The sequence below is a fragment of the Choloepus didactylus genome, chromosome 6 (genome assembly GCF_015220235.1).
Source record: "Choloepus didactylus isolate mChoDid1 chromosome 6, mChoDid1.pri, whole genome shotgun sequence".
Taxonomy (NCBI): Eukaryota; Metazoa; Chordata; class Mammalia; order Pilosa; family Megalonychidae; genus Choloepus; species Choloepus didactylus.
This window is the reverse complement of record NC_051312.1, coordinates 83,288,837-83,360,925: the sequence shown is the minus strand read 5'-3', so window position 1 is coordinate 83,360,925 and position 72,089 is coordinate 83,288,837. Positions and strand designations below refer to the sequence as shown.

At 35.9% G+C, this 72,089-nt stretch overlaps 3 protein-coding genes and 4 pseudogenes across 3 annotated transcripts; 3 read left to right on the top strand and 4 right to left on the bottom strand.

Annotated features, from left to right (window-relative positions):
* Positions 1-3,428: 3,428 nt before the first annotated feature.
* LOC119536185 (olfactory receptor 52E2-like) lies at positions 3,429-4,364 on the top strand. Its single transcript, XM_037838888.1, has one exon. It carries the CDS (start codon positions 3,429-3,431, stop codon positions 4,362-4,364), a length of 936 nt encoding a protein of 311 aa, XP_037694816.1.
* Positions 4,365-8,182: 3,818 nt separating this feature from the next.
* On the bottom strand, positions 8,183-9,105 carry LOC119537169 (annotated as a pseudogene).
* An 8,633-nt stretch (positions 9,106-17,738) lies between these two features.
* On the bottom strand, positions 17,739-18,673 carry LOC119537168 (annotated as a pseudogene).
* Positions 18,674-33,945: 15,272 nt separating this feature from the next.
* Positions 33,946-34,882, bottom strand: LOC119536369 (annotated as a pseudogene).
* A 941-nt stretch (positions 34,883-35,823) lies between these two features.
* LOC119537167 lies at positions 35,824-36,660 on the top strand (annotated as a pseudogene).
* Positions 36,661-48,431: 11,771 nt separating this feature from the next.
* Positions 48,432-49,379, top strand: LOC119537166 (olfactory receptor 52E2-like). The gene has a single exon (XM_037839735.1). It carries the CDS (start codon positions 48,432-48,434, stop codon positions 49,377-49,379), a length of 948 nt encoding a protein of 315 aa, XP_037695663.1.
* An 18,292-nt stretch (positions 49,380-67,671) lies between these two features.
* LOC119536387 (olfactory receptor 52J3) lies at positions 67,672-68,613 on the bottom strand. Its single transcript, XM_037839153.1, has one exon. It carries the CDS (start codon positions 68,605-68,607, stop codon positions 67,672-67,674), a length of 936 nt encoding a protein of 311 aa, XP_037695081.1. The 5' UTR covers positions 68,608-68,613.
* Between the last annotated feature and the right edge of the window lie 3,476 nt (positions 68,614-72,089).

Sequence of the window (72,089 nt, the reverse complement as noted above, 5' to 3'; positions counted from 1 at the left end):
AATTAAAACAAATGTATTCCTGAAAATTCTGATTTCATGTAATTATTCTGGGATACCTGTCTCCCTTAAATATCCTTTCTTTATATCCATTGCTCAGGTTCAATATAACTTTTTTTTTGCATTCATGATTGTGTATGTCTCAGTTTTAAAATGCCTCAGAAGAGTTTCTGACACATAAAAAACATTCCATAATATCCGTAAAAGGAATTAATAATGGATGGATGCCTGAAGTATTAATGAGAAAATAAGAGAGCAAGTTATCTTTGACCTGAGAAGTCTTTATATCCATTCATTAGTTTCATTCTAACTTGTTACTTGATGTAAAGTGTTAGATGATTCTGGGGCTTCAAAAATAAGTGAAATATATTCTATTTACCATTAAGAGACTCATTTTCAGAACATGTATCTGGAATCTTCAGATACATAAATTGTGTATATCATTTGTGTACAGCTTGATGAATTTTTCACAAATAGTTTACACTTCTGTAATCAGTTTCTAAATCAATCTGCAGAATATTATCATCACCCCAGAAGTCCAATAGTGTTGCCAGATCCCCACGAAGTAACGATTATCCTGACTTTTTAGATCATAGATTGGTTTTTACTCTTTTTGAACTTTGTGTAAATGTCTGACTTCTTTCTTCCATCATTATTTTGTAAGTTTCATCCACATTGATGTATGCAGGTGTAGATTATTCATTGACTTACTGTGCCACATTCTCATATTGTATTTATTAATTATACTTATGATGAACTTTTTTTGAGTGTTTCACATTTGAAATTGGATACAGCTGTGCAAACATGAATAATATTTGTGAAACTTCTATAATATATATTGGTAATTTGACTTGTAGGGACAGAGAAAAAGAAGGGATCAAGCACACGTGAGGGCGTTCACCAGTACCTGAGGTCGATATATCAAAATTTTGCATTGAAGGATACTTTTAAAAAAATCCAGTATTTTCACGTGCTTTTGTTCATGAGAAGCTCGGCCATGCCACTTTATGATTCATCAAAGCAAGATAAAGGGAATCAAGGAGAAAATGTTGGGGTGCTCCTATAGTAATTTCAGATGGAAAGACTCCTGTGAGCCTAGGATTTAGCAACCGGCCGCCACCCTCCCCCAGACGAATCAAACTGCGACCGCACTCAGCTATAATTTTGTAATTACTGAAGGCCTCTTCTCATGAGATAGGAAACTACCCTTACTAATCCTCCCCACCTTCATATATTCCAAACAAGAGATGTACTGCACTGGGGTTTTAACAAAATTGGTTCTTTTGTTATCTTCTAAGGCAACCCATGTATTAATGTCCACAGTGTATACAGATTTATATAGCTGAGAAATCAGATCTTGTTTCTCTCTCTTTGTCCTCTATTTCTACTCAAATTATTTGTATTCATTTGGCAGTGTTTGTCTTCCTGTTTCCCTTGGTCTATTCAGACCACTGTCTGACCACCTATTTAATACACTCTGAACCTTGGTAAGATATAATTGTATGAGCTGGAGTATATCATTTCACTGTTATTTTAATGTGCAAACACAGAACATAGTACCATGCCTTCCCCCTTGGAAAACCTGGAGATGAATCTTATTTTACCTTTTGAAAATCAGCTCTTACATCTATTTCTTGAAGTAAATTTCCCATTAAATGAGAACCTGCTGCCTATGTACATAGTGGTAAAAAAGAATGCTTTGTTGTTTGTGGCTTTCTGAGAATACTGCCTACATTCTTGAGCTCCAGAGATGCTATTTTTAGGGAAAAGGAGTTTTATTCAATAAGAGACTGACTGCTATTGGGATTTACACTGAGAATTTGTTCATTTTCAGGGTTTTTTTTGTTTCTTTGTTTTTGATCTTTTTCACTCATAAGTTCCATGGAAAAGTTTCCCTCCCTGTGTGAATCCAACTTCCATTCCTGCTGTCATCCATCACAACATCTTTTAAAAGTATCCACAATTCCAATACAAGACCAAAACATTATGGAAATTGCCTCTATTCCTATTTGAATGGCCACAGTGTGTCTACTGCTAATAGTTTTCTCCTACTCATAGCTTTTCTTCTCTTTGCCTTCCATACATATTGTATTGTTCCTAACGTAATTATCACAGACATTCTTTTCCTTGGTTTTGTTTCCTTTATTACAGTGCCTGGATATTACCTTGATATTTCTTCTTGAAATTGTGGTCATAGCTTTGCTCCTCTGGAATCTTCACATGATCAGGACAAAGACTTTTTTAACTACAAGATGATTACACACATGGATATAGAAATACTTTTGAAATATTCCCCTGTCAAATGCTGTAAGAAAGGTATATGAACAGATAAAAGAAGGGTTTAGGTAAATTTGAAAATAATTGAATTATCATGCTCCTATTTTCCAATGCTCTTAATTTTTTCTTGTTTCTTTAGATTTTATTCAACTTCTTTGGCATATGTCTTAAACTCCTAAATTCATAACTACCTCACCTATAAACTAGAGATGGATGTTGCTATTTTTTAAAATATATTGTATTTTGTAGAAAGGGGAAGGAGTATTTTGTATGTGTGTTTAGTTCCCAGAATATGTAGCATTCATTCCTCTTCTATTTCTAATCTTTGATTTCCCCCCCCAGCTTCATTTTCTGCATCTTCCATTAAAAGCATTTTAAACTCCTGGCAAGTCTCTTAAACACATTGAAGCTAAGATCAGTTACATTTAAAATAGGGAAAATTAATGTTCTCCTTTGGGGGTGTTGTTAAAGATTAGAGAAGATTGTAGCACGGGTCTGACATAAAGCATTGCAAATTGTAGGCAGTACCTTGATAATTGGTAATTGATACTACTGTTTTCACTACCATTCCCTGTCTTTTTTTTGTAACAAATGATCCAATTTTAATTATTTTAAAATGATTTTAATATTTTTGCTTAAATTTTGATTAATCTGTATATTTATTGAATAGTTATTACAAACCTTGTGGGATAATTCCTGTGTGTTGTCATTCAATGAAATGGAATTATCAAGATCATTACTATATTTAGAACTAGGTGAACCCTTAGTAAAGATTGAAGGGGGATTCTGTTAGTCACAGTGGTGATAGTGAGAGAAGCTGACAAATAAGATGAGTGTTAAGGCAAATTCTTATCTTAATATCAGTGGTAAGACTATTGGGAAGCTAACAGAAGAAAATACCATATAAAATTCTTTATTTCAATTTGCTGTATAACTGCCTCCTGGGCTTATCCTTGAAATGTCACTTCTCTCTAGTGGCCTGTACACAGTGCATTTTAAGCTGATAGAATTACCTCTAGAAGAGAATTGAACACAACTGTATGACATTCTTGAATTACTTTTAGGTCTACAGAGCGGCAGGATTCTATCAGGTGCCCTGCAGATTGGGTGAGCACACATTTTGAGGACTGTGGACTTATGTGTGACCAAAGAGAATGTTGCTTTCCAATGACACACAGTTCCATCCCTCCTCCTTCTTGCTGCTGGGAATCCCGGGATTAGAAACACATCACCTCTGGATCGGATTTCCCTTTTTTGCTGTGTATATGATTGCATTAGTAGGAAACATCACCATTCTCTTTGTGATCCAGGCTGAGAGCAGCCTACACCAGCCCATGTTCTACTTCCTGGCCATGCTGGCCACTATTGACTTGGGCCTCTCCACAGCTACCATCCCTAAGATGCTCGGCATCTTCTGGTTCAACCTAAGGGAGATCATCTTTCATGCCTGCCTCATCCAGATGATTTTCATCCACAACTTCACACTTATGGAGTCAGCAGTCCTCTTAGCAATGGTTTATGACCGCTATGTGGCCATCTGCCACCCACTGAGATATTGCACCATCCTCACCAACAAGGCTGTTTCTGTGATTGTTTTAGGTGTATTAGTGAGGTCATTTATTTTTGCTCTTCCATTTGTATTTCTCATACTGCGATTGCCCTTCTGTGGGAATCATGTCATCCCCCATACCTATTGTGAGCACATGGGACTTGCTCGCCTGTCCTGTGCCAGTATCAACATCAATATTATTTATGGCTTAGGTGCCATATCTATCCTATTTTTGGACATTATAGCCATAGCTCTTTCTTATGTTCAGATACTCTGTGCTGTTTTCCATCTTCCTTCCCCTGAAGCCCGACTCAAGTCCCTCAGCACATGTGGTTCACATGTTTGTGTAATTCTTGCCTTCTATATACCAGCCCTCTTTTCCTTTATGACACATCGCTTTGGCCATAATGTCCCCCACTATATCCACATTCTTCTGGCCAATCTTTATGTCATAGTTCCACCAATGCTCAACCCTATCATATATGGAGTCAGAACCAAGCAGATCTATGACCGTGTGAAGAAAATGTTATTACAGAAATAATGAATGGCAAAGGAATAACACTTAATACATGAGATTAAATATGCAGTTTTATAAATTATTAGGCAGAGAAAGCCCTTTTCATATGAATTATATTCAAATTCGTCTTTGTATTGTCTCCCTTTTTGCAAATTTCAGTGCACTGAATGCTTGCCTGTTTTTCACACCACTTCTGAATACTTTCTGCTGGCTTTTCTTTCTTCATCTTGAATTCCTGTATAATACCATTTTACCAGGTTATGTCATTTGTCTGTTTTATTTTCACTACCTGTTTGATGATATTTGTTTCAATCTGCTTGATTTGTATACTGTCAAGTGTCCTCGAGTAGCTGTTTTTGTATTTTGTCTATATTTTAGTTTTTAATAAGTAAAAGAGACTGACAGCAGTAGGTTTAATTCATCTTGGCCATAACTGGATATGTTGCTAATATAGAGTTTTAAATATAAATATAGTGTTACAGTTTGAATAAGTGCTATGTAGAAAATTTTAAAAAGGGGCATGCAGGATGTTGTGTATTTGGTGGAGGGTATATTTACATGTGGAATTTTCAGGAAAAGAATCAACAGTTTGTGAGAAAATATTTGAAGGCAATGAAACATTTAGCAAAGTAGTTTCTGATGAGTATTTTAGGAAAAAGAAATGGCAAGGCAAACTTTGTACTGTTCCTGAGCTCTGAAAAAAATGAAGAAGGCGATATGGTTCAAGAAAAATAAGCAAAAGAGAGAATGGTAGGAGAGAATTTCAAGGATATTTTAAGGGACCTGGTTCATGTAGAGCCATAAGATAATTATAATCCTTAGTAAGAATGGGAGCCATTGAGGATTTTTTTAAATCATATTTTATAGCTTTATTGAGGTTTGAGATACAGTAAATATAATATATTTGAAGGGTTCAACTTTATACATTTTGCCATATGTATTCACTTATGAAATAATTATAATTAAGATAATAAACATGTCCTTTACCCTCCAGTTTCCCCATGTGACTTTGAAGTCCATTGTTAGAGGGCATGAAAGACCCTTCCCTAAAACTTACCCTCTTTTCCCAGGAGACACTGATTTGCTCTAGTGACTATAGATCAGGTTGAATTTAATATTTTTATATAGATGGAATTGTACAATATGTCTTATTTTCCTGACTTCTTTTATTAAGTATAATTATTTTGAGATTCACCCATATTATTATCTGTCTCCTCAGTTCATTCCTTTATATTGGTGAATAATTTATTATATGGATATGCTAGAGTTTATCAATTCACCTGTTGATAAATATTTAGATTTGTTCCAGTTTGTGAACATTGCAAATAAAGCAGTTCTGAACATTTATGAACAAGACACTGCATGAACATAAGCTTTGAAATTACCCATAGTAAAAATGTAGAGAAATGAAACAGCTTTGCCATATGGCAGGAGTAAATTTACAGTGAAGAAATTTGTCAATTTTTTTTCCAAAGTGATTGTACCATTTACATTTCCAACATCAGTATGTGATAGTACCAGTTCCTCTATATCCTTACCAGCACATGTTATGGTCAATCTTTTTTAAATTTTTGACCATCACAATAGTGTATATTGTATCTTATTGAGGTTTTAATTTACATGACCTAATTACTAATGACATTGAGCATGATATCATGTGCTTGTTTATAATCTGTATATATCTTTTAGTGAAAAGTTCATCCAAACCTTTTGCCCATTTTAACTGGGTTTGTGGCTTTATTTACATAATTTTAAGACATCTTTATATGTTTTCTAGGTTTAAATCTATTATCAGGTATTTAATTTCAAATATTATCTCACAGAGAGTAAAATGCCTTTTCATTTTCTTAACAGTGCTTTGGAAGACTAGAAGTCCATACTTTTTATGAAATCCAATTCATTAATTTTGAACATTAATCAGGCTATTGGTGTCTTATTGAAGAAAATTTGCTAAACCCTAAGTCATAAAGATCTTCTAGTACATTCCATTCTAAAAGTTTATAGTTTTGGGTTGTGCACTTAGGTTCCTGATCCATTTTTACTAATTTTTTTGTGAGGTATAAATATAGATTGAAATTCATTTTTTTGGTGCATGGTTTTGCAATTGTTATAGAACTGTCCCTCCTACATTGAATTAACAATTCAGTTGAAGATAAATTGACCATATATGTTTGGGTCTACTAGTAAACTTCCTATTTTTGTCTATTAATCAAGTTGTGTATATTTATACAACTATCAAAACTGCCTTGATTATTGTAAGATCTCCAAATTTCTTACATTTTTCAAGGTTGTTTTGGTTACTCTAAGTACTTTATATTTCCAATAAATTTGAGAATCAACTTGTCAATTTCTATAATAAAAGCCTGCTTGAAATTATGGTAGAATTTGAATAAATCTTCATGTCAATTTTGGGGTGAATTGAAATATTCACAATATTGAGAATTCAGACATTGCCATTATATATCTCTGCATTTATAAATGTCTTCTTTAATTTATGTCAGTGATAATTTTTAGTTTTCTCTATGTAGGTCTTGTGTATCTTTTGTAAAATATATTCCTAAATATTTTACATTTTGAATCTATTGTAAATATTTTATTTAATTTTCTAAAAGAATATTGGTAATAAAGGAAGTATAATTTTTATTTGTATATTGACCTTGTAGGTTGTAAACTTCTGAAACTAGCATATTAGTTCTAGTTTCTTTCAGGTACCATTTGTAAGAATTTCTACACAGAAAATCATGTTATCCACAATAAGCAGATTTTACTTCTTTCCTCCAATATCAATAATATTAATTTCTTTTTACTTTCCTTAATACACTGGTTAGAACCACATACCCAATGTTGGAAAGATGTGCTAAAAGGAGACAGCTTTCAATTTTTCCATATATTAGAGACAAAATACTGTTTCATCATTAAGCATGATGTAAATTATCTGATTTTTATAGATGCACCTTTTCAAGTGGAAAGAGTCCCCTTCCATTCCTAGTTTTCTGAAATTTTTATCCAGAATTGATGTTTGAATTTATCAAATGCTTCTTTCTTCACTTAATAAGATTGTTGTATGGTTTTTTGTTTTATTTGATATTGTGAAGAAATTGATTGATTATTCAATGCAAAAATTGCTGTTGCATTAATGGGGTCTGCCAGTTTGGATCATGATATATGATCATTTTACATTAATTGAATTCAGTTTGCATGTATTTTGTGTGTGTCTTTATATATAGATATAGATATAATTAAATTCAAGAAGAAATTAGATATTTAAATTTCTTTTTCATATAATACTTTCCTAGGTTTTACTCTCACTGCAAAGTTGGCAATATAGAATGTGTTTGATTCTTGGAGAGAAAGCATTGAAGGGCAAATAACATACAGATCACAATAAAATTCTGAGTGAAATTAAAGACTATGACAAGGATGGAAGTAATATAAGCAGACACAAGTTATTTGAAGGGAAGAATTACAGAATATTGATACATGGGTCAGCGTTAGCCTGTAAAATTGTATGCCACCATAATCTGCCTTTAATTAAAATTGTGCAAATTTATATTAGTGTCATGGAATATGTTATTCTCACTGCATATTCAGTAGCCTTGATTTATTTTTTTAGTAGACCTCAAAATCTTCTCTCACCCTTAACAAAAAAAAAACAAAACAAAAAAATCTGTTGATAGTGAATGTGAAAATTACCAAAAAGAAACACTAAGTTTGAGTTTGGAAGGCTCAAACAATAACTAAAGTAATTACTGTGTGGCAGTTACTTGATCTCAATTCAGGGCACCCGGGGACATGTCCATGCTTAGTTATAGATTCAGAGAATTTATCCACTTTGATTACAATTAAGCCATTCTCATTACAAATAGTCTCACAACCTGGTCCCGAATCTGCTTTGTCTTAATACCATAAATAACTGGATTTTAACAAGGAGGAACAACCACATAGATTGGCCAAGAAGATGTGAATGTAGTGAGTGATATTTCTACTGAACTGGTGAATCATAAAGGAGAAAAATGCTGGTGTGTAGAAGGCCAAGATGACACATGAGAACGACATGTGCTAAGTGTTTAAGCCTGGCATGGCTGAAAGGAAGAAAGAAAACAGCTCAAAGAATCTGAACATAAGAAAGAACAATGAGGATCAAGTCAAAGAACAGGGCAGTAATGGTAAATAAGCCATAGATGATGTTGACCCTTATACTAGCAAAGGCAAGGTGGGTGATTCCCATGTGTTCACAGGAGGTGTAATGGCCACAGAAGGGCAGTTGCTTGAGAAGAGGGCAGAAGGGCATGACAAGGAGTACTGGCCTTCCCACTACAAAAGAGACCATGACAGCTACCACTTTGTTGGTGAGGACTGTGCTATATCTCAGAGTGTCAGATATGGCAACAAAGCATTCAATTGCCATGGCCAGGAGCACATCAGATTCCATACCAGTGTAGGTGTGGATGAAGAACATTTGGATGAGGCAGCCTTCAAAGCTTCTCTCTCTTAGTTTGAACCAGAATATGCCCAGCATCTTGGGGACGGTAGAAGTGGAGAGGCCTAGATCAATAAAGGAGAGAAGAGCTAGAAAGTAGAACATGGGTTGATGCAGACTCTGCTCAGTCTTGATCACAGTTAGGATAGTGGCATTTCCCACTAGTGCTATGAGATAAACAACAAAGAAAGGGAAGGCAATCCAGATGTGGAAAGTTTCCAGACCTGGGACCCCCAGTAGCACGAATTCTGCAGGGTGTGTAGCTGTGTCATTGGCAGAGGACATCTTGCTGAGGGCTCTTGGAGAATATCCTGATTTCTTCAATATTTCTGGGAAAGCAAAAGTGAATATATGGTGGTTGGATATCATACACATAATAGCTTTCCAATGAAAGTGTCATGAACATAATGGGAGTTAGGAAACAATTAAATATCAGCAACATTCAAATTATGCTCTATCCTACTTGACAGTACCATGAGGACTGTGGAGGGACAGAAGCAGCCCATTCTGGTACTGTGATGTGGAAATTCATGATGTATTTATATTATTTTACTGGGTAAGTACTCATCTCTCTATACTAGCAACTGAAAACTATTTCATTAATCATAACTTTTGTTAAGTACCTTCAAGTTTCCTTTTTTAGTGAACCATGCAGAGTCGTAAAATTAAACTTCCCAAAATGTTGTGAAATGAGGGCAAAATATTGATATGAGATAAACTTTGAAATTATAGAAAGAAAGTAACCACTTATCATTTTCACTTACCTTTATAGGCATTACTGCTCCTTCTATTCTTCTTCATAAATGTGCATTGATCCCTGTCTGCAGTGTACCTATGTTTAATGCTTTGACTAATAAATTATCATTAATATTTTACTACCATATCACTCAAAAAACAATTTAATTCACTATTAGAGACCAGAAAACTATTTAGTTAAATTCAGCATCCATGTATGATATTTTTAAAAATCTCTCAGCAAATTTAGGGAAAAAAAAGAAATTGTTCAGTTTGATGAAAGGCATTTTTGGAAAACCTACAGCTAACATCATCCTGAATGGTAAAATGCTAAAACTCCCCCCTATTATTAAGAAAAAAGGAAAGACAATGATGCCAGTATAGGTGAATATGCATATGAAAAATCAACCTTGATTTCAAGCTCTCAAAATAAAAAATTTTAATTTCATATCTACTTAGATAAAAATGCTTAAACTCTGTCTTCAGTGTAAAATGAAAAGGAATACCCTGAAAATCTGTAGTAAACAACACTTTATTTTCTAAATAGCAATCATCATAAAATTGATCTATTCAAGGTCATTATATTTAAATGTGTTGCCATAAAAATTAACTTGGAAGGCACAAACTGGCAGAAATATCCATATTACTTATTTCTGACAAAGGACCAACTGAAGAATACTTACCAGTAAAAAAGAGAAAGAAGCCTTGACAAAAGAGATAAATAGACCTAAATGGACACTTTGGAAATGAAAATATACAGATGTAAACATTCACATAAAATTCTCAGATACTAGTCATCAGGAAATATAAATTAAAACTGCAATGGTAGATCTCTACTCATTCACAAGAGTGGCTCAAATAAAAAAATGACAAAACCAAATTCTGACAAGGACGTGGAGCAATAAGATCTCTTACATTGACAATGTGAATTGAAAATAGTACAACTTTGGGAAAATTGGTAGTTTCTTAAAGATGTTCTCCTATACCATAAAAACCATTATGCATAAAAATTCAACCCCTTAGTGTTTAACCAGCAGAAAGTAAGACGTGTACCTATAAAAATTATACAAGGATATTCATAGCTGCATTAATCAGAATAGCCTCATAGTGTACACAACCCTAATCTCCATCAGCAGATGAAAAGAAAACCAAATTTTGGAATATTTACACAACCGACATACTCAGTAATAAAGATGGACCAACTACTGACACATGCAACAACTTAGATGAATCTCAAGATCATTATGCTGAGCTGATGATTGATTTTAGTTACAGAAGAGTACATACTGTATATTTCCATTTATATAAAGTTGTAGAATATGCAAAAAACCAATGTTGAAAAGTGTCAAGTCAGTGATTACCTGGGGGTGTAATGTGAAGCAGAGATTTACTGGATTGCAATAAAAGATTTCTTGTAGTGATAGAAAGTTCTGCATCTTGACAGATGCGAAGGATATTTAGGTTATCCATTTATTGAAAGTAATCAGTTAAGATTGTGCTTTTATGTGGATATAATTTACTTAAGAAATGAAATCTGAGCCTGGAGAGAATAACAGAATATTTATAGTTGTAGAAATTGAGTGATGGATGCATTATGGTGCCACTTTGTTACTTTTTGGGTTTGAGTAAATGTGTGTGTATGTTTGATATTCTCTATTACAAAAAGGGTATAAACACTAAAACTAGGTCAAATTAATATATCTAATATATTTTAATCAAACATTATAATTCCATTTGATTTAAAAGAAATATTCCATTTGGGGGCTTATGGAAGAGATAGAATATTTAATTTGAATACAATCATAATTTATATCACTCAATTACTACAAAAAGCCAAGAAGTATAAAATCTCACTGCAGTATTTCACAATCACATTCAGAGAGTATAAGATAAAATAAATAGCCTTTATAAAGGCAAACTATTCAGCAGTGACTTCTGTTTTGAATGAGATTTAGATTGTATTCTGAATATTTTCCATGTTATAGATACTTTTCAGCTTTTCAGTGAAATGGTAAATATGGTGCATTCTTTATGATCATTTGAAATAAGTTTATTGATAATTGACATTCTCTAAATAATGCTGTATTGGGTAGCAGTACACAGACAGAATACCAACATATTATCCTAAACAGTTTCCCACCATTTCTTCAAGCTTTCTTTATAGCTTATCATTTATTTTACATGTATTAGACTATTATGCCCCACTAAACATTTCCAAATATAATTATTCAGTATATCCAACCAAAGTCCATATTACTATAATATTAGAATCTGAAACTAATCGAAGGATTCCCAAAAGCTAATCAACTGGGAATGCCCCAATTGGAATGGATATCAGGGTCCATTTTTTTCTCTATTTGAGAGCTGAACACTTTGTTTTTGCTTCATTTGATGGATATTTACCCAAGAGAAAGAGTCTGTGAAATAAAATAATTATTGCCAAGGATATGCAACAAACATTACATATAAATATTCTCATTCAAATATCATAATAATCTTATGATATGGATGCTATTATTATAACATTTTTATAGGTAAGAAAGCCAAGGTTTAGTCAACTTATCATAAATTTAAGTTGTTAGGCTAGAATTTGAACATGGTTCTGTCTACCTAGTTCCAAATCTCTTGACCTTTTGGCAATAGTGCTTTTTCGTAAGTATATGTAAAAACAGGTAGTACCTCTAAGGTTTAAAACAATGTCTTGTATTCATCATATCATCATTGCACAGTTATTTAAAGCTTGTAGACCCAGGAAAAATTTGGAAGTAGTTTTGTGTAATATAGTAAGATTAATGTGTTTAATTTTCTTTCTTCCTGTCTGATTTCCTGAAGTGTTCAGCAGTCAATGGCTTAACATTGAAAAGATTTATGGATGACACTGAAAGTAGAGGAAGAATGAAGGTTGGCAGTGAGATCAGACATTGCATAAGGTAGAATTGCTGAGGTTTAGAGGTGATCTGAGGGCCAGAAGGAGGTGATTTGTAAGAGGGACTTGAGAAGGACTTGGCAACAAGAAAAAGAAAAGCAGGCTAACTTTTGGGGAACACATCAAAGAAAGGAAGTGGATTTTAGAAAGCTGTTTGGATAAAACATACTTTCTGGAGTTAAAATGTGGAAGATGCATACTGATATTCTCTAACACCATATATCATCTCCCAGTTCCTAATGTGCTGATGTTACACCTAAGTGATCCGCTTAGAAACTCACAGGCATCACATGCATGTAAGAAAGGACTCTCAGTTAGTTAAAATTTAAACTAAAAGAGTGCCAAAAATATGAGAACATTAAACTTTTGAGGCCCCCTGGTCAAATCTTGAACAAGTAACAAAGTTATCCAAAACATTATTAAGGGATTAAGTACTCTCATTCATTTTTGTGACTCCACCAACATGAATAGACTATTATCCGTTCCAATATTTTTCAGTAGAATAGCTCTAATTCAAAGTTTAAAACCCTTTGCATACCTCAAATAATAACTTCCAACATCTATAATTTAAGACATGCCAATAATATATTATTATACTAGTTTTATGAAGAGCCTTGCCAGAATCAGAATCATAACATTCTCAACACAGTACTCATGACAAACATCATCTGATATGCTAGTCTACAAGATGAACCAGCCTTTCTTGCCATTTATCATAAGTTGTAAAGCTATAGATTTAATTGAGGGCCCCATGATTTGCATGGTTTCAGATCATGATTAGAAGGTAGATTCTCTGCACAGACTGGCTTTACCAACCAATGTACATTTGGTGTCATAATCATCCATGGAATCTTGTCTCTCCATAACACAGCCCATCAGTCTACATGTGGCTGATCATGAATCAGGTAGTGTGGTGTTCAGGACCATCACTTTGGACTCAGCAACCATGGGTTTATGTCCCACCACTCCCACTTACTGATGACCTTAGACAATTCGCACCCCCCATACATTATTTTACTAATATTTAAATTATTAGATAATCATATTATTAAACTAATGTGGCTCTTTTTGAAATTAAATAAGATGTTCCTTATGATGTGTCTAAGAAAGTTTCTTGCACATTGTTGGTTTGTAAATGTTAGCTGAAATAGTTTGTCATTAATATTATCCATGGATATGACTCTTATTTCTCTAAATTAAACGTACAAGGTTACTAATAATGTATGCATGAAATTATTTTCCCAGAAGGTGCATAGGGAACTGAGTCACCACCATGCTGTTCTAAGGTGAATGTGGATGTCCAGGTTTATATCAGAATAGATGGCTGTGTTTTAAAGAACCTTCATAATATTCCAAGCACACATTGCACATGTAGTTAGAAAACGGGTGGCAAAATGTTCAGAACTCGGAGAATTCATTAATCCTTCATAGATATCAATTTATTAAAGGCAGTAGGCTGGAATAAATATACAAATATACAAATCTATAAAAATATATAAATATAAAATTAGTGAAACTTCAACCTGAAATATGGAAAATGTTGGTTAGAATTAACTGAGAACAAATTGGGACTTTGCAATTCAATGTAATTTGCATGTATGTTTCAGTCTATCTGTGAAAAAGATGGTCACATATACTGAATGTGAGCCTCAAATGCACTTTTTGGAAGCCCATCACATTGTGAGCTGCAAACGCGATGGCAAGACCTGGTGGGACAGGTGGAACAGGTCCTGCCATCATGTTTGCAGCTCACAATGTGATGGACAACCCCAGTGCCTTACAGCTAATAAAATGCAGAAAGTGTCTCATGGAGGTCACTCTACTGACCACCACATTGCTCTCAGTGGCACATTTGATATTTTGGGCTTCGGAAACTCCTCCAGGCTCTAATCTGCATGGAAGGTGCCCACATATTGTCTGGGACTCTCAGTTATAGTGGTAGTTGAAATAAAGGGCACCTGTCACTTTCTCTGAAGATATACTTGTAAGTGATACTATCTGATATTCCTTCCAGAAACTGTCCTCTGTCCACTGTGCTGGGCTGCCCCAACTTTCTGAGCCTTCCTGTGTGGGACTTCCACAGGAAGCATAAATTATGACCTGGGTTCCCTTCTCAGGTAGATCATCTGCCTGCTTGGTTGAGTCAGGCTGACTTCTTGCCCAGACCCCTCTAGAGGGACACTTTGTGCAGAGGTAACTCCCCTGGGAAGGCCATGCTGGGTCACTAGCTCTAGCAACAGGGAATGAATGAGCTTGAGTTAAGCATTCTGATGCCTCTCAGGTTAAACCTGCATTTGGAGACAGGAATCCTTCTTGGCCCCCACATGTTGGCTTCTTCCTCAGTATGAACGGAAGTTGAATCTCTCCCCACCCTCTGAACGTATCCATCTCCCCTGCTGGTCAGAGGAAAAGCATCACCTCAGCTGTGTGAGGAGGAGTCAGAAGAGGAATCAACCTCAGGAGAAATTATTAAATGATACTGCTTGCTTTTTGTAACTTGACAACTTGCTAAGATATATATGAAAAAAAAATTCCTGAGAGGAAGAAGGAATCGACATATGTCTTTTCTAGTATTAAACCTGTCCTTTTGTATGTTGATTCATGTCATCCTCAAGGAAATTTTTTCATAATTTATCTTTATATGCATTTTTTATCCACCCATCTGTATTTGTCTTTAGACACACTGATTTTTTATATGGTAAATCCAGTTTTTCCTCTTTTATGTGTAAGTCCCTTTCTGTCACCTGCAAGCCAGCCAGGAGCTGGACCCTACAGTGGCCTGCTGTGAGAATGGGGGATAAGTGTCAGTAGCCACTTAGAAAAGACAGTAATTTACTGCTCCTTACCATAATTTATTAGCCTTTTTTTCTTTGCAATCTTCCCTGGATGCCTGCACAGTGTTCTTCTGGTCTCAGAGTTTCAAAATAGTTGTTTCACACAGTGGCTGCCTGTGTAGTAGTTGTTCTGGTGGAAGGACAGTATCCTGCAGCCACTACACTTTCATCAACCTATACCTTCCCATATATTTTTGTGTTCTGATTTAATTGACCTGTGATGTTATGTGGGCACCAAGATTTTTCCAAGTTCCCCAGGATTCTACTGCCTTGCCAAGGTTGAGAAGAATTCTTTGCATGGGCTCTTGTATGGGTGTTATTAGTAAGGGTGGTTATACAGAGCTACATGTCTCTCTTCTTAAACATTCTCAAGATTTATTAACTCCATGATGATTCTCATCAGTACTAAGTACTTTGGTTCCTAATCTCTCATGTAATAAAATTATGAATGAATTTTCTAGGACTTGCAATAAAATTCCAACAGACCACCATTTGAGTTGATTTCTTATGTATCCTTTAATGAAAATTTATTCTTTAGTAATGTTCCTGTTATTACGACTTCCTGCCGTTCTCATTATGCCACCTTTGATAGTTCTAGTAGGTGAAAATTGGTGCTTGTGTGCTTATTTAATACATTTAATCATGTTTTATTTTATTTATTCTTGCCCATTACCTTTTCTACAATCCTTCTAGGATAAGAATCTGCTTCTTTTGTGTATTCCTGTTACAGTAATTTGGGTAGTGCCGTAAAGATTAATACATGACCCATTTTGACAGTCACATTAAGTTTATATCCATAGGTATAATTGGTATAATAATCATTTCTGGTCTAAGGACATTAAGAAAGCTACATTTTCAATACTTTCCCTAGAACTCTTAGGTGATGCTGTTAGTGGAAGTCCACTTTCTTCTCTGTTAATTGAGATATAGTAAGTGATCCCACTGCCTACTGTCTTTAGATCATTTCCTCAAGGATGTGTTTTATCTCCTCTCACAATTGAAGCAGAGAAGAGAGGTTAAGAGACTGAGAGCTAGTGATCCTAACAACTTCTTTCCAATATTTTAGAATTCTATGCCTCCCCAGTTCTTTGCAACATTTCCTCACCTCTCTTATCCATTATAACATCCTACCTAAGAATGTTTTTATTGCCTAAAATAATAGTTAGTTTTATGTTCCTTGCATACAAGGTAAACATTATTAATACTAAACTATCAGATTTTCAGAGTTGGATGTAGAACAAAGATATCAGTGCTTACTACAAATATATGTAAATTCCTTTGAGGAACCTTTAATGAGGGTCTCACTAGGTCCTATACCTAGATAGGATGATTCCTTTTTTAGATTTCAGAATATTATATTTTCTTGCTTTCTTTCATTTCTGTTCCAAGTAAAGAATATGTAGAAAAAGTGAACCCGACATTAATGGGGGTTTTCCAATATCATCTCATTTTTTATTTAGCTTTCCTGTCATTATATTTTATTCATATTTTTGAAACTGGCTAAGATCACTATATTTTAAGAAACACAATTAACAATTTATTATAGTTCAGGTGTTTTGGTGGACTTCTAAAATGATAAAATGAAAATCTGCTTCTTAAATCAGTTAGATGTTGGTGCAGGAGATAGATAATAAAGAAATAATATTGTTTTTCAAGGTTATAACAGTGAAAACCAGAAGGTGTTGTACAGACTTGAATGAAGAAAAATTGATGCAATATATAAACCAAAGGAGGGGACTTCTGAATGTATTGCAAATATTTGAATATACAATTAACAAAATATTTGCTTGTCTATATTTTCTGCATTTAATTTAATTTTTTTTTATACCTGGAAACCTCATCTCTAGATGTTTCAGAGGACTTGAGGAAAAAGTTTTTTAACTGATTATTCAAATGGCTGGTCACACACACACACATACATATGCCTGTACACAAACACTCATTGGTTAGAAGATGCTGACTCTGTATATGGGTTTGTGAGTGTTTATTCTTTCAGCACCCTTCAGTAACTTCTAATCATGCCAGAGTTAATTACAACTTTGATTGTTTTTTCCTAAGTGAACACCTTCTTTATATTTTAGAGTAATACATTAAAAATTTCTCTTGTCTTAGTACATAGTATTGCTGTGGTTGGTATTGATCTCGAGTTACATAGTTGGTAGTGTAGCCTAGTAAAAATGGGAAAGGAGGTGGCCAAAATAATTATAAGCATGTTATTACCCCACACCTAATTCCCAAGGCATCTAATCTAGAATGTTATTGCTGATTAATAAAGTCACTGTCTTGAAATTGTATTGGCCTACTGGTGTTAAGTAGTGTGTCATTTTGTTCAATCTCCATTCTTCCATTCTCATTCTTACAAACCTATATTTGTGCAGGAATTGCCAACTGAGCAGGGCTTCCTTTGTAGCTGAAATTTCCCATCAACACCATTTCTCACATAACTTCTCCAGGATCAGATTTTTAATCTGCTAACTTTTCACAAAGTACACGTTGGGATTCATTACAGGGGGAACCAGAAGGAAGATACCACCAATAATGACTCTATTCACTAGAGAAACATTTTTGCCAAAATGATGGAGGGCAGCCAAGGTAACAATAGGTACATAGAAGATGCATACAGCACAGATGTGGGAGGTGTGAGTGTTGATTACCTTAAGATAGCCCTTGTGTGTGGCAAAGCCAAGAATAATTTTTGGTATCAGGATGTAAGACACAGAAATGCGCACCAAGTTAGCATTGCTATAGAAGCTACAAAAAGACCATGGTTGATATAGACTGTTGTCAGAACAGGCCAGCTTCATGACATCCTGGTGGAGGCAATAGGAATGGGATACAAGGCTTTTCTTACAAAATTTCAGACTCTTTAGAATAAAGGAAAAAGGAAGAACAAATAAAATAATTAATCCAGCAAATACAAGGTCAGTTGTAATAATCTTGAACGTGTAAGGATAGAGGTGTATCTCAAAGGATTATAAATGGCTATAAATCGATCAATGGACATGATGAGAAGTACTGATGACTCAGTAGCTGAGAATCCATGAAGGAAAAATGTTTGAGCAAAACAGACATTTGGGGAAATTCCTGTGGCATTGAATAAGAATGTTACCATGGTTGGAAGGGAGGAGATGGACATTCCCAGGTCAGAAACTGCCAGCATGGAGAGGAAATAATATGTAGGCTCATTCATAGAGCTCTCTGTTTATATGAAAAAGAGGATGGTGCAAGTTCCCCAGGATGGCAAGGAGATACAAGAGGCAAATGGGGATAGGAACCAAATGTGAGCTGGCTCCATCCCTGGAATCCCGATTAGGAATAAGGTAGAGATTTCCACCTCTGAGTTGCTGAAGGCTGACATAGCAAGTATGAGGGAATCAGGATGTGAGGATCAGCAGAGACTTCCCTCAGTGGCACAAACAAATTGGCTCAAATGAGTGTGCTTTTTTCATTTGGTAGATAGAATGTTTGAGATTCCAGGTATTCTCTTATAATAACTGTTAGGACTAAAAAAAATGTCTAGAACTAATCTCAAGACCAATATTAATAGGATAACAATTAAACTAAGAAAAAATATAAATCTCTATATGTAATCATCAGCAGGCAAATACAAATATTCCAAATATTTTCCCTTGCCTCCATATACAGAAAACAATCTGCAAATTTACCTGCCTCTATTTTTTATAAGGTATTTTGTTAGGATAGTTATGCTCTATAAATTTGCAAATTGTATGGATCAGCATGGAGGAAATACAAGTCAAACCACAGGACAATAATATTTCCACTCATCCAATTGCAGCAGAAAAAAATAAAGAGAAAGCAAAACATTAGCAAGGATTTAAAAATTTTTGAATCTGTATTGCTAATGGATTTGTAGAATGGTTCAGCCATTTCGGGAAACAGTTTGGTAGTTGGTCAAAATGTTAAACATAGGTTATCATATGCCTAAGCAAAATGGCTACATTTGTTCACAAACAACTTGTAACCAGTTATTCACATAAGCATATTCATAGTAGCTAAAAGTAGAAACAACACAAAGCCCATCAACTGATGAATTGGTAAACAAACTTTGGTATAGTCATAAGAAGAAATATTGTTTGGCAATAAAAACAAATGATATAATGGCACATGCTACAATATGGATGAAACGATAAAATGCTAAGTAAAAGAAGCCTGGTACAAAAGACCACATATTGAATTATTCCACTACACATGGGTACTACCTTATTTTGTCACAGATTCCGTATCCCAAATCCTAGGTTACAATGATATCTGTTTGTGAGGGAATCATAAATCCCAGAGAGTCAATGATAGTTTATAAGTGGAATAAACCAAAGGGGGAAATGGGATAAATAGAGCATTTAAATTAAAATTGGAACATTTTACATAACCATGGTCTGGCTGAGGTTTTGTGCTGGCATGAAAGCAGTTTTAGTGAAGATCACTTCTTCACATTATTTAAACAAATCATTAGTATTTCTGAGTGTTACAGGCAACATTACAAATAAGTATATATTTCATGTTCATGTTTTGCTTTCCTCACAATCCCTGATACTAGAGAACTGACATTCTCCATAAAGTGACAGCGTGGTCACTTTTTCACTAGGCTGCCTTGCACTCTTCTCCTGACCTCCTCTGTTCTCACATATGATGCAAAAGTCCTACAGATTCCTTATGGATATAATCAGTGCACAACCTTTCTATTGTTGACTCTCTTTCAAAAAACATTCTTATTCTCTCACAATACCCTTTACTTTCCTCTCTTTCTTGCACATATAGATTTTGCCCTTTCTCCTCATCTCCTCTCTATCATTTTTCTTATCTCTACAATCACATTCCATAAGCTGCAGTACATGCACGAGATGTTTCTGAACTGCTACTGCTAAGGCCATACTCCTAAGTTTTTGCACTGCTATCCCAGAGTTGAACATTTGGACGTCATCTCCCCGGATTGAATTCTTTCTCTTATTTGGTTTCCATTTCTAGGTTGCCTGTACATGCAGTTTTGGAATAAACATATCTACAGCAAATAAAGTTTTGTACTAACTGGATAAGAAATAATAGAAAAACTAGCAGAGAAGAAAGAGTACCTAGATGCAATGTAGAAAACAGGAAGAAAAGAAAACTTCACAAGTAATAGAATGAATGGTTATTACATTCAAGTTTAGAAGGAACTCACCACTAATATCAAAAGAAGCCACACATGTACAGAGTTGTTACAAAATGCCTCCATATCAGGTGCCAGGTTTTTGTTCCTATCATGCTCATTTGATCATTCTGTCTTTTCTCAATAAAGCTCTGAAGAAGACACAGCTGTCAAGCACTGTGATGGGCATGCAAAACCCTCTCCTCTCCCCTGTCAAGCTATATACATTGCCAGACACTCAAAAACCCTTACTCCCACATTTATTCCTCCATTTCCCCAGGCAGATATATTAGGCCCTACACAAACTCTGTAAGCTTCTTGCTTCCATGCTATTGCTTCTGAAGATAATCTAAAATGAAGCATGTGGTACTCCACAGAAAGAAGTAGTTTTTTGTTGTTATTTGTTTGTTTTTCAGGGATTCTTTACTATAAACATCATTATGAAACTGTTTACATTTATGGTTTGGGAAATGGAATAGAATCTGATACTTCCAGTATTACCAAACTTAAGCAATTACTTGCATTTCTGCTGATAGCTATGCCATATTTTGTTTGATTGTTTACCTTGACTATTCAGTGAAAGCTGATTAATCCTTGAATACTTGGTTAAGGATTAACAGTAACTTTGTACATAATGTCCTTCCATTGATAATATTGTTGTTTTTCCTCCTCACACCAACTTCATGGTAACCCATGTAAGCACATATTGTTTTGACATACACTGTCATACAGTTAATGAATGAAAACTATAACCTAATAGAGAGGAACTCTATCTTTAAATTAAAAAAAAAATCCATACAAAATCCACCCTATAAGAAACCTTAAAAGGTATGAACTCATAAATAACTTTTTTTGTCAGAATCATAAGGTTTCTTACATTTTTATCAAAAGAGGAATAATGTAAATCAAAGATTTAAACCAAAGCAGTAGTATGCTGAGTTAGGACGGATTACACAGACAAAAACTCCTAGTGGTTGAAGTTGTTTTCTCAACAGTGCCCACTGGCAGGTCAGTGGTTTGCATATCATCACTGAAAAACAATTTAAACTATCATGCATGGCAAAAGTTCTACCACTTAGCAAACCATTTCACCCTAGATCTAGGTCAAGGATATTGGCTTTGGGCTTCATCAAAAGCTTGGGCTGTGATTGTGGGCTTGAATCTGGTTGATCTCCATGGGTTACCACCCCTGCATTCACAGGCAATATGGAGTTTTTAGATGGTGGAGCTACTGACATCCATCAAAATTGCTAGGTGATCTCTGTGGAATAAAAGTAGGTGAATGCTTGCTTGAAAGGATAGAAAGGCAAGTGGAAAGTGAGAACATCAGGAAACTTGCCAGTAAGTTGGAAGATCGTTAGACTCATATATCAAAGTAAATAAGAAATGGAGGTGACATGTAGTCTCTAGAGCTTCTCTGAAGTGTTAGCCAATTTATCCTCACCCACAGAGTCTCATCTTGCCTCCTCAGTGCTTTCCTTATGGCCCGGGAACCTCTGGGGATTCCAGCTCAGTGTTGTACCCAGAGGAAAAGGAAAAGCCCTGCAGGTGACCCTGCAAATGGACCTGGAGCAAAGGGGAGTCATCCAGCCTCCTGTGCATGTTAAGAATTAACCATTTGTGGCAAAATCCCTTAAGCCTCCTCTCCTCCTCTGGCAGAATTACAGGTTTCTCTTCCATGGTCCCAGAAGAACCTGTGAAAAATCTTAGAGCAATTGCACAGTGTGTTATAACTATGCCTTCATGTGTCTACTTCCCCAACTAGATATAACTTCCTTAAACTTACAGGTTCCCTTATACAATGAAATGTTTGAAAATTGAGTGTCTACCCTCTGCTTTCTAGGACAGTGATACTCAACTAGGTATGCATATCAGACATCAACTAAGAGTCTTATGAAAATTGAGATGTCCAGCTTCTACCTCTGACTTATGGAAATTCTTTATTTGATATTCTTGATATATTCTTGATATGGTATACATATATACATGTGTGTATATATATTTACTATACATAGATATTTTATATGCATATATTTTCCCATGAATATTATGTTATATAAAGAGTTTTTACTCTGTGATTCTTTAATCCATTTCTGTTTTTCAGATGTCTCATTCACTGTTGTTGAAAATAGGGTTTATCATTATCCTTAGAGATATGTTTCTGAAGCTTTTATTTTTAGAGAAATCATGGTTAACAGAACCTTCATGCATAAAATTAAGGATTCCCATATACCACCCTCTATTAACTCCTTGCTTTGTTGTTGTACATTTGTTAAAAATAATGAAACCATATTTTTATAGTTTTATTACCAATATGTTCGATGATTTAACCTAGGATTCACCATTTGTATAGTTTAGTCCCATGGATTTTTAAAATTTTTATTATCTTACCATATATAAATATAAAATTTCCCTTTTTATATCATACTCAGAAATGTATTTCAGGGGTATTAATTATGTTCACAATGATGTGTTATCAGCATCGCCATGCATTATCAAAATATTTCCATTGTTCCAAATAGGAATTCTGTACATTTTAAGCCTTAACTCCTATTACCTGTTCCCTACCCATCCTCTGGTAAACTACATTTTAGATTCTGACTCTGTGAGTTTGCTTATTCTAATTTTTTTATATAAGAGAGATAATACAATATTTATCCTTTTGTGTCTGGCTTAATTCATTCAACATGATGTCTTCAAAGTTCTTCCATGTTGTCGCATGGATCAGAAATTCATTTCTTTAAATGGCTGAATAATATTCCATTGTTTGCATATACCACATTTTAGGTATGGTGAGAAAATCACCATTAATCATGAAATTTGTAGGTTAGTGTTGACAAAGCAGAATAAAATAGGACTCTGTAACCCAAGTTTATTGTCATTTTCATTTCACTTTGTGTAAAACTCTGTCACATTACTGAATATGAGCCTGAAATTCAGACTTTAACACAGGTGGGGCAGGCACTGCCATCGGGGTTTACAGGTCACAGTGTGATGGACAATCTAATCCCTTACACTGAAAAAAATATAGAAGTTATTCTGTAGAGTTCACTCTAGTGACCACCATGTTGGTCTCCCTGGCACATTCCATGGGTCTGGATTCTCGCTACTCTTCCAGGCTCATATCTGCCCAGAAGGTGCACACATTCAGTGTCTGGGGCTTCCAGTCTATGGTGGTAGCTGCAATAAAGGGCACTGGGAACTGTCATCCAATATATACCTGTGCTACTACCTGATATTCCTTCCAGAAACTGTCCTCAGAGTCCAGTGTGCTGGGCTGCCCCAACTATCTGAGCCTGCCTACGGGTGGGAGCACCCACAGGTATTATTAACTATGGCCTGGGCTCCCTTCTCAGTGACAGTGTCCTCCTGTTCTTGCAGGGTCAGGCCAGCCTTCTACATTGGATCCCTCAAGAGGAACGCTTTATGCAGAGAATGTAGCTGCCCTGGAAATGAGATGCTTGGTTATTTTCCGTAGTGACTGTGGTTTTCTAAAAGCATGAATTAAGTATTCCAAAACCCCTCATTCTAAATCTGTATCTTGGAGCCAAGAATCTTTTCTAACCACACTATTTTTGGCTGCTTCCTCAGCATGAGTGGAAGTCAGATCCCACCCTGCCCCACTCACCATCACGCCCACTATACATAGGTCAAATTAACAGCATTAAGTCAGCAGTATGAGGACAAGTCACATGAAGAATAGACCTCAGAATAAATGATATGCCCTATCCTTGTATTTTGATAAACTTAAGGGCTGTTCATATATCTCTCTCTATATATATATGTTATTTTAATATTCCGTTGTATGTATACACCACATTTTGTTTTGGGATCCATCAGTTTATGGACACTTGGGTTGCATACATATTTTGGCAATCATGAACAATGCTGCTATGAAAATCATTGCAAATATCTGCTTGAGGCTCTGCTTTTAGTTATTAGTAGAGGGATTGCCAGGTCATATCATAACACTATACATAGCTTTTTGAAGTACTGTCAAAATGTCTTCCATAACAGTTGCACCATTTTACATTCCCAGCAGCAATAAATGAGTGTTCCCATTTCTTCACATCCTTGTCAACATTTTTTATTTTGTTTTTTCAATAGTAAGTATTCTAGTTTGCTAATGCTGCCAGAATGCAAAACACCAGAAATGGATTGGCTTTTATAAAGGGGGTTTATTTGGTTACACACTTACAGTGGTAAGGCCATAAAGTGTCCAAGGTAAAGCATCAACAATTGGGTACCTTCACTGGAGGATAGTCAGTGGTGTCCAGAAAACCCATGTTAGCTGGGAAGGCACGTGGCTGGTGTCTGCTCCGGAGTTCTGGTTTCAAAATGACTTTATCCCAGGACGTTCCTCTCTAGGCTTCAGCTTCTCTCCAAAATGTCACTCTCAGTTGCTCTTGGGGTGTTTGTCCTCTCTTAGCTTCTCTGGAGCGAAAGTCTGCTTTCAAAGACCATCTCCAAAATGTCTCGATAAACTGCAGTTCCTCTCTCAGCTCCTATGCTTCTTCAAAGTGTCCCTCTTGGCTGTAGCTCCTTTTAAAATGTCACTCTCAGCTGCACTGAGTTCCTTCTGTTTCTCAGCTCATTTATATGGCTCCAGTGATTTAATTTACACCCACCCTGAATGGGTGGGGTAACACCTCCATGGAAATTTTCCAATCAGAGTCATCACTCACAGCTGGGTGGGGCACATCTCCACAAAAACACTCAAAGAATTCCAATCTAATCAACACTGATATCTCTGCCCACACAAGATTACATCAAAGATAATGGAGTTTAGGGGGACATAATACATTCAAACTGGCACAGTAAGGCTAAGAATTTTGGTTAGTAATTAACATGGAATATGTGTGATATTATGGTGGTGATCTTGGCAGTGTAACAAGCATCTCCAAATTTATAGGTGCACAACCCCCTGATTTGATGTCACTAGAAAGTCAAGATTATTCTGTCATCACCGTCCTCCTCCTCATGAAAAAATATCAACTCGTTGATAGACTAGTATAGAGTAGATGCCAAAATAAAATGAGGGCATCAGAAATAGTTTGTCAAAAATGATTGTGGAAGGCTAAAGTAAGAGAAGCCGATTTCTCTACCTATGATCACAATCATATAGATTAAGAGAAACAATTTAGCAATAATTTTAATTATTCTTCAACATAGATTAATATCTCTTTCATTGTGGGTAAAGTATACATCTCTAATATACGGTTTTGATGCTTGGCTATGTGATTTCTTTCACCAATGCACTATCATTTAGGAAGGTATCAGAGAGACAAGAAAATCTATAAGGTTAAAAAGATACCTTACAAAAGTGTGATTGCAATGTTTGGCTTTGCTTAAACTTGCCTGAAATTTGCCAAGTGATGATTTTGCCCCAGGTAGCTACTACTCCTTCAGCCAGGGTCCTGGAATGAGACAGAGATGTGAAACGGACATAAAGCCTACCTAACCCATTGATTGAAGGGAAAAATCCCCCAGCAATACACTGAGCAAGAAAAGTAATTATCTTTTCTTCTAAGCATGTTGTAGAGTGCTTACTTAAGCAACATGTCTTCATAAAAGCCTGGGGAGTACCTCCTTCTAGTACTCAGCCTGTCATAGAGGATAAAAAGTTAATGAGATGAGTAAAAATAAAGTGCTAAGATAATGCAAGCAATCGAGAAGGTGTTTCTAAATAGCAATTGTCAAAACATCATTCTTATTCTGTTTTAACTATTAATTTAATTTGTTGATTGATAGCATTGATTGATTATTGTGGAACTGATGGACAAAGAAAAATGAGGTAATATATCTGTCTGGTGAGACAGTGGGTCCAGAACACAGGTTATATAAGGGTCACAATTGAACAAACTGAGTTTTACGTAAGAGTTGCCAGTGTAGAAGTAATAAGACTGACGCAAGTCAGCAGGTAACTCAGTATGATTAGAATGGAACAAAGTATAATTTCCATATATCTTCAAGAACTGAGTGTACTTCATCTGGCTAAGTGCACAGTTGACAGTTTCTGAAGTAAGTCCACTGAAGTATCTCCCAAAATATGCTTGTTTCATTTATCCAGTGCACTAACACAGACTGTGCCTACTGAAACTCTATCTTTCTGCACAGCTTAACCACCATATCCTCCATTATATCTTCCTCAATCAACCTAATACAAAGTGATCTCTCTCACTTCTATGAAACCATAATACTGTTTGTGACTTTCATTGATTTCCCTTGGATTACTTCTAAAAGCTTTGAGAGAGTTTCAAAATTTTACAATTAAGTAATCCTACAATGGCAATATTCATGGAAACAAAATATTATTTTTTATTCTAGATAATCTGTTAGGGTCAGTTAATTTGGAAAATTTGATGAGTATTTCATTTCCACTCTTCTTCCATGTATCTCCACATTCTGCATGAGTAAATGCCATGATTGCAGCCCCCACAGAAATCCATCACCAAATATAAAATATCATCAGCATGCTGCATGTTGGCAACTGGTATACATGTGCAAATTGTTAGGACATATTAATAATTATTTCATCATCATACTAAAATGGTACTATAAATGTATGCTCAGAAACCCAAAAATGCTACATTAACTCCTGAAAACCTGAGACTAAAAATATAACCACCTATGTTTCCTGCCATTTGGGATGAATTTATAGAAACAAAATAAAATTATATGGCATACACGTTTAACAACAACTACACATCAACTACAACAGCAACAACAACGATAATGTTTTAGATGGTGTGATGGTTAGGTTCATGTGTCAGCTTGGCCAGGTGATGGTGTCCAGGTGTCTGGTCAAGCAAGCACTGGCCTAACTGTTACTGCAAGGACATTTGTGGCTGGTTAATAAACCAGAAGGCTAGTTTATTAAATCATCAGTCAATTGGCTGCAGCTATGACTGATCACATCAACGAAGGCCTTGTCTTCGGTCATGAGAGATTTCAATCAGCTGGATTTAATCCAATCAGTTGAAGACATTTAAGCAAGACAGAAAGAGGACTATCACTTCTTCTTCAGCTAGCCAGCAAGTGATTACTGAAGAGTTCATCAAACATCAGCATTGGAGTTGCCAGTTTGCCGCCTGCCCTACAGAATTTGGATTCATGCATACCCATGGTTGTGTGACACACTTTTATAAAACCTTCTGTTCATAGATATCTCTTGTTGATTCTGTTTCTAGAGAACCCTAACAAATACAGATGGGGTCAGCTACCTTTATCAATATACTGTCATATTTAATACTATAACATGTAAGTAAGGAAGAGCAACATTCCCTTGTCAGAAGAAAAAATGAATAATAAAAAGGATTTCAAATTGCCTCAGGTAATGCTCTGCATTATTTGCAAACCCAGAACCCTAAACAAATATTTCTGTCCCCCTCTCAAAAGGTATTTATCTCTGGCCTGTAATGAATGACAGTTGCTTTGATTTGTCTCCATTGGGGTATAACTTTTCAAAACTTGAAAGGTATTGGGAACCAAACACAAGCTATGTGAAGATGTCTCAACCTTGTTAGGAGTGCTTGGATTCAGTAACCATTCTGTGGAGATTTTACATTGGGAGATATATATATATATATATATATATATATATATTTTTTTTTTTTTTTTTTTTCCTTGAACCTTACCCAAAGCTACTATGAGTTGCAATGATGTATAACTAAATTTAAATTGTGTTTATTCTGGATGATATTATGTTGGTCCCTTATCTCATACATCATAAAAAAATCAATTTTTTGAAGTAAACATTTTATTGAAGAAAACCTTTTTGACCATCTGCTTTTTGCTGTTCTCTCTTTTTTTTTCCATGATAAATGAAACTTTATTTAAAAATATCTGCCCTTCAGAGCCCCATCTTACTAATAACAGCATTTTTAATATAAGAACTATGAATTCCCTGTTGCATGGTTTAGAAATTTGAAGGAATTGAGGGAAATTTGGACTGGATGCTATATTTCCAGCACTTTTTCCAAGATATCCTACTCATCTTATTGTAGGGCATGGAAACACAAAGGGAAGTTGATGATGAGAGACAATATACATACTGATTATAAAATACATCATTGGAACATGAAAATTAAAGTATCCTGAAAACTAATAGAAACTATCCATATCTACAGATTAATGCATATTAAATATTTCAGACCAACTGGAAATGTGTGTAAATGTTCTCTCTAAATATAGCATACTGTGAATTTAGTTTCTTTGAGGAATTGTGCTGGTAATCCTGCATGGCACAGGGGAGGGGATTTGCATATTGGATAAAGGTTTAAAATCAAGATAATAAAAGTAAATAGATGTATTAATCTGATAAAACTTTTCTTCTTAAATAATATTAAATTTGAGGTGTACTTAAAATGAGAGATGATATGCAAGTTTAAAAAAGTCACTAAAAACTGATGTGAGATGTACTTTGGATAAAGGAAGCCCACTATGATTTCACTATGTACATCTTCCTATCTCTGAAAAGAATAAATAATGTGCTTAAGGTGCTCACAGGAAGTAAATTTCACAGATAACCATATTGAGATATGCCATTTTATCACCCTTTCTTCATTCCTTTCTGAGAGTTTTTCTGAGGTTCCTAGTCCAGTAGTTCATGCTCTTTGCTGACATGTAGTTACTCTGTATTCCATATTTCTGGATCATGGATATTTGTGTTCAGATCCATTAAGTTATACTGCATAATGGTACAGTGACATGGCCATCAGAAAATTTAGTTTGTAGACTCCTGAGCAGCTGCCCTTGTGTTCTATTTCACTATTTTTATGTGCACATCAGTTTATGCTAGCAGTAAATGCATTAGGAATAATCAACACACTGCCCTTGATCTCCAGAAATCATAGAGGAGATATGCCCTTATAAGATTACACAAAAATCAGAAAGAACCCATTAGAAATCCCCATGAGCATAGCTGACTTTGAAAATGCATTTTCTCCCTCCACTTGTTTGAGGTTAATCTACATTTGCAAAGCGTCAAATCTAAAATGGTGGCCTTATGTTGCATTCCACAAATAAAAACAGTTTAGAAGAGGAAGAAGTTGACCAGTTCCTTAGACATATAGAGAGAGGCCTAAATACATTGAGCACACACATATGCATGTGTTCAAACACACACACACAGACAAAAAATATTTAATTGAGCATGATGAACATGAACCGAATTTCCACTATTAGAATTCCCTAGAGTCAAGCTCCTTTTATAAATGAGATTTTCATTCTTTAACCAAAGTATCCTTTTCAGGTATTATCACTTCATTTTTCTCAAGAAAAATGAAGTCACATGGTGCCAGAAAGGGAGACACATGGTGAAGGTACTTGGCAAATGGTACCTATCAGTTTTTTTTGACAAACAGTAAGGTACTAGAATAAAGAAGGAGAGTAGAGACACTAGAGTAGAGACCACACCCCCATACCTCAGTGATGCCTTCTGAAAAATGATACCTTTAGATTTCAAACTTTAAAAATTACCAATAACTATCTAATTTTACATGCAAATTTAGTTCTTTCTTGCAGAGAGAAACCAAGGCAGTTGCAATAAACTTAATTGTGACCATCTGGAATACTATCCTATATTCAAATAAACAGACTTGTATATTTACGTGATATCCAAAGTTAAAAACTGAAAGCAATTTCAGGGGGATATTTCCCCCTATTGTAATGGAGCCTGGCAATCAGAAGAATAAATATTCAACCCCAATAAGGAGAAGAAACATGGTGATTTGAAACCTAAAATCTTCCTCCAAAGTTCAGTTGTCCATGATCTGCAGGGTATTTTGATGTGAAGATCACTTAAAAACATAACCAATGGAAAGTAGAGGTAAAATTACCTTCTTTAAGTTACATTCACATCTTCAAGAATTAAAGAAGACAAGGGCCCTTCTTTGAAGTGAATGCATGGATCACATGTTCACAAATCTGCTTAGTTCTCACACCATAGAAAACAGGAGTTGGGTCAGTAGGCATGACCACATAGAGTTTGGCAACAAGAATGTGGACATAATTTGCCAATTTAAGAATGTAGGTTCAAATAGCTGAAGAAGGAGAAGAGGGAGGGTGTACAGAAAACGCACATAACTCCAACATGTGAGTTGCATGTGCTCAGTGTTTTGTGATGCCATCTCAAGATGGGAGGCAGAAAACAGCACAGAGGTTGCAGGCATAGGAGACTTCACCAGTGCCACATCCAAAATAAGAAAGGGACCCACAAAAATCACACTGATGGCAGTGATGGGAATGCTGGCACAGGCCAACTTGGCAATCCCCATGTGCTCATGGTAGGAGTAGACAATCATTTGAGCCTCATAGAAGGGACCATGATGGATTAGGTAGAGAATGGGCAACATGAGCAGGACTGGGAACACTGTAATACCCAATATGTGCTGGCCCTTGGGGTTTCAGAATGGTTGTATAGAGGAGTGGTTCACAGATGCCTACATGGTGGTCAAAAGCCATTGGCTAGCACGACAGCAGAGTCCATTCCTGTGATGATGTGTGTCAGAAACTTTTGGGCCAGAGTCTCCAAAACTATTTTCATAGGCATCAAACAAGAAGATCCCCAACATCCTTTGTACTGTGAATGTGGAGAGGGCCAGATCTATGTCTAATAAGGTGGTCGGAAGTAGAAAATGGGATCATGCAGAGTTTAGTCACACCAGATGATCAGTAGAATTACAGTATTACCTGGTAGAGCCATTGAATAAACAAAGCAACAAAGGAGAGAGCTCCAGCCCTGAGATGACCCAAGTTCCAGTGTCCCTGTAACAAGGAAAAAGGTGTCTGGGTGGAAAGTGGTAATGTTGGTATTGAATATCTTGCCATTGGTGTGAAGTGAAATAGTTGACCATGTCTAGAAGGAATAGAAAAAAAAATGGGAAGAGTTAATCAATGCTTACCTCAAACCTTCTCTAGTAATCTAGATTTCTATCTGTATTTTCTTGTTAGAATGGCTTGAGTTCAAAGCCAGCCAGATATAGGCATACACATTAGGTGGAAGAGACATAAAATTTATGATGAATCTTCCCCCTGAAGATGTGGGAAACAATATCTTATACTCATTTGCTGTCACTCCATCCAAAACCTGGAATAAATTTTAAAACCATGAAGCAGATTTATGTTTTTATTGAAATAGTCTTCGAATACAAAATACACCTTATTTAAACAGACCAACACAGAAAATCAGACAAATACAGATACACTTGGCCACAGATCATTAACAATACATACAAAAACACAGGTGTACATAGGCTGAAAAATGTTGGAAAATCCAGAAAAATTTCTTAAGCTGATATGTAGAATATCACAATCAAAATGAAGAGTTAACGTTCATTAATTCATTTAGTTATAAACCCAAAAAGATCCATTGCACTGAAACTTACACATTAAAATAATTGCAAAAGCATGTGAAAACAATGAAACTGGAAGTCATCTCCAAGAGGGAAATATCTATTTCTTGGCTAGTGGTATTATGATAGAAGTTAAAGAATCTCAAAGTATCTCCTAATTGCTTGATTCCCAGGAATATTCCAAGTTATCAAACAATTGTATCCTTCCTGCTGCATATGTGGATGGAGGGAGGGCAGTGAGAAGCTTTGTTGGAGGGAAGATATTTGAGAGAAGTAAAAACTGTTTCCAAAGACAATTTTAGTATTCACAATTAGCCTGAAGAAATTCATGGTAGAGACTTGCTGTGTTGCATCTGTGATACTTCTTTCTTTCCGTTTTTCTTTTTTTAAACAGAAAGAACAAGAAAAGCCAAGATGGGATTAAAGAAGGAAGAAGCAGAGGGTAATGGGAAGAAGGACTAATAGAAGAAATGAAGGAAGGAAGGAAGGAAGGAAGGGAGGGAGGGAGGAAGGAAGGAAAGGTCTTATCTGTAAATGAGTTCAGAAAAAAGTATGAAGGAAAACTTCCAAAATGAAATTCTCATTACTTATCCACAGTTGTTTGCATCTAAATTTGGCACTGGAAGTTAAGTAAATGAGTCAGTTAATCCTTTATGTCTCAGTCTTAAACTAGGAAATATAGTAGATTATTAATATACAGGCTTTGTAGATAATTAACTTGAACGTAAATTCACAGTTCCACCATTTCTGGCTGTGTAACTTTTAGCAGTTAGTAAACTTCGGTAACGTAAATATTTCTGGAGAGAGAGGAATAAGAGGAAGGAGAGAGACAAAAGTGGTGCAAGGTAAGAAAGAGAGAAACAGAGAGAGGCTTGGTGAAAAAGAAGGAGAGAAGAAACTGAGAAATAACCACTTAAATGAGATAGTTTGGTGAATGCACAAAAGAGTATGACAAACACTCTAAATCCTACTTTAAATTTACAGATACCGGGAATGAGCCTGACCCTGGCATCAAGGGGTTGAGAATGCCTTTTTGACCAAAAGGGGGAAAGGAGAGTCAACAAAATAAGGTTCCAGTGGCTAAGAAATTTCAAATAGAGTCTATAGGTTGTCCTGGAAGTTACTCCTATGACAACTTCAGCTATATATGCCAGATGGCCTAGTATGATAAGCCCAAGTCCATAGTGGTCCCCAAAACCCTAAAGAATACATTGATGCCTATCTCAGACTCTATAAAAGTTTCACTAAGTTTATTCTTCAGAAACTTAAATGCTCCAGAGAAATCTTATGCGAGCTAAATCCCAAAACCAAGAGGAAATAGCCTCTTCAAGAAGATCAACGAGTTATGTCCCTTTTTCCCATTATATTGACATCCTTTTCAACAGGAACAAGTTAGAGTTGTCACTGCCTAGACATCCCTGAATATTAGAACAGTAATTAAACTAGAAGAAGGCGTAGCAACAGACAAGATGGAATTTAACAAAATAATATGAATACTGATCTGTATATACTTTTCTTTTTTTTTTTTAGTTCATATGGTACTAGAATAGCTAGAAGGAAAGAATTGAAATGGTGGAACTGTAACCCATGGCATTCTTTGAAATTGGCTCTGTAGCAACTTGTTAAATTGTAATTTGAAAGTTATCATCATTTTTATATATGTTATATTCCCTAATAATGAAATAACTGCAACTATGGTACTGTAACATAACATTTTTGGAAATTTCCTATATAACTTCTCATTAAATCATTCATTGAAAATTATTACCTTTTGCATATATGTTGTATTTCAAAATAAGGAAATAACTGAAACTGTGGAACTGTAACCACCACCTGCCAAATGATGAATAAAATAAAATTTTTAAAAAAGAGTAAGACAAACACTCTAAATCCTACTTTAAATTTATTATTTTCAGTGATCAAACATCATATAAGGTCTCCATTGAGTCTCATTGATGACATGGATTCAATATTAAAGCTTCCATTTTTGCTCTCTGGATTTATTTAAACACTTACAAATAGGAGCGAATATAAATAAATTTCAGTCTGGCACATTTATATCCATTTCATACAAAAAGAAACTTTGTTGCCCATCCACTTTATGTGTATTAGGTATTAAACCTTTATCATTCCTTATTTCAGTAATAATATTTTCTTTACATGGTCATAGATCTGCTTGGTTCTGACTCCATATATGATAGGGTTGAGCATTGGTGGAACTATGATATAAAGATTGGCCAGAAGAATGTGGATATAGTGAGGGACATTATGGCCAAAGCGATGTGTCATAAAGGAAAAGAGGGCTGGTATATAGAAGGCAAGAATTACACAAATGTGTGACCCACATGTGCTGAGGGACTTGAGTCGGGCTTCATGGGAAGGAAGATGGAAAACAGCACAGAGTATCTGAACATAAGAAAGAGCTATGGCTATAATCTCCAAAAATAGGCTAGATATGGCACCTAAGCCATAAATAATATTGATGTTGACACTGGCACAGGACAGGCGAGCAAGTCCCATGTGCTCACAATAGGTATGGGGGATGATATGATTCCCACAGAAGGGCAATCGCAGTATGAGAAATACAAATGGAAGATTTAAAATGAATGACTCCTGCTAGTATAGCTACACAAATCACAGAAACAACCTTGTTGGTGAGGATGCTGCTGTATTGCAGTGGGTTGCAGATGGCCACATAGCGGTCATAAGCCATTGCTAAGAGGACTGCTGACTCCATCCCAGTGAAGTTGTGAATGAAAAACATCTGGGTGAGGCAGGCATCAAAGATGATCTCCCTGAGGCTAAACCAGAAGATGCCGAGCATCTTAAGGATGGTAGCTGTGGAGATGCCCAAGTCAGTGGTGGCCAACATGGCCAGGAAGTAGAACATGGGCTGGTGTAGGCTGCTCTCAGCCCAGATCACAAAGAGAATAGTGAAGTTTCCTATGAGTGCAATCACGTACACAGCAAAAAAGGGAAAGCCAATCCAGATGTGGAATGTTTCCAGTCCTGGAATCCCCAGCAGTAGGAGGGATGAGGGATGGAACTGAGTGTCATTGGGCAGGAACATCCTGCTTGGTGAGGCATAAGCATAATTCCACAGTCCTTACATATGTGTGCTGGCTAATCTGCAGATTTGTAGACCTAAGGAAAAATAAGAATGTCAGAAAATTGTATCATGTAGAGAGCGCTCTAAAGTCCTCAGTGCAACAGCTCTGTAAGAATGTATGAAGTGAATTAAAATGAGAGTTCTATATAATGTTTATCTTTGTTAGCATATCTTTCTGTTAATTTGCAATGGCATTGTCATAAATTATGCTAGGATTTTGCTTTTGCCTACTTCATTATTTACCTTCCATCCTGATCAGCAACTGAATAGGAAGGAAAATATAAACTATGACTTAAGCCTTAAATACAGAATTCCAACCTCTGCATAGTAATTAACAGAAACGTAATCTTACTATGTCCACAGTTTCAGTAAGGCACTTAGAGCCTTATCGAGCAATGAAATGAGGGAAGCAAAGCCAAGGAGAAGAGTGCCTATGATGAAACAGGTCACAGAAGGAGCAGATCATGTGGATAGGTAAACAGGGAGCTTCTGGAAAGAAATGGTGAACATTTGCAAAGAAGCAATACTAAGGGCAGGAGATGCTGTTGGCAGGAGACATTCTCAGAAAGGTCTATAGGAATAGATACTTTTTTTCCCATAATGTTCCAGACCTGTGGTAAGATAGTGAATACTTTGGATAGTGGTAACACCAGGAATGGAATTAGGATTTACTCAGGACGGAAAATTTTCTGCCAAAAGCAGCCTGTCTTTTACTAAATACAATTTCTTGTATTCTTAAAAAAAAAAAAAAAAATCCAAGATCAGGAATCTAGACATTATTGTCAGAAATCCAAGAGCAACACTGTTTTTCTTTTTTCAGCATACACTGAAATCGATAATCAGTAAAGGGAAATTAATATGCAATTGAGAGTCCTCTCCTTTCCATGGAGTGCAGCAGGAAGATGGCAGTGCACATTTCCAGGAAGAGTAAGTGAGTCCCTGACGGCATCTTCAAAGCTGAACTGAATTAGTTTCTCACTCAGGAGTTAGCTGAAGATGAGTACTGTTGGAGTTGAGGTTCAAGTTACATCAACCAGGACAGGGATCATTATTCTGGCCAGCAGGATGCACAATGTTCTCAGTGAGAAAGCTGGCCAATTCAGCTGTAGTTCAGAAGAGGTTTGCCATCCCCAAGGGCAGTGTAGAGCTTTATGCTGGAAAGGTGGCTATAAGAGGTCTCTGTGCCTGGGCCCTAGCAGAATCTCTGCCTTACAAACTCCTAGGAAGGCTTGCTGTGCTGAGCATCAGCTATGGTGTGCTGCATTTCATTACAGAGAGTGGGGCCAAGGGCTGCAAGGTTGTGGTATCTGGGAAACTACAAGGACAGAGGGCTAAATCCATGAAATTTGTGGACGGCCTGATGATCCACAGTGGGGGACACTGAGCCATGTGCAGCTCAGACAGGGTGTGCTGGGTATCAAGTGAAGATCACACTGCCCTGGGACCCCAGTGGGAAGATTGCTTCTAAGAAGCCCCTGGCTGACCCTGTGAGCATCATGGAACTCAAAGATGAGATCCTGCTTGCCACTCCCATCTCAGAGCAGAAAGATGGTAAGCCAGAGACATCTGCCATGCCCCAACCAGTCCTACTGCATTGTCAGCTGAATGTGGAACCTGGAAGTTGCTTCATGAAGCCCTTCAATAAAACTTTTCACAAGGGCACATGTCCTGATTTGATGGTATGTCTAGTGTTCAGACTCACTGAGGGTCATGTTAGCCCATGTGGAATTGGTGCTTAGGGTTGCCTGGCCTAAGATGTTTCATTACCTTCTTTCAAGCCCTCTTCATTTGCAGAGCTAACCAGAGAAATAGCTAGGGCAGTAAATCTGGAGACAATAGTCTGATAGCTTGCAGGGCAGCACCTTCATTAACTGATCTGTGGTTCAGCATTATAGGATCAGAAATGTGTCATATATATTGATTCCTCCCACCCCACCCATGGTCACTGGTAACCTCTAATCAACTTTCTGTCTATGAATTTGCCTGTTCTAGGTATTTCTCATATGTGGAATCATGATACTTGTCCATTGTGTCTGGCTCGTTTTGCACAGCATGAAGTCTTCAAGGTTCCATGCATGTTGTAGCTTATACCAGAACTTCATTTGTTTTTCACCTGTATGTATGAACCACATTTTGGTTATGCATTCATCTCTTGGTAGACACTTAAGTTAATATCACCTTGTGGGCACTGTAATTAATGCAATGAATATTGGCATACAAGTAAGATATTTTGGGGATTGCTTTTCTTGATGAATAAGGAAATATGCATTTTATGTAGAAAATAAATACACTGACCATTATATGTTTGGCAGTGCTCTGCTCTAGGTGTTGCACATTACACATATTCTCATGCAATCCACAACATCTCTTTACAAGTGTAAAGGAATTTGCTGGTGTAACTGAAGTATAAAAACATTTTAAAAAGTACAAAGAACATTAAAATTGTCAAAAAATATGCAGTTCCTAATCAGTAAAGTGAAATTTACTTCACATAATTGCAAAGCTGATTGCTAAGGAAGAAAAATAAGCTACTTCTCTTGATTTCTGTAAGAGGAGAGATGATATTATGTTCTTACTTGTATATAAATTAATGGGAAATGTGTATTTCTCAACACAGATAATTGTATTCTACACCAGGTCAGAGTCTGATTATTTAGTAAGTAGAGAGACAGTGTTATGAAAAACCAAGTAGAAAAGCTTGGGAGAAAAATAGAGACCAAGGAAATATTGTAGATGTCTTCCTTATGTCATAACCATAAAGTAAGTGTACTGGCTAAATCAGAAATCTCAGCATCAATCCCCTTCCCTCTCAAAATACTGTTAATTCTAATTCTCCAGTATGTTTAAAATAAGAACATTTGTCTCCATCCCAATGGGACTAGTTCAAGCCATCATTTTGTCATATGTCGATTACTGCATGGTTATTTCTAGTGCTTAAGAGCATGAATCCTGCAGTCAAATTGTGCTTAAACCCAGCTTTCTACTTTTCTGTTTTATCCTGAAGGAAAGTAAATAACAAGAATTACCTATACTGAGTGTCATCTTGCAGATGTAATTTACAGTCCCTATACCTCAGTTTTGACATCCATAAAATAGAAACAATAAAGATAAATAATCCTTAAATCTGTTCTTAGTTGGTTAGTAGACTTATTTTTTTCTAAAATGCACACATTGTTTTCAGATTGAAATCCAAATTCTTTTACTATATTGATGCCCCTTCTTGATTGAGATCCTGTTCATTCCCTAAGTTTCAGATCTCAGTCTTCTTTCCCAAATATTTATCCCTTGTCTCCTCCCATTCCTGTCTACCTTCTCCTTTCCTTCAGTCCATCATTGAGACCTTGGGATGTACCTGTGAGCTGGGAGACAAGGAAGACTCACCAGTGAGGACAAGGATGGAGTCCTGTGTCCATTTTTTCCTATCTCCTCAGTCTTTATGAGGACACTGCTTTTTGCCTGGGAGGAACTTTGAAAAGATAATTCCCTAGAGCCAGTTTCATAAAGTGCAGAAGATCTCTAAGGATCTAGTTTTGAATCTGTTTCTGAATCAAGGACAGAAAGCCAACAGGGAGACCTGGCTCTTTAGGAAATGAGATGAAAAAAGTGAGGTTTCTTGAGTTACTTGTGAGTCTCCAAGAACATTTTATTACCTTACTCTATGTTAGAGCACACACTTATTTATGTAATTCATTATCTCACCATCCCAGACCATCATTTAGGGAGGCAATAAAATTTTTTGTTCAAGAATAAGGGCCCTTGAGCCAGGCAATTTTTGCTCTTCTTGTGACTCTATCAATTTACTAACTAAGGTGACATTGAGTTTGTTATTTAAACTCACTACTTTGTTTTGTTTTATTTATTTTTTTGTTACTCCCTCGTGTTCATCTGCTCCAAACTATTGCTCATCCATGATTAGTCTCAAAATGAAATCATTGACTGTTTTAAATGTGTTTATTGACTTTTATGATTAAATTTCTAGGTATTTCTAATATGGAAAACTAACAAAAATATATAATAGACCCCTATACACTCATCAGTAATTCTGAGCATCTAATGTGCATTTCCCACTCCAACAATAGATCCTGAGGCAGTGATCATTATTATTCGTCTTCCTCCCTTCTGCTACCCAGTCCTGATTCCCCTTATTATGGCCAGGAAGTGCACCAGCAGGTACTCTCAGGGTGTGGCTGCAATTGCCCATTCCCTGTTACCACATCATGGAAGAATCAAGAGTCTCCCCACTGATTTCCCTGAATTTCAGGCATTTTCCTTTCTGGCCTTCCCATGTAGCTACAACCCTGGCTCTTCAAGCTAAGCAGGTACAATTACCACCACCTGAGATTATCATTTTTATTTCCTTTTTGTTCACTGGTATGAGAACACTGATGAGGCTAAGAGCTGACTCTTCTACAATCAAGCAAAAATAAGAGATCTCTGAAGGAATGTAACATCACTCTAAGCCAAATATTTTGTCTAAAATATTTAATATACACTGGCTGGCATGACCTCAAAAATAGCCACTCAAAAAAGAGACAAAAGAGTATGATCAAAAACCAAGAGAGACCACAAGCTATGTGATTAGACCCACAGGCCATACAGAAAACAGCTATCATAAAGAGATGATATATATATCAATTATATATTATATCTGGTACATATAATAAATCATTAAAACATTGGCAGAAATCTGGTCACTAAAAAAATAATTTAAATATTAGACTTACATTTAGATTTAGATCAAGAGAAATGTAGTAAAATTGAATATGAGTCAGAAAACATCTCTAGAAAAGCAGAGGGGATAAATGAAATTAAGCAAAAGACTTTTAGAGTAGTGGTGTATACAGTAAAAATATCTACACATGAAGTTAGATTTCAAAAAGGAAGGAGGAAAGGAATCGGGCAGGATATATGTTTGAGAAAAAATGGCTACTTTGTAAAAATAATGAAAGACTCCAAGTCATTTTCAATAAGCAGCACAAATATGAGCTAGGATAATAAAATTTTGTATTTTTCTGTGTAGAGGTCTTTGATATCCTTGGTTAAGTTTATTCCTAAGTACTTGGTTTTTTTTTAGTTGCTATTGTGAATAGAATTTTTTTTTTTTTTGATTGCCTCTTCATTTAGGTCATTCCTAGTGTATAAGAACATTACCAACTTATGTGCATTAATCTTCTATCCCGCCACTCTGCTGACTTTATTAGCTCAAGTAGGTTTGTGGTCGAAATCTGAGGATTTTTCAAATATAAGGTCATATCATCAGCAAATAATGACAGTTTTACTTCTTCCTTTCCAATTTGGATACCTTTTATGTCTTTGTCTGGGCGAATTGCTCTTGCTAGAACTTCTTGCACAATGTTGAATAATAGACCAGACAGCGGTCATCCTTGTCTCATTCCTGATCATAGGGGGTAGGCTTTCAGCATCTCACCATTGAATATTATCCTGGTTGTGGGGTTTTCATATGTGCCCTTTATCATATTGAAGAAGGTTCCTTCAATTCCTACCTTTTGAATTTTTTTTTATCAAAAAGCTAGATTGAATTTTGTCAAATGCTTTTTCAGCATCTATCAAGATGATCATTTGATTTTTCTCTTGCAATTTGTTAATGTATTGCATTATATTAATTGATTTAGATCAGTCTAGTTTCTTCATGTGTTTCCAAGAAATTATCCATTTCCTCTAAATTGTCTAGCTTATTGGCATACAGTTGTTCATGGTATACTCTTATGATTTTTTTTTAATTTCTTCAGGATATGTAGTAATTAACCCCTTCTCATTTCTGATTCTGTTTATTGGGTTCTTCTCTCTTTTTGACCTTGTCAGTCTAGCTAAGTGTCTGTCAATCTTGTTGTTCTTCTCAAAGAATCATCTTTTGGTTTCATTTATTCTCTCTATTGTTTTTTGTTGTTGTCTGGCTCATTTATTTCTGCTTTAATATTTGTTATTTCTTTTTGTATACTTGCTTTAGGGTTAGTTTGCTGATAATTCTCTAGCCTCTTCAGTAGTTCAGTTAGGTCTTCAGTTCTTTCTTGCTTTTTGATATATGCATTTAGAGCTATGAATTGCCCTCTCAGCACTGCTTTTGCTGCATCCCACAGGCTTTGATTTGTTGTGTCCTCATTTTCATTTGTTTCAAGGTATTTACCAATTTGTCTTGCAATTTCTTCTTTGAGCCACTGGTTGATTAGGAGTGTGTTCTTTAACCTCCATATATTTGTGAAAGATATGCTTCTTTGGTAGTTGTTGACTTCTAGTTGCATTCCATTGTAGTCAGATAATGTGCTTTCAATAATTCCAATCTTTTAAATTTATTAAGAATTGTTTTATGCCCCATTATGTGATCTACCCTGGAAAATGTTCTATGATCACTAGAGAAGAACCTATATCCTGGTACTTTTGATTGTAACTATATATATATATATATGAAGTCTAATTCCTTTATAATACTGTTAAGGTTCTCAATTTCCTTGTTGGTCCTCTGTTGAGTTGTTCTGTCTATAGAAGAGAGTGGTGTATTAAAGACTCCCACAATTATTGTAGACATGTCTACTGCTCCCTTCAGTTTAGCCAGTGTTTATTTCATGTCTTTTGGAGCTCCTTGATTGGATGCTGTACAGTTATAATTGTTTCTTCTTGTGAATTATCCCTTTTATTAATATATAGTATCCTTTATCTCTTATAGCATCTTTGCATTTAAAGTCTATTTTGTCCAATATTAGTATAGCTACCCCAGATTTCTTTTGATTGCAGTTGCATAGAATATTTTTTTCCACCCTTTCACTTTCAGTCTCTTTGTGTCACAAGGTCTAAGATGGGTCTCTTGTAAACAGCATATTACTGGGTCATATTTTTTAGTCCATTCTACCAGTCTGTATCTTTTAATTGGAGAGTTTAATCCATTCACATTCAAAATTATTACTATGAAGGGAGTTCTGGAACCAGCCATCTTATCCTTTGCTTTTTAGTTGTTAGATCTATTTTTTTTCCACACCTCTTTTTTCCTTTAAGTAACCCTTATTAATAACACTTCAATTTTGTGCTCTTCTCCACACCTCTCTCTCCTTTTTTTTTTCTTGGCTGGTAGAGCTCCCTTTAGTATTTCTTGCAGAGACATTCTCTTGTTAACAAATTTTCTCAGCATTTGTTTGTCTGTGAAAATTGCAAACTCTCCACCAATTTTGAAGGAGAGCTTTGCTGGATAAAGAATTCTTGACTGACAGTTTTTCTCTTTCAGAATCTTAAATATGTCACACTACTGTCTTCTTGCCTCCATGGTGCCAGCTGAGCAGTCAGTACTTAGTCTTATGTTGTTTACCCTGAACGTGGTATATCATTTTTCTCTTGCTGCTTTCAGAAGTTTCTCCTCTTCAGCTTTTGACATTCTAATCAGTATATGTCTCAGAGTAGGTTCATTTGGATTTATTCTATTTAGAGTTCACTGGGCATCTTTGATTTGCATATTTATACCATTTAGAAGGTTTGGGAGGTTTTCTTCAATCATGTCTTAAAACACTCGTCCTAGTCCTTTACCCTTCTCTTCTCCTGGGACACCAAAGATTCTTATATTTGTTTGCTTCATGTTGTCCACCATTTCTCTAAGATCCATTTCAATTTTTCTAAAATTTTTCCCCATTTGTTTTTGTGTGTGTGTGCTCACATTCAATTAACCGTCTTTAAGTTCACTTCTCCTTTCTTCTGACTCTTCAAATCTGGTATTGTGTGTCTCTAGTATATTTTTAATTTGAGCCACAGTGTCCTTAATTTCCAAAAGGTCTGCTATTTTTTATTCACTCTTTGAGAAATTCTTCTTTATGCTCTTGTAGAGTCTTCTTGAATTCTTTTATGTCTTTAGCCATCTTGTTGAAGTTGTTTTGGAGATTTGTTTGTACTTCTTTGATTAATGTGTCTTTGTGACTTTTTAATTTGCTCATTTGGCTTGTCCGTACCTTCTATATCCTTCAAGTGCTTTGTAATTTTCTGTTGGCTTTAGGGCATTTGCTTGTCTTGATAGGGTTATTTTGGGAAGTGCAGAATTATTGGAGCATTTATATATAATTTGGGTTGCTGGAGTGCAGTTTCCCAATCCTATAAGCAGGTGGCAATCTTGAGGCACAGCTTGCTTGAGTGCAGTTTCCCTAACCTACCAGCAGGTGGTGATCTTGAGGTGCAGTTTGCTGGAGTACAGATTCTGTAACCTGCGAGTAGGTGGTGCTCTCAAGTAGGACTTCCCTGAACTTCTCCTCTGCAGAGGGTGGAGTCCAAACTGGGTGGGGAACCAATCAGTACACCAGATCTCTGCACTGGGGAATGCCTGTCCTGGTGCTGTAATGCAGGCCCTGAGTGGGTAGGCAGGGAGTCCAATCAAGGGCACCCACTGATGGAGCGTGGGCCCTGCCTGCCAATTCTCTGCCTGCCTTGCTCGTGCAAGTCTCTGGGGTGTGGGAGGGGCTCCTCATCACTGGTATGACGCCTCTCCCTTCCCCACTTCTTGCTGTTGCACCTGACCCCCCAGGACTCCTGTGGTGGGGAGAGCAAACCCTGCCCACTGGGTTCCCTCACAGGAGCTCCCCACTCTCTGGCTGTAAAGGATCACCCTACAACAAACTGTGAAGGTAGGTGCACAGGAGTGGAGAGCTGATGCTCACTCCCATGCCCAGCAGTAGTTTTGCTGCTGCCAGCCTGGGGGAGGTGGTCCAGAGGCAGAACAAACTCCCTGCATCTCTATTCCATATTTTGTTAGTGTCCCCTCCGTGTACTGTAGAGGCACTCTATGACTGGTCACACTTTAGGGAGTTATCTTCTACACATGAATTCCTTTGTCTCTCTGACTCCATTAATTCCACCCTTTCCTAAGTCATGGCTGGCAATTGAAAATACCTGAGGCTTTCCCTAATGAGCTACCTAGAATGTAAGAATAAAAAAAGGAAAAAGGGAGAAAGCCTGTTTTCAGAGCCAGTTGCCAGCACCCCAGCTTCGCCGGTCAACTGGAGTTGGTAACCAGTTTTCTGAGTTCCTTTTGTTGTGACACAGCTGATTTCCAATTGTGTCCAAAAGCCTCTGTTTTTATTTATTTATGTATTTTTTTTTTCCATCAGCCCCACCTCCTCTCTGAGGGGACTGACCTCAGGGTACTTTCCTGCTTTATCTGTGTGTGTAGCTTGTATTCATTTGTCCAAATTTGTTAATTAAAACCACAGTTGCAGCTTGGTTGAGCTACATTCCCTTGCTCCAGCAGAAACTGCTTCTTTTTCCAACAGCAAAGTTTTCCAACACAGCCTGCAGTGCCAGTGGGGGTGGGACACAAGTTCCACAGTTTGGGGAGTTTGCTTACAGTCCTTATGCTGTGATCTCAGCCATTCCACCCATTCAGGGTTGGTGTACAATATGTTTCCAGTCACGGATATCCCCCAACAGTTGTTTAAGACTATTTACTAATTGTTCCTCGCTATTTACTAGTTGCTCTAGAGGACTAACTAAATTCCACACCTCTCTATTCCTCCATCTTAAACCACATTTTATAAGAATTTATAAATTCATAATTGCATTTGAAGATTATGAAAGATTATAAAAGCTCTTCTTTTCTATTCAATGAAAAATATATTTTGAAAAAAATATGCCAAAATTAAGGACATTTTTTCCTGGGTCTGTACCGACTCAGAGCCTTCATCTGATCTTCCTGCTCCTTTACCATTCTGGACAGTTACATCTAGGCTGCATGTTTTGGTTTTAGGGCACCTGAAATAGAAATTGCTTCAGATTTTTAACAGTTCCTATCATAGTTGAAATAAACACTCACATGATAGAAAAATTCTTAGCTGTGATCAACTCATCTTGCTGGATCTTGAGTGTGATTTTCTAGCATAATAACATACTCTACTCTCAGATGTGTCCTCACTAAATAATAAATCATGTGGAAGCATGCCATTAGATACAATTCCTTTTGACCTGAAAGCAACAGGCCCAGCTTCAGCACCTCAGGCTCTGCACATTTATCTAGAGGGATGAAGGCATCAATATAATCTGATAGCTTCATGTCCCATTTGAAGCATATGGAATTTTACAGGTATTAGTTCTTTTTAGAGTATGAGTGGATTTATCAAATATTGTCCTCAGCTTTGATGTTTCAGTCAAAATTATGTAACAATGTAAAATAACCTCTCTGCACCCTATTATATATCTAAAGTGTCATGCAAATCACCTCCATTCTCTCCTCAAAATCAAAATTTGGTTTCCCATTTATCTAAAATTAATAAAAATCCTAAACGGATTTTTAAAGACTCCTGGATAAGTATCTGATTTAAAATCATTTCACTATCATTATTTAAAAGACACCAGCTAGACAGTGTTTCTTTGTGTCCCTTGAACTGTTAAAATCTTTCCAGTCTCAAATCATTTTTATTTGTTCTTCCTTAGTCTATTGGGCCTTTTTCTGTATATTTCCACATGGATGAGCTTTCTCATCATTTAGGTCTCAATCAAAAATCACCTCCTCATAAGGGCTTTCTTTTGCCAGCCAATTTAAGGTGATTACTCTGGTCCTTCCCTAAAATGTTAACCTTTTTAAATTTTCTCTATGGCATATAAAGTATTAATTTTCTGAATCCCCTCAGAAGAGAATAAGCTTCCTGAAGGTGGAGATGTTGTTTGTCTTTTTGAATGGCTCTTTTCCAATGCATCTAGAATAGACCTCGAGACATAATTTAATAAATATTTATTGAATATAAAATTGTTATATTCACCTTCATATAGGCATGTGTATATTGGTATTGTGTGTAGAATATATACCACCATGCTTTCTATGGATGTACGAATATATATGAATGTGTATTTTATGTGTGTCTATATAGATACACATAGACACACATATATGATTGTGTGTATGTAAGAAAATAGATGGACATATGCATATATACAAATATGTGTATAAATGCATGTGTATTCTCCTATGTGGTGTATATATATATATATCCCTACATATAGAAATACATATGTACCTATAAATATGTGTGTGTATATCCATAGACAGTACCAACCTATTTTAGTTGTTTTAAGATGTTTATCTCCACATCTATATCTATCTATATATCTATATTGTATATAGATTCATTAAGATGTACATGCATGTTTGTATGTGTGAAACTGTGATTTTTTTCCATGCATGGTAAGTTTGACAATAGAGAAAGGGTACAGTTTTCTACTTTATTGCTCTCTTTTTTTCTCAGCCAAGTCTCCTATTTCACAGCATGCTTAATTTTAACCAAATTAATGTGGTCACCAGAGTCATGAAGCTTGGAGAAATAAACTGGTTATTTAAAAAGCTCCTTCAGTGTCTCTCAAGCTAAATTTCATCACCACCTGACAGCATGACATATAGAAAATTCTTATACCCTCAGACCACCCACAATTCCCAGAAGGTGAAGGAATAACCCTAGTAGACATTGGGCCTCTGGGACTGCCTGAAGGGGGCTATAAAACCTGCATGATCTTGCCATGCTGAGAATGATTCAAATCTGGGTTTCCTGGCTTTGATTCAGTACGATGTAATTAGTCTTGAAGAAAGAACAGTTAGTTCATATGTATGTGCCCAATCCTAAGAGTGAGGAAGGCAATGATGAGAGAACTGCAGCACTCTGGGGTGAGGAGGAGTTTCCTGAAAATGATGGATAAATATTCTGAATTATTGTGAATTTGTGACACTCAGCTGTTCTAGAAATAGACTGAGAGCAGGTGACAGAAGCAGAAAATCTGGTTGTTCTGAAGGTAAGTCAAGGACTTCCATGGTCAGCCTCAAGGTTAAAGGTAAAAACAGTGTACTCCCACCACATGAAGGAAACCACATGTGAAGCTACCTCAGGCAGTTCCTGAGGATTTCCTCCCCATTCTTTAAACCTTTTAGTCTGCCAGTCAGTTGTTACCACCTTTGGACAAGAAAGGATGTGCTGTTGTATGGGCTCATTAGAAGAATGATTGATTAAGACATCACATTACTGACTACTAGCTTCACAATGAACATTTTGGCATCAATTGCGGTGTTGGAATAGAAAGAGATTAGGGTTATTTTTATGGATTTGCTATAAACCCTGTTAATCCAGAAAACCTCATTTATAAAACAAAAAAGTATGTAACAGCTTTTGTCCTTATTGCCTCTGAGTGCTCCTGGGAAAATTAGTCATGATAACATCTGTGTAAAACTTTTGACATGAGTTTTATCTTTATTCCAACTGAATCTTTTAGTGGAACAAAAATGGAGATTTAGAGTGAACCACAGTTTGTCTTCTCCTTCTGACATGTGCTAGTTGTGTAGGCTTGGATAATATGTAGCCTATGTAAAGTGTAAGTTCTTTTATAGTTTATGAGTTATAATTGTGACCTTTTCATAATTTACACAAATCAGCAATTGTTACTTGCTGATGACCTTTAGCATCTTGTCTGATACATATTCTACATAAAAAGTTACTAATGTTACTATTTTGAAATATTGATGATTGATGGGTTTAGAGTTCACCAGTCTTTCCTTCCAAAAGTGCAGTCTATATTCTTAGGTCTGCAAGAAGTTCATGTACCTTAGCTGGCATCTCAATTTCAATTAGATAAAAACAAAAATTTAATGGCTACTCATTTTTCATATATCTATATATATATATACTGGCATATATTTGTATATGTATAATCTATATGAATACATATGTGTGTGTGTGTATGTGTGTATATATATATATATAGGTTTGTATGTCCAAGTCTCCTCCAAATCACTTTTTTTCCAGAAATATCAGAAGAACCAGGAAACTTACATATATTTCGGTATAGTTGTCAAGGGCTTTGTTTGCTGAGACTATTAGACAATTAAAGGACTAAGTAATGTATTTGTTCTTTGGTTGTTTTTTTTGTTTGTTTTTTTTTTGTTTTGTTTCATTTTTTTTAATGCCCAGAAGTTTATCATGGAAGCAAATTCTAAGGTACTATAATTTAAAGAGCATAGAAATCTGAAAAGATTATTATTCCTTCATGTATTGCTTTAAAGTACATCTATTAAGGGTTTACTTCATGTAAAAGTCTCCAAAATCATAAATGATTTGGAAGGGTAACTTTCAGAGAAAATAATGTAGACTTTCCCCAATTGCTTAGTTAGGATGTGATTAAACTTTCTTGCTTATCAGGAATTCTAATTATCCTGGCTATCAAATGTAAGATGAGAAAAACTAGTATCAGATAGAATACTCCAGAGTTCATGAGCCTAAGGCAGGATTGTTAGCAGAGAAGAAGATATTCTGCTCTTCAATCAGTACATAATTATATAAATAGCTGGGATTAAGGAGTGCAATAGTTTTAATTTCCAGGAAGCTCACAAAGGAGAATTTAGAAGATGAGTAAACACTGGTTGTGTTTTTACACTGAGTAATTCCATTGCAGATTGTTATCACAGTGTGTGCACATTTGATTTTATTATGAAATATTCCAAGGGAAAATGAGAGAAAGAGAACAATGTGGTCTGCATGTAGTAAGTATCACCATGCTTGACTTGAACTTCACTGCATCGGCCAATCCCAGCACCTTCATTCTGATGGGCATTCCTGGTCTAGAAGACATGCACATTTGGATATCCATCCCTTTCTTCTCAATGTATGTTGTTGCCCTCATTGCTAACTCAGTCATCCTACTCATCATCAAAACAGAGACTGTTCTCCATGAACCCATGTTCTACTTTCTTTCCATGTTAGCCATCACAGACCTCATCTTGTCAACATCTACCCTCCCCAAGATATTGGGTATCTTCTGGTTCAATTTTCATGAGATCAACTTCCATGCCTGCCTCACTCAGATGTTTTTCATTCATGCTTTCTCTGGGGTGGAGTCAGGGCTTCTTGTGGCCATGGCCCTGGATCGGTATGTGGCAATCTGCAATCCTTTGCGACACTCATCCATTCTTACAAATGCTGTGGTGGGCCAAGTTGGCATAGTGACACTTCTTCGGGGGTTAGTGCTGATGACACCACATCCCTTCCTGGTAAGGAAATGGCCATACTGCCGGACCAATGTTGTACCCCACACATACTGTGAGCATATGGCTGTGGTGAAATTGGCTTGTGCTGATATTTCCATTAATACTCTTTATAGTTTGGCAGTCATTATCTTGACTGTTAGGACTGATGTGACATGTATCTTTCTGTCCTATGTACTGATACTCCGTACTGTGTTCAGTCTCCCTTCTAAAGATGCCAGGTGGAAGACCCTCAGCACTTGTGGATCCCATGTTTGTGTCATCCTCACCTTCTACATCCCTGCTCTTTTCTCTTTCCTCACTCACCGTTTTAGTAGGCATATTCCACACCACACCCACATCCTACTTGCTAACATGTACTTGCTGGTACCCCCTATGCTGAACCCTATCATCTATGGAATAAGGACAAAACAGATCCGAGAATGTGCTGCACAGTTATTCATGACTAAAATCAGCTGAAAGTTTTGGCCCTGTCTTATTCCCACACTCCGAGGATGCTACAATAGAAATTTCTTGGATTATGGAATCAGCCAGACCTGGAATTAGTATCTCAATTCTTCCACTTAACCACCACTGTAAATGCAAGTTATATACAATTTATTTAACCTATGTGAATATCTTTAAAATTGATATATAATGCATACATCATAAATTAGTCATTATAAGGTGTTTAACACAATTTCTAGCACATTTAAGCATTTAAAATTAGATTAAAATTTTTGAAAATAAAAGTGTAAAAAATTCCATGAAAATATCTAGAAAATAATGAGAAATCTGATGTCATTCAAATCATTGTTCCCCTATAGGTAGCATGGCATTATTTTCTGGATCTTTTCATGAAATTTCCTCTATTTTTGATTTTCAAAAATTTTATTATGTTGTTTCTAGGGTTTTTTTTCTTTGATTTTACCTCTTCGGGGATACTTGAGCTTTTGAAAATCCATAAATTTATGTCTTTCATGGTTTTATTAAATAAATTTTTATGCTCTAATCTTTTTCTCTTCTAAGATCCCAATGACATGAATTTTGGAGATTTTCATATTGTTCCCCATTTCTCTGTTCATTATTTAATATTTTTTATTTCTGTTTTCAGGTCATACAACTTCTATGAATAAATCTGTCTTAAAATTCTCTCTTTCCTCTGCCATCTCCATTGTGCTATTGAGCACATCCAATTTCAGTTACTGTGATTTTTAGCTCCAAATTGTGGTGCTTCTTTTTTTATAGGTTCTATTTCTGAAGACTTTTATCTTCAATATTGATAATAATCAATGTCTTCCATATTTATTACGTATACCCCATGCAGAATAATTATATTAGACACTTAAACTTTTTGAGCATCAGGGTGATATTGGGGTTGGAGTCTGTTGAACGCCTTTTCCCTTGATAATTAGTCACATTTTCTATTTTCTTTTTCACATGTTGAATAACTTTTTTATCATATCCTGGGCATTTTGAATATGGATCCTGTTAAAACCCTCTGTACAATGTTGGTTTTGTTTTGTTTGTTTTAGCAGGCAATCTGTCTGATTAGTTTCAGACAGGAGATTTTATCTCACCTTCTTCTGTGATGGTTTCAATGAATGCTCAGTTTTCAAAGTCTCTGCTGTGCTGCTTTGAGTCAACCTTTTGTTTTTTTCACTCACTCTGGAATTTAGGGGTGGTTTATATTGTAGTTAAGTTATCAAAGCCATTAGTATCTTCTGTTCAGTCTGCCTCATGTGTGTACAGCTACAAGACAACTCAGGACTTGGACTTGTGTGAGTCTGTACACAGAACAAAGGAATCGCCTTATCCAGCTCGAATCTCTCCAGGATCCTCCCCATATTCTCAAGTTAGTTTGGGCCAGTAATCACATTGCTATGATGAAATAGACAGGATTTATGTCAGAAATTTATCTCTCCACACCACCATGGCCTCTGCAGTTCTGTGCCTGGGGTCTGCCCTTGGGGAAGGGCCAGATAGGACAAAAGAAAGAGAGAGAGAAAAGAAAGAAGAAAAGGGAGGGACAGGAGGTGGGAAGGAAGGGATGGAAGAAGGAAAGGAAAGGGAAGAGAAGGGAAGGAAAGCAAAAGGAAGGAAGGAAGGAAAGAAGGGGAGGAAGAAGGGAGGAAGGGAGGAGAGAGAGAAGAGGGAGGAAGGAAGAGGGAGGGAGGGAGGGAGGGAGAGAGGGTAGAAAAAAGACTGGGGTGAGGGGAGGAAAGAAGGAAGGAAGGAAGGAAGGGGAGGAAGGAAGGGAAGGAAAGAAAATGCGTTAGGGATTTCACATATTCTTCCCCTCACAGATTCACCTTCCCCTTTTAAAAATTATTTTACTAATAATAAATTTCTGGCCCAAAAGAAAAACTTTCTCTTGTAGATTTAGGTGCTTGTGCTGTTGTGGCAGATGAAGCTCTGTGACAAGCTGAGGGCTTGGCCTATAATCAATGGAAGTAAAGAAAATAAGGAAAGCAGTTGAGAATCTCCACTATAAAAATCATTTCTTCAAGTTTTGACAATCTGTTTCAATCTGCCTGATTGGTTTACTGTCTAGAATCCTCAGGTAGCTTTTTTGTATTTTGTCTGTATTTTAGTTTCAGTAAGTAAAAGAGATTGACTGCAGTGGGTTTATTTCATCTTGGCCAGAACTAGAGTTTTAAATATAAATATAGTGTTACAATTGGAAATAAGTGCTATGTAGAAAATTAAAAGGGGAGATGGTGGGTGCTAGGTATTTCAGGAGGGTATGTTTACATGTAGAATTTTTCAGGAAAAGTTGTCAGCAATTTGTGAGAAAATATTTGAAGGCAATGAAAGGTTTAACAAAGTAATTTATGATGATTTTTTTTTTGCAAAGTTACAAATTTATTGATCTGGAAATAATTACAAATATCTCATTAAGAAACTCCTCTGGACAGACACAACAGTTCCCCGTCTCAATTCAGCCACTCCTACCCTTAGTAAGGCAAAGGGCACTGTCCCTGAACTCTGAAAACACAAGGAAGCCAATATGGTTTGAGAAAAATATGCAAAGGGGAGAATGGTAGGAGGAAAGTTCAAGGATATTTTAGGGACCTGGTTCATGTAGAGCCATAAAGATAATTCTGATCCTTAGTTTATACTCTGAGTAAGAATGGGAGCCATTGAGGATTTTTTAAAATCGTATTTTTGTAGCTTTATTGGCATTTAATTGACATACAATAAATCGCATATATTTGAAGGGTCCAAGTTTATACATTTTTGCCATATGTATTCACTTATGAAGCCATAACTATAATTAAGATAATAAACATGTCCTTTACCCTCCAGTTTCCTCATTTGCCTTTGAAGTCCATTCCTAAAGGGCAGGAAAGACCCTTCCCTGAAGCCTACCCTCCTTTCCCAGGAAACACTGATTTGCTCTAGTGACTATGGATCAGATTGAATTTAATAGACTTTTATATAGATGGAATAGTACACTTTGTATTATTTTCCTGGCTTCTTTGACTAAGTATAATTATTTTGAGATTCATCCATATTGTTATATGTCTCCTCAGTTCATTCCTTTATATTTGTGAATAATGTTATATTATATGGATATGCTGGAGTTTATCAGCTCACCTGCTGATAAATATTTGGATTGATTCCAGTTTGTGAATATTACAAATAAAGCAGCTGTGAACATTCATGAACAAGCTATTGCATGAACACAGGCTTTGAAATTCCCCACAGTAAAAATGTAGAGGAATGAAACAGCTTTGCCATATGGCAAGGATAAATTTACAGTGAAGAAACTGTCAATTTTTTTTCCCAAAGTGATTGTACCATTTGCATTTTCAACAGCACTGTGTGATAGTACCAGTTCCTCCACATCCTTACCTGCACATGTTATGGTCAATCTTTTTAATTTTTGACCATCACAATAGTATGTAGTTGTATTTCACTGAGGTTTTAATTTGTATGACCTAATTACTAATGACATTGAGCATGATTTCATATGCTTGTTTACAGTCTGTATATATCCTTTGGTGAAAAGTTCATTCAAACCTTTTGCCTGTTTTTATTGGGTTTGTGGTTTTATCTAATTTTAAGACATCTTTATATGTTGTAGGTACAAGTCCATTATCAGATATTTAATTTACAAATACTGTCTCAGAGAGAGTAACCTGTCTTTTAGTTTTGTTAATAGTTCTTTGGAAAACTAGAAGTCCCTACTTTTCATGAAACCCAATTCATTTATTTTGAAAATTAATCAGGTGATTGGGATCTTCTTGTAGAAAATTTGCAAAATCCAAAGTCATAAAGATCTTCTACTACATTTTATTCTAGAAGTTTTTTACTGTGGGGTTGTGCACTTAGTTTGCTGATTCATTTTTACTAATTTTTTTGTAAGGTATAAATTATAGATTAATTATTGATCAAGTTGTGTATCTCTATGCAAATATTACATAGTATTGATTGTTGTAAGGCCTCCAAATTTCTTACATTTTTCAACATTGTTTTGACTACTCCAAGTTCTTTATTTTTGCAGTAAATTTCAGAATCAACTTTCAATTTCTATAATAAAAGCCTGCTGGAAATTATACTAGCATTTGAATAAATCTTCTCATCAATTTGGGGTGCATTGAAATATTCACAATATTGAGACTTCAGACATCACCATTAAATATCTCTCTCCATTTATACATGTCTTCTTTAATTTCTCTCAATGCTTATTTTCAGTTTTTCCTATGTGGGTCTTTTGTATCTTTTGAAAAATATATCCCTAACTATTTTACATTTTGTAGCTATTGTAAATACCTTATTTAATTTTCTAAAAGAATGTTGATAACATAAGAAGTATGACTGGTGTTGGCATATTGACCTTGTAAGTTGTAAACTTCTGAAACTAGCATTTTAGCTCTAGTTTCCTTTATGTACAGTTTGTAAGAATTTCTACACAGAAAATCATGTTATCTCACAATAAAGAGATTTTACTTCTTTCCTCCAGTATCAATGATTTTAATTTCTCTTTACTTTCCTTAATATATTGGCTAGAACCATGTATTCCACTATGTTGGCAAGATGTGCTAAGAGGAGACAGCTTTGAATGTTTCCATATATTAGAGAGAAAATACTGTTTCATCATTAAGCATGATGTAAATTATCTGAGATTTAAGGATGCTCATTTTCAGATTGAAGAAGTCCCCTTCAATTCCTAGTTTTCTGAAATTTTTATCAGGAATTGATGTTTGAATTTATCAGATGCTTCTTTCTGCACTTATTAAGATTATCTTATGGTTTTTGTTTTGTTTGAGACTATGAAGAAATTGATTATTTTTAAATGCAAAAATTGACATTGCATTAATGGGATCTGCCGTTCTTGATCATTATAGATGATTATTTTACTTTTAATTGAATTCACTTTGCATGTATTTGTGTGTGTGTGTATAACTAAATTCATGAAAAAATTAGGTATCCAAATTTCTTTTTCATATAATGCTTTCCCATCGTTTTAGTATCACTGCAAAGCTGGCAACATAGAATGAGTTTGATTTTTGCAGAGAAAGTTCTGAGGGGCTAATAACATGCAGATGACAATAAAATTCTGAGTGAAACTAAGGAATATGGCCAGGATGGAAGTAATATAAGCAGATTTATAGTTATTTGAAGGGAAGAATTTCAAAATATTGATACATGGGTCAAAGTTATCCTGTAGAATTTTATGCCACCATAATCTGCCTTTAATTAAAATGATGCAACATTATAATATTGTCATAAAAAATATCATTGTCACTGCATATTCTGTTGCCTCATTACATTTTTTAGTAGGCCTTAGGATCTTCTCTCATTCTTAATGATAAAACACAGAAAAAGTCTATTGAGAGTGAAATTGAAAATTACCACTAACAAACATTGAGTTTGAGTTTGGAAGGGTCAAACAATAATTAAAATAATTACTGAGTGGCAGTTACCTGGTCTCAATTTCGGGCACCCAAAGTCATGTCCATGCTGAGTTATAGAGTCACAGAATTTATTGACTTTGATTACAATTAAGCCACTCTCTCATTACAGATATTCTCATAATCTGGTCCCGAATTTGCTTTGTTTTGACATCATGAATAACTGGATTTAAACAAGGAGGAACAACCACATACAGATTGGTCAAGAGGATGTGAATGTAGTGAGGGATATTTCTACCAAACCAGTAAGTCATAAAGGAGAAAAATGCTGGTGTGTGGAAGGCCAAGATGACACAGACATGAGAACCGTATGTGCTAAGTGCTTTAAGCCTGGCATCCCTGGAAGGAAGAAAGAAGTCAGCTCAAAGGATCTGAACATAAGAAAGAGCAATGAGAATCAAATCAAAGAACAGGGTCATAATGTTAAATAAGCCATAGATGATGTTGACCCTTATACTAGCACAGAAAAGGCAGGTGATTCCCATGTGTTCACAGTAGTAAAATTTTATACAGTGTTAAGTTTTCATCATGAAGCTTTGGCAGAAGATACATATATAAATAATTTTTGTTTGTTTTTTTGTTTAAACAACATGAATTTATTGGCTCATGATTTTGAGGCTAAGAAAAGTCCAAAATCAAGGCATCATCAAAGCAATGCTTTCTCCCAGAAGACCATGGCGTTCAGGGGCTGGCTGCTGGTTATCCTTGGTCATTGACTTCTCTGTCACATGGCAATGCACGTAGTGGCCTCTCCTGGCTTTGCTGTTCTTCTCTGGTTCCACTGATTTCAGCTTCTGGCTGCTCCCTCTGTGGCTTCTTTCTGTCTTTCACTCTGTTTATAAAGCACTCCAGTAATCTGGTCAAACCCAACCTGATTCTTTGGGCCACACCTTAGCTACAGTAATATCTTAAAGAGCTCTTATTTACAATGGGTCCACCCCCACAGGAATGGGTTAAGTATAAGGGCATGTTTTTCTGGGGTACATAGCTCCAAGCCACTACAGAGCTGGAAAAATAGAAAGTGGTCATTGAACACAGATGATTTAATTGCCCACACAGAGAAGCCAAAATTATTTACAGCAAAATTATTAGCAATGATAAGCAAGTTTATAAGTTGTATGGATAAGTTTACAATTATTTATAAATGAGTGACAAATTTGAGTGAAATTTTTTTCTCTAAGAGATGACTGTGTCTTTTTTTTCTTCTTTAAGCTGTTAATATAGTGAGTTACATTTATAGATTTTTTTTTTGTATTAGATTACTTCTTTGAGTATTTGAATATCTTTTATTGAGAACTCATTTTTGGTTGATCTTAATCTGAAGAGAACCTGGAGGCCTAAGTTGAAAATTCTTTCTTTCAGCAATTAGTTACATTTGCTTCTAGTGGGAGTCGGGGGCACCCATGACCAGGGAGCACTTTGCTGCCTGCAGGGTCTGAGGTTGGTCCTTAAACCTCTGACTGAGCTCTCTGTACTGGTTGCTTGCAAGAGGCTTCATAGCCTGTTTACAGAGCTGATTCTGGCTTTGGCCTCAGAGGCAAACTTCTTACATGTTAGTTTACTTTTTTTTTTAATTCAATTTTATTGCAATATATTCACATACCTTACAGTCATCCATGGAGTACAATCAGCTGTTCACAGTACCATCATATAGTTGTGCATTCATCACCCCAATCTATTTTTGAACATTTTCCTTACACCAGAAAGAATCAGAATCAGAATAAAGAATAAAAATAAAAAAAAAGAACACCCAAATAAACCCCCATCCCACCCTACTTTTCATTTACATTTTATCCCCATTTTTCTACTCATCCATCCATACACTAGATAAAGGGAGAGTGATCCACAGTTTTCACAATCACTCTGTCACCCCTTGTAAGCCACATTGTTATACAATCATCTTCAAGAGTCAAGGCTACTGGGTTGGAGTTTGGTAGTTTCAAGTATTTACTTCTAGCTATTCCAGTATGTTAAAACCTAAAAAGTGTTATCTATATAGTGTGTAAGAATGTCCACTAGGTTGACATTTCAACTCCATTTGAAATCTCTCAACCACTGAAGCTTTATTTTGTTTCATTTCGCATCCGCCTTTTGGTCAAGAAGAAGTTCTCAATCCCATGATGCCGGGTCCAGATTCATCCCCGGGAGTCCTGTCCTGTGTTGCCAGGGGGATTTACACCCCTGGGAGTCAGGTCCCATGTAGGGAGGAGGGCAGTGAGATCATCTTTTGGCAGAAGATATTTTATAATCCTTGAATGAATAGAAAAATTCAAAGCAACAATACCAGTGTAGGTCCAAATCTACAAAGTTTACCATAAAACTGTGTTATTCAATTCCATGTTATACATCAAAAAAGCCTGGCCTTAACTTTCAGCTTTCTTTCAACTCCTCTTCATATTCACATCCTCTCATCTTCTTTCATCTTCCCTCATAGTCAGATTCTTCATATTATTAGCACATATACCTGCTTCATCTCTGAAATGTTAAACTCTAAACCCTCAACATAAAAAGGAAAGGAAACCTGGTGATTTGAGACTTAAAAGCATTCCCCACAGCTTGGTCATCCAGGATCCGCAGGGTTATATGATCTGAAGAGCATTTAAGAAGAAAACCAATGGAAAGTAGAGTTAAAATTGCCTTCTTTATGTTATATTCACATCCTCAAGTGCTAGAGAAAACGAGAGACCCTACTTTGAAGTGAAAGCATGGCTAACATATTCACAAATCTGCTTGGTTCTCACACCATGTATAGTAGGATTGAGGGCAGGCAGGATGACCACATAGAGGAGGGTATATAGAAAACACACATGACTCTATCATGTGAGCCACACATGCTCAGTGCTTTGTGAAAGCCTTCTTGAGATGGAAGACAGAAGATAGGAGGATGTAGCCATAGGAGATTCTAACCAGTGCCACATCCAAAATAAGAAAGGGAGCCACAAAAAGCACACTGATGGCAGTGATGAGAATGCTGGCACAGGCCAACTTGGCAATGCACATGTCCTCATGGTAGGAGTGGGCAATAATTTGAGCCTCAGAGAAGAGCACATGATGGATTAGGTAGAGAATGGGCAGCATGAGCAGGACTGAGCACACTATAATACCCAATTCCTGCCAACACTTGTAATATCAGAATGGTTTGATAGTGCAGTGGTACACAGATGCCTACATAGGGGTCAGAGGCTGTAGTTAGCAGAACAGCAAATTCCATTCCTGTGTAGGTGTGTGTCAGAAATATTTGGGCCCCACATGCTCCAAAACCAATTTCATGTGCATTGAACCAGAAGGTCCCCAATATCCTGTGCACTGAGGACATGGAGAGGGCCACCAGATCTATGGCTGATAAGATGGTCAGAAGAAGAAAAGGGGATCCTGCAGAGTTCAGTCACACCAATGATCAGCAGAATTGTAGCATTGTCCAGCATAGCCATTGAGTAAACAAAGCAACAAAGCAGAGGGATCCAGCCCTGGGAATATTCAAGTCCCAGGTTGCGTGTAAGGGAAAATGTGTCTGGTAGAAAGTGGTAGTGTTGGTAGGAACATCTTGCCACTGATGTGAAGTAAAAATAGTTGACTATTTTAGAAGGAAAAAAACCCAACATGGGAAGGTTTATCAATGCTTATCTCAAAACTCCTCCAGTAGGCTAGATTTTTATCTCTATTTTTCCTGTTAAAAAAGCTGTTGCTAAAATTTGAGTCCAAACCAACCACATGGAGGCATACACTTTAGGTGGAAGGGACATAAACTTTTATGATGGGCCACCCCTTGAAGATGTGGAAAACGATATCTTATATTCATTGTCTATTACTCCATAGAAAACCTGGAATATGTTTAAAAAAAAATGAAGATTTATGTTTTTATTGAAATAGTCTTTGAAGACAAAGTACACCTTATTTAAACACATGAACACATAAAAACAGAAATACAGGTACACTTACACACAGACCATGTGAGTACATATAAAAATATAGGCATACATAGGTTGTAGAATGGTAGAAAAGCCAGAAAAATCTCTTAAGCTGCTACATAATTAGTATATTAGTATCAAAATGAAGAGATATCTTTTATTAATTCATGTTCACATTTACTCATAACTCCCCACAGACACACTGCACTGAACCTCAGATATGAAAATAATTGCACAAACATGGGTAAACTCTAAAATGGGAAATCATCTCCAAGAAAGAAATGTCTATCTCTTTGCTAGTGGTATTACGATAGAAGTTAAAAGAATCTCCAGATTTCTTCTGGTTGCCAGACTCCTGTGCATATTCCAGGGTATCAAACAATTCTACCCTTTCTCTGTAGATGTGAGTGTATTCTACTCACATCCCTCCATCCAGGGATGTGAGTAGAATTGTCTAAAGGGGGATATTTGAGAGAAGTAAAGACCTATTTCAAAAGACAATTTAGGTTGTCACAATTAGGTTGAAGAATATAATTCTCCAGACTTACTGTGTTGCACTTGTGATATTACTTTCTTTCTGTTTTTATACAGAAAAAAAAACTAGAAAAGTGAAAATGGGGTTAAAGAAGGAAGGAGCAGAGGGAAATAGGAAGAGAGGAAAGGAGGGAATGATAGAAGGAAGAAGGAAGAAAGAAATGAAGGAGTGATGGGAGGATAAAAGGAGGCAAGCAGGCAGATAAGAAGAAAGGAAATAATCAGGAAGGCAGGAAGGAAGCAGGGAAGGAAAGAAATAAAGATCTTAGCTCTGAGTCCAGAAAAAAGTGAGAAGGAAAATTTCCAAAACAAGACTTTATCCACAGTTATTTATATGTAGATTTGGCACTGGAAGTAAAAGGGAATGAGTCAGTTAATCTCTATGAGTGCATTGGTGTCTCTGTCACAAAATAAGATATATAGCAGATGATATTGCAGCCTTTGGAGGTAACGAACCTGGACTTTCATCTCAATTCCACCATTTCTGGCTGTGTAACATTTAGCACTTAGTAAAGTTTGATAACGAAATGTTTCTGGAGAGAGAGAAGAAAAGGGAAGAGAGACAAAGAGGGGGATGCAAGGTAAGAAGAGAGAACCAGAAAGAGAGGCTTGGTGATAAAGAGAGAAGAAAATGTGAAATACCCACATAAATGAAACAGGTTGGCAAATGCACAAAAGAATATGACCAACAGTCTAAATCATACTTTAAATTTACAGATATCAGTGTTCAAGTCATGTATAAGGTCTTTTCTTTGGGCTCTCATTGATTATGTGAATTGAATAATAAAACTTTTGTTTTCAATACTTAGACTTTTTATTGTGATTGGTTTAAAATTTTAAAATAATTAGCGCCTTGCTTAATTTCCAGCATATGATATATTTTTGTTTATGGTCGTACACATTTTTATAGTTTTTGGAGGAAGTTCTCTACATATTTCCAAGTATTTCAAGTAGCTTTTTATAAAAATTATTTTAGTGAGTTTTAGTGGCTTCATTGGAGAATGAGACAGGCATGCTTGACATGTTACTTGTTTACTAATGATGTAAAGCACTGTTACTAATTTATATCATTAGTGCTAATCAGTACTGTTAACATTTCACAAATAGTGAATTCTTAAATTCCTTTAGCATTGAATATTATGCTATTTTATTATATTCTGCAAATATCTGAAAAACCACAATACATTATTAGCCATTTTTAAATTATCAATACTCACTTAGATTTACAGCTATTATAGTTTTGCTTATTTTTCAATGTGTTTCATTACTTCCTGTAATCAGGTATTACCATTAAGGATATTTTTTCTTCTCCTGAAGACTTCCCTTTAGTGTTTGATTTAATCCATCTATGCTGACATAGAATGATCTCAGCTTTTGCATATCTGACATTGTTTTCATTTTGAATTCATTTTTAAAATTTTAATTTTTAAAAAATATTAACATATTTTGTGGTAAAACTGATGTAAAATACTCTGTATAAATTGTTATTGTACGAGTTGAGATGTTTTCACAGATATATACAGCTACAGAACTTTCACCATGATCACGACAATGCAGGTATCCATGAGCCACAAATGTACCATGGTGCTCCTTTGAAATCCTTCACATCTGCCCATCACTACACCATTTTCAAGGCAATCATCTGCTTTCTGGCAACACAAATTAGTTTAAAAATTCTATAACTTTTACATGGATAAAATAGCTAAAAAATAATAGATCTATTGAGATATAAATTCACATAAAATAGAATTCAGCCTTTGAGGATGTACAATTCAGTGAGATGTGCAGAATTGTGAAACCATCACCAAAACCTAATACCATAAATTTTCATAATGACAAAAATAAATCCCACACCTATTGGCAGTCACTCCCATTCTCCCTTCCCTACAACCCATTGCAACCATTAATGTACATTCTGTCTCTCTGGATTTGCATAATCAAGATAGTTCATGTAAATGAATATTCCAATATTCATTGTGGCCTTTGGTACTGGCTTCTTTCACTTAGAATAATGTTTTCAATGTTCATTCATGCTGTAGCCTGTATTAGCACTTCATTCCTTTTTATGCCCAAATAATCCATTGGTATGAAATTAACACATTTTATTTATCCATTCATCAGTTGATGGACATTTGTGTTGCTTCCACTTTTAGCTCTTATGAACAATGCTGCTGTGAACATTTTATTATAAGTTTTGTGTGGACACATGTTTTAGGCTCTCTTGGGTATACCCCTAGGAGTGGAAATCCTGGGTCATATGGTAAGTCTACGTTTAACATTTTGAGGAACTGCCAAACTCTTTTCTAAATAGCTGCACCATTTTACCATCCCACCTGCAATGTGAATAGAGTTCCAATTCTCTACATCCTAGTCAACACTTGTTATTGCCTGCATCTTTTTTTTAGCCATCCAAGTGGATGTAAAATTGTTTCTCATTGTAGTTTACTGACTCAAAATTCTCTAATGATTAATGATGTCGGGTGTCTTTTCCTGTATTTTCAGTCATTTTTTTTTCCTCAGAGAACAAAATACTCAAATTTTGTCCATATTTTAATTGGGTTATTTTTGCAGTTGTATTTTAAATCAGATAAGAGGGAAAGAGTTAGAAAAATGCATTTATACTCTTGTATATTTATTTTTGTAGTTAACTTTTTGGTGTTCTTTATTTCTCCATTGGGTTCAAGTACCTGTCTGTGTCCTTTCATTTCAGCCTGAAAGAATCCCTGTAGTACCTTTGTAGGGCAACTGTGTTAGTAACAAATTCTCTCAGTTTTGTTTATCTAGGACTGTTTTAATTTGTCCTTGATTTTTGAAGGATAGCTTTGCTGGGTATAGAATTGTTGGGTAACAGTTTTTCTGTTCTAGCACTTTGAATGTATCATTCCCTTACCTTCTGGACTCCATTATGTCTATCTAATGGGAAGTCAGCTGTTAATCTTACTGTGGATCTCTTATATATGTGATGCCACCTTTCTCCAGCTTTTTATGAAATTCTTTGTCTTTGACTTTCAGCAGTTTGACCATAATAGGTCTAGGTGAGGATCTCATGAGTTCATCCTTCTCTGAGTTTGTTTAGCTATTTGTATGTGCAGATTGCTTTCATAAAATTTGGGAAGTTTTGAATATTTGTCTCTTTCTCTTTCTCTTTTCATTTTGGAATTCCTGTTAAATGTGTATTGGTTTTCTAAATTTGATTTAGACAATCCTTTTCAGTGTCCTCATTGCTTTTATGGAGCAGTGAATTTTAGTAGTTCCTTAGTCTGTCATTCCAGAAGTGCTCCATTATGTACTTTTTTAATGCCTGCTTTGTTAAACTGAAAATCATACTCTGAAGTTCATCCATTGTGTTTCATATATTACTAGTTTGTTGCTTTTATTGCTGAACAGTATGAAATTATGTGGATATAGTCATTTAACCATTCGAGAGTTGAAGTACATATGTACTGTTTCCAGATTTTTTGGTGTGTGTGTGCGTGTGTGCTTTTTTTTTACAACTACAGAAAGATAGTCTATGAACAAACTTTTACAAGTTTCTATATGACCATATACTTTTAACTGTCCTGAGTAAATATCAGTTGCATAATGACTTAGTCATAAGGTAGATATGTTTACTTTTTTAAAAAACCAACAATTGTTTCCCCAAATGGTTGTATCATTTTACATTTCAGCTATGATAAGTGAAATTTCCAGATGCCATATATCCTCACCACATATTTAGAGTGATCAGTTTTTCTAATTTTAGACATTTTTGTATGTAGTTGTTTTAATTTGCATTCCCCCATAGCTAATAATGTTGAGCATCTTTTTGTAACCTTATTTGACATCCCTATAGCTTCTTTGATGAAGTGTTTTTTCTAATATTTTGCCCATTTTAAGTTGCTTTTTGTTCCATAATCATTAAACTTTGAAATATTTTTATGGATTCTAAACACAAGCATTATCATATATGTGTTTTGCATATGGTTTCTCAGTGTGGCTTGTTGAATGGCAGAAGTTCTTAACTTTGATAATCTGTAGTTTATCTTTTCATAGATAATCTTTTTGGTGTTGTAGCTAAGAACCTTTTTCAAATCCAAAGTCCTGAAGGCTTTCTGCTATGTTTTCTTATAGCAATTTTTTAGTGTTAGGTTTTACCTTTACATCTGTGTTTCATTTGTTGTTAATTTTTGTATATTGTTCAAGGTAATGATTGACTTTTACTTTTGTCATATATAGATGTTCAGTAGCTCCTGTAATATATGTTGAAAAGACTATGTTTTCTTCATTTAATTGCATTTGAACCTTTGTCAAAAATCAATTGATCATATAAACATGGATCTATTCCTGGATTCTCTTTTCTGTTCCATTTGTCTATTTTACCATCATGATGCCAATACCATATTGTCTTGATATTCTGACTTTGTAACAAATCTTCAATACAGGAAGTGTGAGACCTCAAACGTGTTTCTATTTTTCAAATGTACTTAAGTTATTCTAATTCATTTATATGCTTGTATAAATTTTAGAATCATCTTATCAATTTCTGTGCACAAAGATTCTTATATTATTTTGAATTATTGTAAAAACTAAAGAAATGCTTAAATGACAAAAATAGTGTATTTATTTGAAGATGTCATTAGGCTACCATAAAATAAAAGTACATTAGGAATGTATACTTAATGTACACAGTTTTATTTACAAATATACATGGAAATACATACAACAATTTATAATTCCAATAATATGAATCAATCATACACAACAACATGTGAAACAGCATCAAAATGTCAAAAGTCTTTGCATCATTGCAATATACATAACATTCATTTTTCTCCCTCTAATTTATGGAATTCAAAAGATTTAAATAATGACCATGAAATGATTTTATGATTAAAACTATCAAAAATGGTTTTCAAATAAGAGATGCTAAAAAATCTGGTTGTCCATGATTTTATAAAATAACGTGGCAGGCTCTGTTGTCAATATGGCATTTGTCATTCCCCCAAAATTCCCTAGAAATATTAAAATTGATTTTAAAGATAAGTGAATTATTTATACACCATAAAAATTAACAGGAGGAATTATTATAGTAACAGACTTAGTAGCCTATGATTTACCTGTAAACACAAGTGATAATTATATTTCAAGGACAGGAAGGAATATAAATGTTTCTCTGTGTCTTAAGGTTTTCAAGTCAGAGACAAGAAGGAACAAATGGCAAATTCCTAAAGGATTAAGTGGAACTGCATGGTATTTGCACTATACAAAATCCGCGTCCCAGGTGGGTTTTGTAGTTGATCCCTTTGTGTGCTTTGTAGGTCCGACCGCCAGCTACAGGGAATGTTGGTGACTGATAACCTTCAACTCTTTGGTTCTTCTTTTGCCTAATGAGGGCTTATTTGCCCCAGGTCAAATCCCGTCCCAGACAAGTCCCTGTCATGTCTGGTTGATGCAACAGTCTAGGGCTTACCCACCTCACACCAGTTCAGGACAACTCTAAAGGGCTCTTCCAGCTCCAGTGCCCCCTATAATGTTAGGCTGAGGCTTTCATTGTCACTACATATCAGTTTCTTTCTTTCTCTTATTTAATCCACCTGTCCTTGTATTGACCATGAGAACATACCTGTATTAGTTTTCTATTGCAGCTGTGACAAATTACCACAATTAAAAAAAAATAGTGTTACAATTTACTGTTTTATAGTTCTGTTGATTAGAAAGCTGACCTGTTTCTCACTGGGCTAAAATCAAACTGTTGGCAGGTCTGCGTTCCTCTCTGGAAGCTCTAAAGGAGGACCTTTTCCCTTGCCTTTTCCTGTGTCTGGAGACTTCCCTCACTCTTTGGCTCATGACCCCTTTCCTCTGTCTTCAAAGATAGGAATGGAGGGCTGAATCTTTCTCATATCACATCACTCTGACCTCTCTTCTGTCGGCATTTCTCCTTATCTGACTCCCATCATTCTGCCTCCCTCTTACACTTTTAAGAATGCTCGTGAGTACATCAGTTGGGCTCACCTGTTTAATCCAGGATAATTTCCCTGTCTTAGAGTCAGCTGATTAGCAACCTTAATTCCATCTGCATCCTTAATTCTTCCTTGCTATGTAATTTAACATAGTCATAGGTTTCTGGGATTAATGCATATTTAGAGGGCCATTATTCTGCCTACCAGAAAACATAACTAAGCATCCTACCTGCAAGTCTCCATCTCAGAATTTGCTTTCTAAGAAACTCAAGTGTGCACAGGTTGTTCAGTTACGGTATTTGAAAGTCTAGCAGGGAATCACAAATGCAAAGAAAAGTTCACAGTAAACAGTCACCAAGCATTCAAAGATCATCTACAACATACAAGGAGCTAAAAATATACTAACAGGCTGTGTTATTATATTATAAAAGTTATTATAAAATAACTTTATATGTTGTTATAGAAGTTGAAAATTTCCTAGAAAGAATAAAAGATGGAGTAGCAGAATGTAAGGACCCATTGAATACTGAGTATGATAAAAAAAAAATCAAAAATTGAGTCAACATAATGACATTCAGAACACCAAAAATAAAGATGCTTCCCAAAGAAGAGAGAAAAAAATCCTAGCAAAGGGTGAAAAATGATTGACATAATATCTTTCATTAACAGCATTAGTTGCCAGAAAAAAGAGAAATTCAGAGAGCTGAGAGAATTTTTTCCCAAAATTCCAGAAATTTTCTACTTATCTTTCAAATGTGAGGGCAATTGAGGTCATCTTTAAATGTAGAAACATAATTAATTATTGCCAGAGCAGGAGGGTTGTGGTTCTGGCAGGGTCAGCACAGGGAATGCTTGAAGATGTTCCACATGAAGATGAGTGAATGCTGGAGAGAGAAGACATTCATGAAGACTGTAGGAGAAATAAATTATTTAAAATTATTTAAAGGGAATATGATATATTATGCATGATATTACAAAGAAATATGTACAGGGGTGTGTAGAAATTTCTAATTTTAAAATAATAATAATACTATATTTATTAGAAGAAGGATACATAAATAAAATCAATGTTATCAAACAAAACAAGAAGTATTTTAATTTATATAAATTAATAACAAATTAACAAAAATACTGTGATTGGATGTAAAATTAAAAGTGTACTGTGATGTGTATAAAACACATGCTAACATTTGCCTCTGGAAAATTAAGAGAGAAACTGCATTGAGGCAGTGCTAGAAGTTGATTTCAACCAGAATGTTACATATATATATACATTATATAACATATTTGAAATGAGTGCAGTGTTAAAATTTGTTAATTCTGGGTTGTGGGTACAACTATATCTGTTATATTTTTACTTTAGTTTCTATTTTACAGATTATGAAAAAGAGAAAATACAATAATAAAAAATAATGTAAATGAATGTGAAAGGGTCAATGATAAGAAAGACCATTGCTTGAGAAATCATATTATTAAATCAGTTGGAAGTCTTTCAGTTTCATGTGAAATAAAAATGGTGATTCATAGCTTGTTCTGACAGTGTCTATGTTAAAGTCTGTGTGTGTGTGCGTGTGTGTGTGGGGGTGTGGGTGTGTGTGTCTGAAGAAGTAGATCATGGATCTCAAATGAGAAGGCTTGGACATGGGGATGGAGTATTTTAAGATCAAAGGTAGACTGAGAGAACACTGGATAAAGTGGTGAGTAGAGACCAACATGCATCACACAGAGAAAAATACCACATTTAGTTAGATGATAACAAGACCATCCTCATGCTTATGCTGTGGGCCTGAATGCAGAGAGGCAATAACCAGTGATATGCGCTATTGGTATTAGTAAGACATAGTTTTGAAATTATATGTTTTGGCTGTCATTCCTCTGAATCTTAGGTAGTTGGGAGACCATTCCACTTCAAGATACAGATTTGGCAATGATTTCTTTTAAAACTATGAACATTGTTTTTAAAAGCAATAGCCAAGTACAAATTCCACATGTGTGCTAGTGGTTCATTGACTTATCTCTAACAAACAGAATGACTCCAGAAATACAGTAGACATGAAATGTATGTAAATAAATGAAAAACTGAATGAATGAATGCAAGAATGAAGGTATGAATAAATTAGGATAGAGGGTTAAATGTCCAGTGCCACATTTCTCTAAAACAGAGCATGAGAGACCAACTGTAATATATATTCTTTTACCAGAAAAGAAGCAGCCTTTTGTTATCAAGAACTCTGCGTGAGGTCTTGCAGAGGCCATACAGATTCCTTCCAGGACAACCAATTAGCATTTGACTTTGAGACACAGTGAGGCTTCTTCAAGTCCTAGAATTATACTTGAAAACAGTCACAAACAAACCAACTTGTATCACAAACTTGCAGCAATGTTAGAACCAAGAGATATTCTTTAACACAAAAACCCACAATTCTTCCTAGCTGGATCAAAATATTTTGTAAAAGAAGGTGATAGAGTCTCATTTTTTGGTGAAGACATAGCACACTCGCTCTCGTATCTGTTTGGTTCTCACACTGTAAATGATGGGGTTGAGGGAGGGTGGGATTACCAAATAGAGGTTGGCCACAAGAATGTGAATGTAATGCGGAATGTTGTGTCCAAATCGGTGAGTAAGGAAAGAGAAGACAGAAGGGATATAGAAAACACAGATGACCCCAACATGGGAGCCACAAGTGCTTAGGGCTTTTAGACGTGCATCCTGGGATGGGAGGTGAAAGACAGCACGGAGGATGTAAACATAGGAGATGGCAATAAGGACCAGGTTCAGGACAAAAAAGGAAACAGCAAAAAGCCCATAGATAGCATTGATATAGATGTTTCCACAGGACAATTTTGCAATGCCCATGTGCTCACAGTAGGTATGGGCTATTATATGAGCCTGACAAAAGGGTAGTCTGTAGATGAGATAGATCATGGGAAGAGTAAGCAGAACTGGACGAATTATAATCCACATACTAATGCCCACCAGCACCTGAGTTGTCAAGATGGTTGTGTAGTGGAGTGGAGCACAGATGGCCACATATCGGTCAAAAGCCATGGCCAGTAGGACCTCAGCCTCCATGCCAGTGAAGGCGTGTATCAAAAACATCTGAGCAACACAAGCCCCAAAGTTAATCTCATGAGCATCAAACCAGAAGATGCCCAGCATGCGGGGCACAGAGGTCGTAGAAAGAGCCAAATCAGTCATTGAAAGGATAGCCAGGAAGTAGAACATAGGATCCCGGAGGGTCTTCTCCACCTTGATAACCAGCAGAATTGTGGCATTGCCGAACAAAGCCACCAGGTAAACAGAGCAAAAAGGCAGTGAAATCCAGGCATGGAACTTTTCCAGTCCTGGAATTCCAATAAGGAAAAATGTGGCAGGGTGAAAATTGCTGCTATTGTGGTATATCATCCTGTCATAGATCAGAAGAGAAACTGTTTCTCCTGTAGGAAAAAAAGAGAGATAGATAAGAGAAAAAGAGAGAGAGAGAGAATGGAGAAAGAGAAGGAGAAAGGGAGGAAGAGAAAGGGTGGCGTATCAATTGCTAGTTGAAAAGACATTTGCTACATGAGCACTGAAGCTCTTATATTGAACCCTCCCACAGCCATATGAATAGACCAAATTCAGAACATCCATTCCTCCTGCTGACTGAGTTCTAAGTCTAAACAAAGAAGCTAATAGCAAGCAGATGTTAATAGTAAGAGCTTGTCCATTCACTTTGGAAGAGAATAGAATTTGCTCTCTCTCTAGGAATCCACCCTATGTTGAGTGACCCTGGAAATATCAAGACTGTGTTATTGCACAGAGGCAGTCAAAATGCTTATCAGCAGTCTGCAATGAAAATAACTCAAGGCTCAGTTTGTAGGCACCCCCACAATCAAAACCTGCAGAAAGTTTTCTGTTGACTCCTCATTATTTATTGACAGAGAGGCATAGCTGCAAAAACTCTGACCCAAGTCCAGTAGCCTCTCAGAGAGAGGTTTTCTCTTTTAGAAACAGACGGTTTCAGATAAGTGCTGGCTCCTTGACAAGTCCTGGACAGGAACAGTCATTATTTATGATGGACAGACTGTGTGGAGTATCAGCTGGGAAGGAAAAAGTAGAGTTGTCCAATGCTATTTGCATATGTCTTCTCACTATCCACACCACTTCAGTTATTCTGGAAGCACATGCTAATTTTAACCCTGCTGTAGAGCCAACACTTGTTTGGTTCACTCCTTCTCCCAGTTCAAGACACTGGAATGTGTGTAGAAGATAACACTGAAAGCCTCAGATGTTTATGATATTAGGGAAGGTATTACGCATAGCTGTCTGGGTTAGCATTGTCTCAATGGAGACAGAATCAACTTCTGCAAAACCTAAAGGGAATGAATAAAGATCTCTAAGTAATGTCTTCAAAATCCTGGAAAATGAACCAAGCCAATCAAGATTAGGTAAAAGCCTTAACCTGGAGCCTGTGGTAGAGCAGTTATAGTTCAGAATAAAGCTTTTATCCTTGGAATAGCTCCACTTTCTTTCCATCTTTGTGATCTTTTTATTAACATTAAGTACCTGAAACATCCAAGGTGGGAAATGATGCCTGTCCATCCTTTCTGAGTTTAATCCCAAAGATATTGCTGTAAAGTACACTTACTTTCTTATTTGTATTGTATAAAAACATAGACACCATAACTACTTAAAATATATATCATCACTCAGTAGAAAGATAATAGCCAAGGTCAAATCTCTAGAGTCCCTGCTGCTTACTTTGAGCTTAAATCTAGGAGGTGACTCTCAGCAGAAAGTCTCTTCTGGTCTCATTCCTTCCTTCTGACATAGAAATTTACTTCATCCAAGGGAATACTCAACAGGATGGGATTAAATACCTTGGATCTTCCTGAAACAGTTTAAAGATAATCTCATCACCATTTAAAATTTTATTCCTGTCTGCTGCAGTTGGACTACAAGGTCCTTTTTTCCAGCCCGATCTTTCCATGTCCCTCTGTTGACTGCAGCACCTACCACCAGAGTCAGCAGCTAAATCACATCGTTCTTCCACGAGAATTGCAATTTATAGAAAACTTCAAGCAGCACATCAGTGAGTCCTCCTTCTGAGCAGTGCACAGAGGAGATGTTTATATTAGGCTTCTGGCCCTGAAGGGAGAGTTCTAAGAAAAATCCCATTGTAATCTCAATTTTGGAGAAAGCCCTGGGATTGAGTCCTCAGAGACTGCTGGCAAACTCCTAGATTCTGCTTCAGGAACAGAAAAGCCCAAGAAACCAAGAAACAAACCGAAATGCATGCAAATAAAAGTCAAAAAGGGTAGTTGAAACACATAGCTATTGTCATTTGTACTTGACATATGTGAAAGTATATATATTTCATCTCCATGTGAGTGTGAATCTGTAGCCCAATTATATGGGTTGCTAACACGCTACATGGAGAAGGAGCTGGCTAACTTCATTTCAGATATTTTAACCTTTATGGAGGGCTTTTTCCCGGATTTATTTTAATATTTCCCTTCACTGATAGTTTGTTCCCATCTAACATACCTGCTTTGTGTTTCCCTGATTAGCTATGAGGACATAGTTTTAAGATCATTTGTCCCTGCTGTTTTCTGTACATAAATTTCCCACCTCCATCGCCCCCACAATTTTACATAGACAAATTTTAAAAGTCCCATAGATGAGTATCTAAAATTTCTAATCCTCGTATCAGACTGCTGGTGCTCGATTTGTGGTTCTGCCACATACTAGCTGCGTGAACTTGGGTGACTTTCGTATCATGCCTGTGCCTCAATTTGCTCAACTATAAAATGGGAATAATAATAGTACCTCTCCCTTTGGGCAGAATGATGAATAAATTAAATGTCTATAAGGCATGGAACACAGTGTCTGGTCCATAGCAAGTGGCTAGTTTTAGTTAGCTTTTATTTTAAGTCTCAGCTCACAAGAACAATAAATGACTAAAACAGATCAAATAATCACACTACCAATTCTATAACATTTTCCCTCAACTTTCTAATGATGATAAACATTTTCTCTCTAATTTTCTAGTTAGTAATGTATATATCTGAGGGATCCTACATGAATGTGAGTATTTAGAATACAAGAATCAATATAAGATACAAAAGAATAGATTACAAAACATGACTTTGCCTATAATCCCCATCATTCCATGCAAACATCAAAGCTATTTTCTATAAATTCACAATTATTATTTTATGTACATATTCAATGGAATATTCTGTTAGGTCCAATCAGGTCTTTAGGCACAATGAGTCAATCTTAAGCAAATCAAAGGTACATTTCTTTCCTTGCTGAATGTGAACAACAAAATATCTGACCTTGAGAGCTTTAAGGTATCTTTGATCCATGAGGGGAAATAAACTTAGGATCAAGATGAGACTAAATCTCAACACCAAATATTAAAACCAACTTGGATCTTGGTGACATGATTTAGTTATTCAATCAAGTCTTGCACAAAACCAGACCCACCTCTTAATTTTATTGTTATGAGAGCTAATAAATTCTCTTTAATGATTAAGACTGTTATCTTTACAGATATGTACATGTAAAATATCCCAACAGTTACATACTTAATTCCTTCCTCCCTCCCTGTCTCCTTTTCTTCCTTTCTTCTTTATTTTTCTGGAGACCTTCCTCCCATAAGCCCTTTATGTATCTCACTGGTCTTATGTATCTTCCTGGGAATACATTTCACTACTCTCCTGTTTTGGAGTTTGTTTTGTTTTGTTTTTGTTTTTTAATAAGAAAGTAGAGAAAAATTTAATAAATGTTGGAGTGAAAAAAGCCATTCTAAGCAAATGAAGTCTAGAAGCCATAAAAACATTGATAATTTTGAGTATATATATATATATGTATATATGTGTGTGAGTATATATATATATATA

Bases quoted from the DNA above. Each gene is read 5' to 3' on its own strand.
- LOC119536185 (XM_037838888.1), top strand. From the start codon at position 3,429: ATGTTGCTTTCCAATGACACACAGTTCCATCCCTCCTCCTTCTTGCTG.
- LOC119537166 (XM_037839735.1), top strand. From the start codon at position 48,432: ATGCTTGACTTGAACTTCACTGCATCGGCCAATCCCAGCACCTTCATT.
- LOC119536387 (XM_037839153.1), bottom strand. From the start codon at position 68,607: ATGATATACCACAATAGCAGCAATTTTCACCCTGCCACATTTTTCCTT.